The sequence below is a fragment of the Marmota flaviventris genome, chromosome 8 (assembly GCF_047511675.1).
Source record: "Marmota flaviventris isolate mMarFla1 chromosome 8, mMarFla1.hap1, whole genome shotgun sequence".
NCBI classification, from domain to species: Eukaryota; Metazoa; Chordata; class Mammalia; order Rodentia; family Sciuridae; genus Marmota; species Marmota flaviventris.
This window is the reverse complement of record NC_092505.1, coordinates 90,850,611-90,922,699: the sequence shown is the minus strand read 5'-3', so window position 1 is coordinate 90,922,699 and position 72,089 is coordinate 90,850,611.

Below are 72,089 nucleotides of genomic sequence, written 5' to 3'. Positions count from 1 at the left end.
CAAATGTTCAAATGCTTCAAAAAGATTTCAAAACTTTAAATGCTCTTTAGTGTATTTTTAATAATAACAAGATGAAAACCATCTAATTTTGTGAGGATAGGATATATACTGAAATGTAATCTTAAATTTTGAAATAGAAACCCCTGTTGTAATATGGATGAACTCATAATGAATATCACAAAATCAATGTATTGACCTTATACTAGTAATGACCCCTAAGAATGGAATTTGGACAAAATATCTTTTAATCAAAAGAGTGAAGAAATAATAATAATAATTAAAGTAGAAAACATATACTCTAGAAAAAGAACTACAATACCTTATTGAAGGACAAAAAATATATTTAAAAATAGAAAACAAATAATTTTCAAGTGGGAAAAATATACAATAAAACATCAATGTTCTCAAAATTAATACGTAAATTTAATATAATTCTAGCTTAGAAAGCAACATTATTTTTTAAGATTTGGAATTCAATTGAATGTTATTACATTTTAACTGAAAAATTAGGTAAAGAACAGTAAGTTTTAAAAGTATGTTTTAGTAAATGTGTGATTATCTTTTAAAGCCACTCTAATCAAAACAATATGGTATACAAAATGAACTACAACGTTGCAGGAATGGAATCTTAAAATATATTGTACTATATATAAGATCTTGATAATGGCAAACGTTAGATTTAACAGGTTAATTAAGTCTCAACAGATTCTCCCAACAAAAAAAATCAAATGAGATCTGTCACATTTCATATTTAAAAGTGAATTCCAATAAATTAAACATATTTAAGTTAGTAAACATTTTTGATCACTACATATAAAATCTAGGAATGCAAAATTATTAGGAAGGAAATAATGTATCTATCTATGCACAACTTTGCTGTGTATTTTTATTTCAGATTTTTTAAAAATGAAATTAAATGTTATGTTCTAATAATTTGTCAAGGGCTAATGAAAGACTTTTTTGATCAGTAGAAGCCCTTCCTTAGGGACAGGCTCTGGGCCTTTGAATAATTCCCTTGTTCTAGATCTCTGCTCAGACAACTTCCATCAGAAAAGTGTCACTATGTCTTTGTTCCTCCTGGCTTTGGGCTACACTTGGCGGGCTCTGACATTAGAGGGATACCTAGACTCTAACGCTTTTTTGGCCTTTTTTTCAGACTTTATAACGTGGCTAGTCTCTAACTGCTTTTATGCTAAAACAGTTTTTGGAGATCTGATATTTAGTTTCTTTGCTGTAAAAGAGCTTCCATTTACAGCAGCACTTAGGAGGAGACCCCAAAATGAATTATGGTCCTAGTCAACACCAGGAAGAACTTGTAGCAACTCAAATATAAGGAGAGTCTTGCCCACCCTAGTGAAAAGCTCTGTTGAGAGTTAACAGTGATTCTAGTTTTAAATAAATAAGCGAAGACATGTGGGATCCTGGGTTCATTCATCTCTAAGTCACAAGATGAACTTTAATCATCATAACACAGTAGAGTTCTTCTTTCTCTTATGTAAAAGCCATTGTTGTTTAGGGTTTTGTTTTCCCTCACGTTCCTTCACTATTGCATGTTTTCATATATGGCAGGTAAATTAATTCAATGGCCACTAACTTAAATATCATAGCTTCTTTTTTTGTTCCCCTTTAAACACTGACACACATGTTAATGCTGACAGTTTGTAAGGATCTCACTGTGCTACAGATCAGAGTTTCAGACAGGTATGCTACTGATTTTCTATGAAAATTTTTCCATCTTTGCAAAACAAATTCGAACAATACCTTATACCATGTTCCTTAACAATTCTAAAACATGGAATCATGTAGTAAATTTCCATGGAATCATTTAGTAAATTTTCACTAAAATTCAAAGCCAGAACACCTACTACTTTCTTACAACAGTCAGAAATATACTAATCAAGACTCTTTTCCCTTTTATGGCAATGGAGGCAATATTCACTGCTGAATTTATTGTTTTCTATATTCAAAATCCTGTTTTGGATGCATGGTAATATTTATTCTTTTATGTCTTTCAAGTGTTTTTTTTTTATTTCATTAAATGTTGTTGTTGGTAGTTTGTTTAATGTGTTCAGATACCTTATAACTTTATGGATAGCAGATGGAGCTTAAAACTTATAGGAAGAATAAATATATTTATTTTTTGTCTTTCATTGCAAGACTGTGTGCTATTTGGACTGGAGTTACAAGCACAACAACTAGCCTGATTGTAAAAAATGTGATCTTGATGTGGCCTACCAAAAAAAGTATATGAGCTTGACTAAAATTGATGCAGTGTTTAGAAAAAATTTCCTCTCTCTATGTCCCTTAAGTCTAGGAATTTATTTTGTCTCTCCTTTTTAGGGTGAATAGGAGCTCAGGTGGCATGGCATGCCATTCAAATGAGTGCATAAAGCATATGTAGGGGCGTGTGTGTGTGTTTGTGTGTGTAAAATACTCATTTCAACATTGAAAAATTTAAAGTGATGTTAAATATTTGAAATTGAAACACTATATATATATATATATATATATATATATATATATATATATATATACTGGGAGAAAGATCTATATCCACATTTTTAGAAATGGGTAGAACTGAAGAATTTCTATTGATATGCAAGAAATATAATTTAGCATGAGTATATTAGCTTCTGACTAAGGTTTATATTTCCTAAATTATTAATTATTATTGGTGTGTTTTCTAGTTTTAAATGATCTTTATTTATTTCCAATATTATAATTTGTTATGTTTATTTTGCATGTAGTTTTGTCTTCTCATTTTCCAATATCATTTACTACATTATTCAAATGTTATATGCTAGTGGAAAGTTCTGTAATCAATAATTAAATGACATATAGTAAAAAAAAAAATATTGGGTATTTAGGGACTACACTTTCAAATATTTGAATAAAATCCCTCACTTAGCACTTAATTCTTATATTTGCTCACTAGAATGCACAACTAAACACTTTATTAATAATGACAATTTCAGGCTCTTTTTTTATTTGACAAAACAAAGCCAGCCTTTTCAAAGCTAGATTTTTATTCAGTAATAGACTTAAAACTTGCCTTTCTTATTCTCTGGCAGTTATTGACCTTTCTTGCACGAGATTATTAGTTAAAGGTCACTGCCTTTTTATTTTGTTACCTTAAAGCTAAAGAATTTATTATCTCATCCTTAATACTATGGCAGATCATTTTCTTCATGGACTGTGTAGTACATAAATAATGCAAGATTTAAAGTCTTAGAATTCCTTTATCAGCAGATAGCAAGGTACTTTAAAAATCTTTTCTTGGCTTGAGGTAACAGGCCATTTTTATGCTGAATCTACTCAAGCCTTTGTGAACTGCATCCATATGGGAGATAAGCCAGTGACACTGGGTTAATCTGAGGACAGACGTGCCACAGATTGAATCCACTCTCCATAAGATTCACTAGTAAAGATAACTGATGAGAATGTGACTTGGGTGTTTAAGATTACAATTTGGATGACTTTACCATCTTATAATTCCATTACTGATTTTCTGCTATGACAGGAAAGAAAGAAATTAGGAAATAGAAATGGAGCTACACAGTAAGAGGGGGGAAAGAAATAATACAATTGTGACACTCAGGAGACAAATTTTTTTTTGCAATTGGAAACAGAATAAACCACATTTTTCTTTCCTTAGTACCGTTTAAATAAAAAGGGTGACAGGAATGGCCTGATTGAAAGAAATATAACACATTTCTCAAATGCTACAAATTCTATTACCATCCTGAGAAGGAGAAATAAAAGTCAATATTCTACGTTTCCAAACTGCATGTACTGCCAAATAATTGTGTGGCAAATTCTGACCTGCTTCAAAATGGTTATCAACAGAGGGTTCAAAAGATCAGCAATTCTGCCACTAGAAATTCAGAGGCCTAATTAAACATATTTATGTATTCTAAAAATCACTTTTATTTTTAAAGCCCTATTAAGAACTGACTTATGTATTTGATTCCCAAACCTCCCTCGTTTTGACAGATGTTAAATTGCTGTAACCCAGGGGAAAAAAAAAATCTTCAATTAACCTGGATCATTTTCTGCAATAAATGTTTGAATGTCAAAATAATTCTGTTAGCTAGTATTGAGCAAAATAATACAAAGAAGAAAATTTCAGTATGAAATAGTATAAGTTAAATATCTTACATGTACAATATGATGTTTATAAATATTCAAATACAACTAAAGTTTTTTAATAAAAATTTTCATTATGTGCCCTCACTACTGTATATGTCAGCTCTTTACTGTGGATCAAAGTAATAAAATGCTGAAGAAAGCTGAAATTGCTTTTCAAAAATTTTCAACAAATGACAGAGGAATTGTGATGAAAAAATATTCTGCCAACTAAGTAGAGGTACTGTAGTTTTATATTTTGCTCCTTCCAAAGATTTTTTTTTTTTTTTTAGAGCTAAGGTAAAATGGATTCACCTGAATTCCATGTGAAATTAGGAATAGTTCAGGTCTTTTATCTGGTTGAATTAATTTAGCATTCTCACTTTAAATTTAAAAAAAAAAAAACATAAAACCCTAATAATTTGCCTCTCTGTAACTATTAGTACCAGCAATAAGAGTTTTAAGTATCTCTATATTTTCTACCATGAATTATCAGATGGATATGATCTTTTAAATAATTTAATATGAGATAACTAAATTGACATTATGGGAACAAAATGCTACAAAGGCAGTCTAAAATTGATTTTCTGAAATTATTTTAAATATAATAAAGTTGAGTAACATATATAGTTAGCACTTTGTGTAGGAAGATGAGACCTGGAAGATAAATAAAACAGGCATCAAGTTAAAGAAATAGTTCAACTGAGGCAGAAAAATAAAATATGTAATAAGTCATGATTAAATAGGAGGTAAAAATACAAGTAATGTGCCTGTACCATGGTGCAAGCTTGTAATCCCAGAGGCTTGGGAGGATGAGGCAGGAGGATCATGAGTTCAAAGCCAGATTCAGCAAAAAATGAGGCACTAAGCAACTCAGTGAGACCCTGTCTCTAAATAAAGTACAAAATAGGGCTGAGGATGTGGCTCAGTGTTCAAGTACCCCTGAATTCAAAAATCCCCTGTAACCAAAGGAAAAAAAAATGGTACAAGTAATGTGTCAAAAAATTTTTTTTGAGCAAGATGAAATTTGAAAAAGACAAAATATATATGTATTTTTAAGTAACTTTGTGAAATTGACAAACTGGGGATTTTAATATGCAGGTGTATGATGATACACTGCAGTGAAATATACTATAGGGTAAAAAACGGATAAAATACAGGTTTTATGGTTTGTTAGAAAAAATATGTGTATGTGTTTATTTAAACACAAATGTACTGTTCCAATAGTGTAATGAAACATCTATCTGCTGGACCCCTTTCAAATATATAATATCAACTTTTGTTTCATGTATTACTAACAAAAATAACATAATTCCTCTTTTGTAAAGGAAATATATACTGAGAGCTGTTGAAAAAAAAAGAAGAAAAAACAGTATTCTCTGTATATATGTTCTTAAGCATTTGAAAAAACAGATTATTGATGGTGCAGAATCTTTTCCAGCCTATCATGTAAATAGCACTTAAATCGTTGTAAATTTCAGGTTAATGGTCCAATAGACCAAAAAGTCTTGGAGCTGTGATGGTGTATTCTGTAAATGTATGGTTAGGGAATTTAAGAGTTGCAGACTATTGACTTGATTATTGATGCAAACTAGTTATTATGGTTTATCAGGGAATTAAATATCCTATCATAAAACTATTTATAGAATATAATCATAACTTATGAACAGAACTAATGAGATAATCACTTTCCAAACTATTTGGTTTATTTTTTATTTTTTGATATCTCTTCTTTTTTTATGTCTAAATTAGATATGCTTGACTGTAACACTCTATAGAATACGAATTCTCATGTAAATATTCAATAAAAATGAAACTCAAGTCTATCAAGACAGTAAAAACTGTTTATTACATTATGTCTTTGTTGATTATAATCCCAGTAGTAATTTTGGATATATTACTCTGATATGAAACAATTTAACTTATTTTTTTACTTTTTTTCAGAAAATGTTTGTCTTAAAATGAATAAAGGACTTTAGTCTTATATCTTTATATTGGTTGAGATTTTAGCATGCTTTCCTGTTGATGGCACCTGTAATTTCTATTTAACTTTGCTTTAATGAATGTTTTTTTACCGTTTTGCTCATAGTTGCATTTTTATCTGTCAAAACAAATCTAATTTATTTATTTTGATAAAAATCAATCATTTAACTAAAATCCATTTTATTTACCAGAAATCTTATACTACTGAAAGCAAAATTAAGATATGTGTTTTTGTAAAGTGTCCATTTAGAATGACATTAGCTATTTTTGTCAGTGTTCTTTTATAATCTGTATTTAATTTAGGATCTGTACAAGCTTTGAATCAGATCATGTTTAGTATATTAGTATTTTAAATAAACCTAATAAAAAATTTCAAATATTTGCCTTACATGAGATGCTAGAACATTTTCCAGCAATGTTCCATATTTAAAATTACCACCCTAAAGGAAAAACTATAAGAAGTGTTCTGAGAACACTAAAAGTAGAATTACCATATATGCAGGTATCCCACAACCAAGTATAAGGAACTCAAATTACTAAACTAAAGAGATGGATAAATGAATAAAGAAAAGGTTTTAAATAAAATGAAATATTATTGGGTCATACACACACACACACACAAAAAAAAAAACAAAAACATAAAAAGACTTCCTGTCATTTGTGCAATACAGATAGAATAAGAGGATAATGTGTGAAGTGAAATAAGTTAGGCCCGCAGAGACTAGTCCTATATGTTCTTGCTCTTATATGGAAACTGAAAAAGTCACGTTCTTAGCAGTAAAGTACAGAATAGTGGTCATTAGAATTTAGGAAAAGTAGTGGAGAATTTACACAGGACTTCTAATGCTCTATTGCAAAGTAAAGTGACTATAGTGCACAATAATTTATACGTTTTATAAGGAACTAAAAGAGTTTGCAATTTCCCAGCACTAGGAATTGATAAATGATTAAGAAGATATAAATGCTAATTACTCTGATTTGACCATTGCAAGCAGGTATTGATTTTTCACATCATAGTCTATGAATATGTACAATTATTACATGTTAATAAAATTACACAAAAGGAAAATATTGACATTTCCATATTAAAGAAAATTTAAATATATTTATGACATATTTCCTTTTTAATATTTATTTTTTAGGTGGACACAATATCTTTATTTTATTTATATGTGGTGCTGAGGATTGAACCCAGGGCCTCACACATACTAGGGAAGCGCTCTACCACTGAGCCACAACCCCAGCCATTATGACTATATTTCTAAGCATTGAACATTGTGATAATATTTCCCCACATTCTACTTGGATTGGTATTTGATGGATGGATATGTGTTCATACTTTCATTTATTTCCTTTATTCACTCTTGAACTATAAAGTATTTCTTTCAAAGGGAAATATCTGAATATCCTGTTGTCTCTTGTTACTTTGAGGAAGAGCTTCAAACCTTGCATAGGGTGTGACTATCTGAATTCCTTCAACTTCTACTTTCCAGCTTCCCTTTCCTCTTTACAGGCACACCATGAAATCTATGCAAAACAGTAGGTCCAAGAAATTAGCATGACCTCCCTCAGGTCACAATGACTTTTTTCTAGAATAATCTATATTCAGTTTTTCTAGTGAAAAATTGCTTCAAGGTGTGCTAGGCACTGATATTTCAAAGTGATAGTCTCAAAATTCCTGCCCTCCAAGGCTTTACTATTCTTTTAGGGCTCTGCCCAGTCATTTTTTGAAATCTTTCTTCACATTTCAAGATAAAGTGAAGTACATCTTCTGACTCTTACAACTCCTTTCCCAGGCCTTCAATGTAACCGTAAACTCTGTTACTCTGCAGGGAAGTAGCCTGTTGATACTATAGCATCCTTATTCTTTTGTGAAATTTAAGAAAAGGGACAGTTGTATTCTCTTCTGTATCCCTGATTGAGCTTATTGTACTTTAACAAAAGTTGGTGAATGGATCATAAAAAAAATACTAAATGTAAAACTGAAGCAAATTCCCAAGGAAAATGCATAGTAGGCCTATCTCTAAAGCATTGTTTTATTTTTTCTACTTTATATGCACTGATATAGCAGTTTTTTATGTATTTTTAAGCATTTTTATGCTAGATTTGATGCAGAATGAGCAGTCATGGAGAAATGTGATAGAAGAAATAGTATGATCTAAAGGCAATAAACTAAGGGAAGATTAACAAGGACTGTGTGTTCATATTCTTTGGTGCCCCTATTATTTCAGAGATAAGAAAGCTCTGGGCATCTGGGCACAGGGAGCACTACCTGTCACCTGAGTATCTTATGATCTGCTTTAAGGAAGATGAGTGAGAGGGAAGGTCAGAGTAACCTTCTTTCTGCTGTTTTCTTAAATTCCTTAAGACCAAAATATGCAGAATGATGTGGTGCCATATTTTGGGGTAGTGTGTCTCAAATATATACATATCTAAAACCAAAAAAATCATTTATATGATATTATTTATTTAAACCTATGCTAAGTGTTTATTATTTCTTCATTTTAAACTATATCTTCCTGCCTTTAATCTGTAATGAGTTTTGTTATTCTTGGCTAAAGGATTTTCTCTAGTATTTTATTTAATTCAAATATGCTGAATAGACTAATCTTAATATTTAAAATGTCATTATTAACCACTTATTACACAAACATATATTTATAAATGTGTGTAACTGCATATAAGTATTTGTAAAGCATGACAGCAACAGTTTCTGATTCTATTAGTTATGAATTATATGGGTGGAATCATGATTTACATACATTAACAATACAATTTTAAGTCATTTCTGCTCAATTTCCTAATTATTATGAATAATTTATTTTCTTCGATGTGCATGTTTTTCTCAGAAAGTTTGTTTTGTTAAGAGCAAATAGTTTTAACTTAAATATTGAGAATTTTAACTAAATTTGCTGTATTTTCCACAATGTTGTTTATTATTATATCTGGGAGACTAATTTCCATAAGTTTCATCTCAGTAATTTCTGAATTAGATGAAAAAACTGAAACATCAGTAAAGTTTCTGTTTTTTTATTTAAATCTGTGCTTTTAATTTTTTTGATAACTGGTATAAGTTGACTGTTTTAAGTCATTTTTCCTGAGTTAGATCATTAATAACTCTGGCTTCACTATTCTAGATGCACAAGAAGGCATGGACTACATTAACAATAAAACAATTATCTACTCTAAAGTAAAAATCATTCTATCTATCCATCTATTCCTGTGCTTTTTCTAAAGCTACCAGTATTAAATTGTAATATTCAGTCAAAGCCTTGGTTTTAAATAGCAACTATATTATTAGAGTATGCTGATGCTTTTTCAGCAAATTTGTGTTTTCTTGTTTCATATGGTCATTGGAGTCATATAGTTAACCTTGAAAACAGAAAGTGCTGCCACTTATTTTTGCATTCATCACCAAATTTGGAAAATTGAAAGCTGGTATTTTTACTTTCACTAAACAAGTGCTTTCAATTTTTCATTGACTTGCTTCTGAAAGTATTTATTACAGAGCATTTTGGAATGTATTGCTAAGTTATTAAATAATAGATTTAGACAATCTGATAAATATCAAACCATTGTATCAAGTGCATTCTCGCTAAATTCTTCTGTGAGAAAATTCAGTCTTTGTTTTCTACATATTATATATATTTTTTTCACATTTTTCATTGAGCTTATCAAGAAATAATCTTGTAGCTTGAGTATCTCATAGACCATGGCTAAGTTTGAACTCTCTGCTAACAAAATCATTATCACAAGTAGCACTAACCTATGTGACTTAATCTGTACATATTCTCTAACCAGCAAACCTAGTGTAGGCCCTTTTTAAAACAGGTATTCAGTTCCTTTTTGTTTGGAAAAAGTCAGGGAAAGAAAGCCACGTTTTCACTGGTCATCTATCAAATTTAGAACTCTCATTCTGCATGTTTCATAGGCATTGAATGAGACCACAAGGGAAGCTACTTGTGCATGTTGATAGTCTACCAAACCCCTTCTGGCTTGTTTTAATGTAACTATTAATAAGACTATCAATTAAAAATATCCAGGACAGTTGGGCTTGGTGGTGAACGCCTGTAGTCCCAGCAGGTCAGGAGGTTGAGGCAGGATGATCATGAGTTCAAAGCCAGCCTCAGCAAAAGGGAGATGCTAAAAACTCAGTGAGACCCTCTCTCTAAATAAAATAGCAAATAGGGTTGGGATGTGGCTCAGTGGTCAAGTGTCCCGAGTTTAATGCTTGGTAAACCCTGTCTAAAAAAATATCCAGGACAAACAATAAACTGCAGGGAATGCCAAAAGAGTCATAATTTGTTTCTCCTTGGAAAATTGGGACTCATTGTCACCTACCATAATAGTGACCCAATATTCTAAAGATAGCTTTATGAATATTAGAGTCATTTTACACAATTACAGGACTATTAAATTTAAACTCAAATTTTATGACTGTCAGTAAGCTTGCTTAAGCATCACTGCTGCCATAAAGCAGAAGAAAAAAATAATCTGTTTTCAGAACCTGTAAAATTAAGACACACCTAATATACATAAAATTGTTATACTCTCTTGAGCTAGGAACTCTTTTTTTAGAATAAATACTTTCTGGTAGCCTGGAAATATTTCAATATAATGTGGTAATCTTTATCCATTTTTCTCAGAAGACAGTTTTCAAAATAACCAATTAATAAATGAACAGATAAATAAGAGCTAGAAGTTATTCTACATGGTACCTGCCTCCATATCTCCTCTAATTCTATTTTTATATTTATGCAAATATGACCATTCATGTAAATTAATTTTGAGTATAAGGGAAGAGTCTGAATGATTTTAGCAAGGCAAAGCTCACAGGGATTGAGGTAACACTCAAACCTAGATTTTTCTTCTAACAGAATTAAAGATTTCCTGCTTTCTTTACTTGTGTGTAAGGTATACAATTTCTCTTTCTTGATGTGCATTTGAAAGAGAAAAGTGCTCTACTCTTCAGCTATATGCTCTCAAATACATTTAAAGAAAACAGTGTAAATTCAGGTTTTCTTATGTTATTTTCTGTATGTGTGAAAAGAAATTGATCATCACATTATGTTTACAAAGAAAAATTTAAAATGGAATACAGTTTATCATGAAAAACAATATAGTGATGTCAGATTAATAAAATTATAGAATGATGATTTTTTATAAGGTTACAATAACATCCTGCAAGTTTGAGCCTGTGTGCATGTTATCTGTAAAGAAATGTCTATAAAATATTATTCAGTGAATAAATTACAAAAATTCTATCAGATTGAAAGATAACCATAACAATTTCCTCTTTTTCAGACAGAGCAGTGTGTGTGTGTGTGTGTGTGTGTGTGTGTGTGTATATATATATATATATATATATATATATATATATATATATATATATAATGAACACACTGCTCCATCTCCAGGAAGAAGATTAATACTGGGTCAGGTAAGCATAGACAATACTCTGATCCATCTTAATATCTCTGGGGAGTTGAATTTTATGCAAAATGTACAATAAAGCCATCTCTATATTAAAAGGTAACAAAGAAAGAGAAAGAAAGAAAGGAAGGAAGGAAAGAAGGAAGGAAGGAAGGAAGGAAAGAAGGAAGGAAGGAAGAAAATCTTGGCCAGTGTTCAAGCAGAATATATATGATATACAGAATATTCAAAATGATTTAAGTGATGTTAGCCAATCCCTAAAAAACAAATGCTGAATGTCTTCTCTGATATAAGGGAAGTGACTCAAAATGGGATGGGGAGGAAGAGCATGAGAAGAAGATTACCACTAAATAGGGAAGAGAGGTGGGAGGGAAAGGAAGGGAGAAGGGGAATTGCATGGAAGAAGGAAGGAGACCCTCATTGTTATACAGATTACATGTATGATGATGCGAGGGGGAAAAAAAGAAGTGTGTCACATTAGATTGGGTAGAGAGAAGTGATGGGAGAGGAGGGAAGGGGAAGGGGGGATAGGAAGGGCAGCAGAATAAAATAGACACTAGTATTGCTGTATGTATATACATGACTGTATGACCAAAATGATTCTGTAACCTGTACACTCAGAAAAATGAGAAATTATACCCCATTTGATTCAAATGTATGATATGTCAAGATATAATAAAAAAATTTTTAAAAGATTTAAAATAATCAAATATAACTAATTCTCATCTCTAGCCTCTCCTGTTAGTAAAATTAAGACAATTTTTAAGTATAAAAATCATATCAAGGGTAGGGCTATGAAGACTTGTTTTAACTTCTAAAAGAATAAAAATTATGCCTACTAGGTTATTTTAGCTAGCCAAAAGAGATTTTTTCAGGCTGTTATATTTTAAATGTCTGTGTCTCTCCCCGAATTTTCATGGTTGAAAGCTTAAAACTCAAAGTGATTGTATTAGGAGATGAGGCCCCTGGGAATTGATTAGGTTATAAGAATGAAGCCTTGAGATTGAGACTATTGATCTTATAAAAGTGATCCCATAGAACTAACGTGTCCCTTGAATTGTGAACACACAGAGAGAGGGTAGCATATATGAATCTGGAAGGGGGCCTTTTCCAGATGGTGAATCTACTGGCACTAGATCTTGGACTTCCCTTTCTCTTGAACTGTTGTTCACAGGCTGCCAGTCCATAATATCTTTTTCAATAGCAGTCCAAAATGGAGGAAGAAGAAAATTAGTGCCAAGATGCAGAGTTATTCCTGTAACAGATACCTAAAAATGTACATGTAGCTTTGCAATTACGTTAAGGTAACAGCTGGAAGACTTTCAAATGGTAGGTAAAGCCTACATTACAATGAACTGATCATTAGTTTCAAGTCTGATGAAAAATCAAAAGAAGAAGAGGGGAGTTGTAGACCAATCTTAGCAAATACTTAACTGGTACTTAATGTTGGAAGAATTATGGATGACAAAAGCCCTTCTGATGAAGTCTCAGATGGAAATGAGAAGCATGTTGTTGGACAGCAGAGGAAAGTAATTGTTGTTATGAAGTAGCAAAAAACATGGTTGAATCATATTTGTTCCCTAGTGTTTTGTGAAACATTGAAATTGCAAATGATGAGATATGATACTAAGCTTAGGAAATGTGTAAGTAATGTCTTGGAGGACTGATCTGGCTTATGTAGATAATTTATAGTAAATATAAGAAGATAGAAGTGTTTTAAATAAAAAATTGTTATCCAAACAGAAAACAAAATTTATAAACATTTGGAAATTCTCAGTCTATCCTCAAGGGAAATAATGAGAAAATTTGCTCCAGACACACAAGAATATAGTGGTGACAGTTTGATAAGATTAATATGGATTGGTCACCTCAATAGAAGTCCTTTGCTATTCACAAGATAATTGGGAGACTAGGCAGATATTTAAACATAAGCCAGGACTTACTGTCCAAGACAGTAGATGAACAATTTTGAAGGCATTTCAGAAGACATTAGGGCTATCAATGCCAAGTGAGACTCAGAGTACAAAAGCCCTAAGGAAGCTCAAGGCCACCCCAGAGTACCTCCTTTAGGGAAATGTCTGTTGAACTTGGGAGGGCAAGGCTTCCTCTGTGAACCCATGTGTAGTGTCAACCCAGGAGAGCTTCAGGTACATGATTCTAACCATGAAAGCTGTAGTGGGATCCGTGCCCTGTAAAGCTGGGTTGGCAGGAGTACTGTCCCATTGGGTCTTGAAGACAGGATCTTGTCCCTGGAGGTTCAGAGGGTAGAACACCAAGCCAAAGGAATTGATAATTGAGCTTGTATGTTTTAGACCTGCTCAAGACTTGTTACTCCGTTCTTCTTTCCTGTTTCTTTCTTTTGAAATAGAAATGTCTGCTCTATGCTTATCCTATCACTATATCTTGGGAACACATAACTTGTTGGATTTCATATGTTTATATATGGAGGGGAAATTCATTTCAGGATGAATCATACCTTGATCTCACCCATATGTGATTCAAAGAATATTTAGATGTGACTCTGGCTTTAGACTTTTGAGTTGATGCTGAAACCAATAAAGATTTTAAAGCTATTGGAATGGAATGAATTTATTTTACATGTGAATTTAGGGAGAGCAGAGGAGATGCTGATATGGTCTGAAGGTCTGCATTTCTCCAAAATTCACATGTCAAAGTTCTAATATTCAAGCTGATGGTATGAGTAAGTGAGGCCTTTGGGAGTTGACTGTATCATAATTATAGATTCTTCCTAACTTGGATTGATGTACTTACACAAGAATTCTCAGAAACCTGGTTTACCTTTTTTACCATGTGAGGCCACAGTAGGAAATCACAAGGCATGAGCCAGAAAACAGGCCTCCAACTGACATTAACTCTTCCCTTGCTTTGATCTTGGATTTTCCAGCCTTCAGAACTGAACAGTAAGAAATATATTTTTACTGATTATACGCTAGATACTCATCGATGGTATTTGGTTATCATAGTCCAAATGCACAGGTATTGATCCAGTAGTATCAGGTATTAATCCAGTAGAGTCTGATATCAGTAACTAAGTCTACTAAAAGAAGAATGTCTCAAAAATTGTAATATATATATGTATATATATATATATATATACATATATATGTATATAAACACATATATATGATACATATATATCACAAAATGTTTGATAGAGCTTCATTAACCAAAGCTCTACTAGATTAAGTGGGATCCAAGTTGTTCAAAATGTCAAGAGCATTCTGATACTCTAATTTCCTATATACATGAACAAGACAGAGAAACTTATTTTATCCCTAGAAGGGTTAGTTATTTAGATATAAGCAAGTAAGGTGATAGTAAAGGAAGGGTATTTTAGAGTTGATACCAATAGTCATAACAAACCATTGACCCATTGACAGAGAAGTTAGTTCCAGGACATAGAAAAGATCCCAACCAAGAGACATTCCATACACCTATATGGGAGAAACTGGGAATATTTGTCTAGCAGAATTACAGAATTACTTTCAATAAGTAATTATTGTTATGTACCTCTCATATGTATAAGCCTCCAAATCAAGATCCTCTAAGATTCTGAATTTCAAATCTCATGGCATGATGTAAAGTAATTTTGGGGAATCTTAGAATGGGTGAATGTGTTTTTCATATAGAACAAATGAAAATAATTATGCTATACCGTGGTCTGTGACAGGATGCAAAATTTCCCCAGTTCTTTACCCCTTGCTATATTCATGAAATCTGATATGTAACATTTTATAGATCTGCTCTGTGATCTATGCTTAGCCATGTAATTATTCTGGCCAGTTTAAAAAAATATTATATCTGAGTGCTTGCCTCTAATCCCAGTGACTGGGAGGCTGAATCAAGAGGCTTACAAGTTAGGGATCAGTCTCAGCAATTTAGCAAGGCCCTAAACAACTTGGCAAGACTCTGTCTCAAAACAATCAATCAATCAATCAAAAAGGGGCTGAGGATGTGACCTAGTGTTTGAGCACCCCTAGGTTCAATCCCCAATATAAAAAAGAAAAGATATATGTAATATAATATTATATAAACATCAATAATATTTTATTATTATAATATTTGTTAATATTTATGATTATATAATATTAAAATATTAATAAAGGAAAGATATATTATATATTATAATATATATTCTTATATACATTTATACATATATACACATTATATATACACATATTTACACACAGTATATACACATATATACACATTTCTATTATATGTGTGTGTGTGTGTGTGTGTGTGTGTACATATTATAGAAGCAGAGGTTGGAAAAGAACTGGTTTGTAGTCTTCTTCATATCTGCATTTACCATCATAGGATCTTCAGCTAGCCTATTGGAGCGAAGTGTGAAGAATATGGAAAAGAACTTATCAACTCACCCCTCAATCTATAGCTAAACTGGTTGATCTACATAAGTTTAAATCCCTAGCTAGAGCTGGCTGACTCTGAATCTCAGACCTGCTGAGATCAAAAGATACTGAGCCTGTATCTCTGTGCTTTCAACTCAGAAGTTTAATAATTTGTTGTTGCATAATGCTAAGGTTTTGTGATTATTGCATTATATTTTTGTGGTAATAGATCACTGACATTAAAATAAATAATGGTGGATAGAATTTTTCAGATTAGGAGGCACATTGTAAGAATCTACAAATTTGTCTAACTAGTAAGGAGCAGAAGTAAGAATAACATCACATGTAGGCAATCTCCTAAAATCTTTTTTGATTCTAAGATTTTGAGTAAAACATTATTTCCTAGATACACTCAAGATAATTTTTAGAGGTACCTAAAATCTTCAATTTTATTTTTGTTTTGAAATTAAATCCATTTTAAACTATTTTTCACATTCTTTCTTGTCTTCTTATTTCATCTTCTAGAACTATATAAAGAAAGAAGAGTTTTTGGAACATTCAATAGAAGAATTATCTACCCTCCTGATTTAGTCAACCTTTGTGTTGCTATGACCAAAATATCTGACAAGAACAATTTAGAGGAGGAAAAGTTTATTTGGTATTCATGGTTTCACAGGTCTCAGTCCATAGATAACCAACTCAATTGCTCTGGGCCCAAGATAAGGCAGAACATCATGGCAGAAGTGAGTGGCAGAGAAAAGCAGCTCAGGACATGTCAATCATGACAATCAGAAAGCAGAGATAAAGAGAGACAATGACAGAGAGAGAGAGAGAGAGAGAGAGAGAGAGAGAGAGAGAGAGAGAGAGAGAGATGCACAATAAGCTCAGCTCAACAGGGACAAAATACGTACCATAAAGGCATGACCCCTAATGACCTACCTTCTCTTGTCACACTCCACCTGAATATACTTACCACCCAGTTAATCCCTATCAGTGGTTAATGCACTGATTAGGTGAAGGCTCTCACAATCCAATCATTGCACTCTGAACTTTTTTGCATTGTCTTACATATGAGCTTTTGGGGAATATCTACTCTTTAAACAATAAAACTCCTCTTTAGAAATGATGGATCTTGATTTTCTGTCTAAAGAGTCTAAAAAGAGATATCTGAATGTACTAATTTAGTTACCTTTTGTGTTTGATGAAGAATCAAGAATTTTTTTTTTTTTTTTTGACTCTCAGGGGTGCTTATCTTTATGTAGGGTATTTGTATTTTATTTGGAAAAAATACAGGAAATGGTGGCATTGATACTGAAAATAGTAACATGACTATATTGTGACTGAAGTCTTAATGCAAAGAATGCCATTAATCAAATTCAGGGATTAATGATGTTTAAATAAAATACTCATTATCAGTGAGTCTTCATTTTCTGAATTGGAAACACCTGAATAGCTTAAAATTGCAATTCCTAAAATTCCAGATATAATTGGACTGAGATGGGACTTAGCCATGGATGTTTAAAAAATCTTTACTAGTGATTTTTATGTATAGTTAAGGGTGCAGAGAAACTCAAATATTTGTATCAGCTATAAGTTAAAATTCTTTAATACTTCACAAAAAATATTTGAATTGTTTAGAATTTTACAATATTTGGTGCTTTCATTTAGGGTTGTCTCCTCAGAATATATAATATTATCTTCAAATTAATAGTGCTCAATTAATATTTCTTAAGAGATGTATGAATGACTAAATGTAACACACTCACACTAAGTTTAGAGACATGGTAATTATTCAAGCAATGGAAATATACAACAAAAACAGAACTATGATTCATGAGTTTGTGAATTATGCTTTTTGTGTCATTTTGCCCTGACTTAATGATTCTCAATGTTCAGTGCATAACTGAATCACCTAGAGGCTTGTTAAAACACAGATTGCTAGGCTCTAACTCCAGAGTTTCTGATTCTGTGAGTCTAAGGATGAGGATATACAATTTTCATTTCTAACAAGTTCCCTGGAGACACTGATGCTATTGGTCTGGATGCCAGAATTTAAGAACTCCTGCTTTAAATTATGCATACAATTCCCTCTTTTTTAAATCTCTGCAGCTTATCCAAAGGTCTTGAAAGCTCTAACATATCCCAGCTGCCTGATATACTGGCATCACATGGCCCTCATGAGGTTACCATAAGGGAATTGGAATAATGGGAATCTCACAATGATACTCTGGCTCCTGCTATTGTGGAGAGTAAAGACATCTTTTTCTCTGACCCAGAAGTTTCATGTCTTTTGCCAAGAATTATTAAACTGTGTTTGTAAGTAGAGCATAATCTGTGGTCAGTCACAATTCCTGACAGTAGTTATTAAAATATAAAGTCAGTTTTCAGACTTCTTTACAGCCTGGTGAGCAAGCAGATTTTGTGGCATGTCATAACATTGACATTGAAAAGATGTATAGCGTTTTTAATTGGAAGCTCTGAATAACTTCTTCTCTTCAAAAATTCTCAGGTTTTAGTTTAAGTGGGAGTATTAAAGATGATAATTTCTGCAAAAAGAAAAAGAGAAAATAAATGTGTGAGAGAAAATAAAGATTCTAACTGAGCCAGAGGAAACATGCTACGTCTGACTTTTTTTTAGAGACTTAAATTAATTCATATTAGAATTTTTTTCTATAAACAAGTAAACAAATATAAACATATATCAAAATGGTTTATGCAATCTTACCAAACAGAATGGCATCTCCATGAGAGTTTATGGCTGATCTTTGAGATAAACTCAGCATACCACATGAGGATTATTATCTATCAAGCTTTAGAGGAGAACTACTGTTATTTATTTTGAAGTAAACAAACCATGGGAAGCTAAAATGATGATCAGTATCATTTCTCCTTTATTCCTAAATTCCCTAGCACATTCAAATGAAAAATGAGACAAACATCTAAAATTTTTTCCTGCATTTCAATCTTCATTTTCTTCTCATTAGCCATTCATAACAGCAAGCTTCATCAGCAGGAAATGTTGTAGCTGACAAATAAAAATTGTTAGACATATTTTCTTCATTATTCCGTCACCGATCACACCCCGTTTCCTCTTCTTGATCAATGAAGATCAGAGAAGTAGTTTATTAACTCATGTTTAAGTATCTTTCTTGTAATACTGCTAATGTTAGGAAAATTTGACTTTGCTTAGGTTTTGCAATGACTCAAGTGTTTTTCATCTAAAAGTATAAATGAATAGTTCTTGGAAATTTGACTATGTCATTCACAAAGACAATGCTTTTCCATAAGTTTAGAAATTTGAATTTATAATGTATATTTGTTAATTCTAAATGACATATTTCATTAGAAAACCCAATTTTTCACCAAATGTTGCTCAAGTTCTCATAGGTAGCAGAGAATAAAACATAATCATATAATGTGTTAAAAAATGACTTTCTGTGCTACCTAGTTTAACTTACAGTTTGAAAGTTCCTTCTCAATTTCCATTTCACTCAATAGTTTATAAAGGTGTATTTTTTTTTCTAATTAAAATTTAATTGGATTTCACCAATGTTCTTTGTTCATCCAAAAGCTAAAGGAAGACCCACATGTCCTTTTCTCCCTTTAAAATATGTAATTTTATTGTCTAAGAAGGAATTAGATTAATGGAGTATTTGCACCATGTGCCTTTTTGTTTGGTGAGTGTTAGGAAGAAAGGGAGTCAAAAATCTTTCAGCACGTATTTCTTGTTTTGGAAGCTATGAACTGATTAGATGTCATCTGGCCCTAGCAACAGCTCATCTTTTACCTCAACACCATTTATTTCCCCTTTCAACACCAATTACCCTTTTACCTTAAATTCTACCTACTTCATTTTTTAAGATATTATTTCTAATATGCTAGGAAAATAATGTATAGACATTCATTCTGAATTTCAAGTACTTTAATTGGAGTTATGAGGCTCATATCTTAGAACTTTTCTTAGAAAAACAATTTCCTATATTTTAAGTAAAGAGAACAAAGAAAAGGGACTGGTAAATGAGTTTCCATATATAAGAAGTAGGGTTGGGGAAAAGTCTGGACTTTATTCTTTGCCATTGTTGTTATTACAGTTGCAAATTCAGAAAATTCCTGCAAGTTCCTGTAAATTTTCATGCTTAATGATTCTATGCTAGAGATTGATGAATATCCACAGTACAAAGTTTGTTTGTTTATAAAAAAAATTATTATAAGGCAGAATAAGATTCACTAATGCAATAATTGCTTCACAGTAGGGTCATCTACATCTGAAATTAATGTGTGTCTGGCCTCTTATATCTTTGTACAGAAAATTTGGTACTCCTAACCAAAAAAGCAAGAAAGACAAGGTCTATTTGAAGTATCTATAATTTACTCATTTTTTTTTTTTCAAATGGAAAACCAGGGGACACTAACCCAGGCTTGATAATCAAAAAATGAAATAAAATTTATGAATCTGAAAGTGTGCAAAAAAATCAAAGTGATATTTTTACCATAAGTAAATATTATTGTCAAAAGATTTTCCAGGGCAAAGTAGTATATTAAAAAAATGTATAAAAATATGGGTAACTCTGTTTTTTCGTAATGCGTGCTATCTACCCAGTAATGTATGTTAGGTTAAATGTTATAGTTTTGTAAGTTAATTTTTTATTGTAGTGAAATGCACATTGTGTAGAGTTTATCTCAAACATTTTAAAATGTACAGTTAATTAGTATTAAATATATTTCTAGCAGGCCACATCACCACCACCATTCTCCATGGTTTCATCTTGTAATACTGAAACTCTATACCCATTAAAAAATAACTCCTCATTTTCCCACCCTCAACCCTGGCAATCCCTGTTCCACTTTCTAGTGCTATGGTTTTTAATATACCGAGTAGCTCATGGAAGTGAAGTCATACAGTATTTGTATTCTTGTGCTTGGCTTATTTCACTTAGAATAATATCCTCATGGTCCATTCATGTTATAGCACATGTCAGAACTTTCTTCCTTTTCATGGTTGAAAAATACTTCATTGTACATATAAACTACATCTTAGTTTTTGGTTCATCTGTGGCACCTGAGTTGCTTCTCTGTGATAGCTATTGTAGTAATGCTACTGTATGCATTGTTGTATACGTAATGTGCTGAGACACTGATTTCGGTTATTTGAGGTACATATACCCAGAAATGAAATTTTTCATCAGATGGTAATTCCATTTTAATTTTTTTTGTCAAAGTGACCTTATTTTTGACAGTAGCTATGTAATTTTACATTCCCAGCCATGGGGCAAAAAGTTTCCAATTTCTCCGAAGCCTCACCAACAGTTATTATTTTTCTTTTATTCCTTATTTTCCATCTCTTTCCTTCTCCCTTTTTATAATAATCAATCTTAAACATTATATTTTGTCATCATTCCAAATCTGTGATATGGAGAAAACTCACCTTTTTTATTTTATGGGTGAATAAATTTAGGGTCCAAGAAGTAAGAGAATTCACTCAAACTCTCAACTAGTTTGTGGCTAATGTGGCTACTCAGAAAACCAAAATCTTTTTGTATCTGATACCGGAGGTTATTTTCTCAATGACCAGAGTATTTGCCAATCTAGGTATGGAAGGGATAGGCTTAACCATCTGTTGGTATTTGGAATTTTATATGTATTCCAACCTGTGAAATATCTCCCAGGAATAGTAAAAAGAAAGTTAACAAAGCAAATTATTTGCTGCTACTCAGAGAGAAGTGATTATCACTGAGCCATATCACTGATATGTTTGCTAGTGCATTATAGAAGCCATCAGAAAGATCAAACTGGCTAAGTGATCATACAGTTGACAGTCCCACCCACCCAGAAACACTGGCACTTTTCAACTTTACATCATCTTGTTTTGTTTTCTGTGTGTGGCTTTCATCACTGTGGACTTATTCTGTGTACTGAATTACACTTTATTCTCTGTGTGCCTTCCATAGCACGAAAGCACAGTAAGAACAAGGGCAGGGTCCTTCCCAACAGAATCCCAACAGTTCAGAACAGCAATGGAAACTTAAGAGTCACTGCACAAATATTTGTGGAATGTATAAATTAAGATAGAGTGAAAATAAGAAACATTTCTTCAAGGCACATCCAAAAACTGTACATGAATGTGAGAGATGGAAGGAAAATTTGTGACCAGTTGACTATAAATGTTGCAAATGTACATTGAAATGTATCTGAAACAAACAAACAAACAAAGGCAAGAGAGGCCACCAAGTAATCCCTAAAATCAGTTTATTTAGTTGGATCAGGGAAATAATCCAAGAGACAAGTCATTGAGAAATGAGCTGCACAATCAGTGGAAAGAAGCCAATAGTGACAAAATATTTACAGTCAAAAATCTACCAGAAGTTTTCTCTCCAACCACTTAAACTCAAATAACACAGGAAGATATTTCTACCAAAAGTTCATTCGGATTTTCTGAAAACATAGTATTCTATTTTCACATAACAATAGAAATCTTGAAAATTTTGTAGATTTGAAAAATACCTTGAGGAGGAAAAAGGGAAATCAATGATTTATCTTCAATGTGAAACAGTTTCATGGATAATCAGGCAATGAGTCATTTCCCCAGAATGTGTGGCTAGGATGAGACAGAGATTCCCCCAGGATAGAGAAAAAAAAATACTCATTCATCTTTTACCCAGTTGGGCTGAAACATGTGAGACTATTATTGGAGCTTGAAAAACCTAGGGTCTGTCACTCTTGGTTTTCAAATATTAGGTAGAAAACTGAAGGGCATGAATTCCAGGTGGTGTTTTCATATTTTTCTCCATTTAAAGGTCACAACTTTGGAAGAGAAAAGAGGATATGAGAAAAGAACAGCTGGTTGTTTAAATGGCATCAAAGAGCAGGATTTGGTTTTTTGAACCATTATGCTAACAAAATCACTAACGCCTGCAGAGACAAAGTACACCTCATGGATCCATATAGGAGGTATTTTTTAGGACATTCACTGACATAATCAAAAAGATTCTTACATTTCAAAAGAGAAGTGAATGTTATAAAGAAAATGCAATAATAAATAATGTGTTGTATATCAAGGAAAATAAAGAAAAAAAACAGTAGTTCAGATTTCCATTAATTCTCAGGAAAAGCCAGTAAGTACATTTAAAATATAACTTAATATCTTCATCTTATTATACAGCAATGCTGAGATTTGGAATAATAAAAATTAATATGAAATCTTAACATAAAAAGGTAACACAGCATGTAGAATAGATCTGACTTGTCATAATGAAAGTCCTACCATGCTTAGGAGTAGCCATCCTAAGAGGAGTAACAGTGAATATAAAGATTATACATAATTATTTGTGAATTCAATTAAAGGGAAAAGAACTTGGGGAGGGGATTAAAAAGATATCCAAGGCATTTTATTCTAAAAATATGCCATATCTCACCAGTCACAGTGATTTCCTACTAAAGATTACAAAATAAGCAAAGGGGCCAGGTGTCTTAGTAGGATGGTTTATCTAGAAATTCCACTTTAGGAAGATCAATACATGATAAATTCTTGAATTACCTTGCCTCAATAAATTAGAAAGAAACTAGGACTTCTGCACAGATGCAACAACTCTCACATGTGAAAAAATTACTAGAGGGGTATTATAAATAATAACAACATTTTCCTCAAAGTTCCTTATTTCTTCTCTTCATATATAATTGCTAAAGGACAAAATGTACTTGATACTATAAGGATTTAGAAGCACAGAAGCCAATGTCAGTGAAACAAGAAAAAGTGTGGTTTTGTGATCTAAAGCTCTACAGCATTGGTTTTCATCTGTGGGCCATTTTGTCTCCCAGTGGATATTTGGCCATGTCTGAATAAATGTATCATCTTCATAACTTCAAGATGCCCCTGGAACTGAACAGATAGAGGAGGACAGGGATGCTGCAAAATATTTTGCAATGCACAGGACGAGCCCCATAACAAACAATTATCTGGCACAAAGTGTCAATGAAGTTGAGAAACCCTGCTCTAGTTAATAACAGAGCTCCATGAATCTATGACATTATAAAATATACACACAGAGCAAATTAGTATAATGAGAAGTTATCATGGCTCTATGGAAAGCTCCCTGTGGAGTTTGGAAAGTGATGTTTGTAGTTTAACGAGAGCCAGACTTGGATGGAGCAGGCTGGGTATCCAGGGCTGCTTCAGCCACACACTTGTACAGCATAGGTTTGGAAGTCACACTAGAAGTTATGAGCAAGAGTTACAGAATTAGAGTAGGATTCAAATCCTAGATCTGACACCTACTGGCTGATGAGGAGTGCACAATTTTTTCATGAGCCTCGTTTTGTACTTTATCCCTTTCATTCAAAATTGTAAAAGGAACTGAACATTATTAGAAGTTCATAGAATTGGAACAAGACTAGATTAAGGTTGATTTATCGAGCTAAAATCTGATCAACAAGGGCATTGAAAACCAGATAGAAGAAAGTACACTAAATATTAACCACGATCCTTCAAAATACCTGTCTCCATCCCTAAGTGGCAGATGACTACCACGTTTGCTAGTTAGTATTTCAGAAATATTCAGAGTGGAAACTTTAAGGAAACCTAAGAAAAAAGACCTGAAAAAATACCTGCTATTTCTAAGACAGAGTTAAAAATCTAGATTCCAGTTGTCAACCCATCACATAACTTTGTTTTTTTTTTTCTGAATACTCTATTTATTTTGCCAATAATGTTTTGATTACTTCTCAGAATGGAAACCAAACATCGCTTATTACTACTAAAAGTATTATAATGAATAGTTTCAATACAAAATCATGTTTTAAACCTCTGTCTAGTTGCTCCTGCCTATTAAAATTCTGAATCTGAGATCATGTGTTTTTCATTTTTTAAAATAAGGATATTAGCAAACATTATTGAAAAGTGTAAAATAGATACTAATACCAAACTGAATTTTTTCTTTATGGAATATAATTTTATAAATGAAGAGAGAATGATTCAGTGTCATTTAATTACTCAGTTAATAATCATTTAAGTTAGTGTACCATATTAAATAATTTGAAGGTCAGCTAAAGTCAATTTGAACTGCCTGTGGTATTTTGCCTTGCTTTGTGCAAATATGCCCTAGAAACTCTCTGCATTCCTGGAGAGTTTTCATAATCTACTATTTCTTAGGCCTCCCTAACAGAGATTTATATTGGTCTGATTGAGGCCTGGCTATTGTATTTTCAAAACTCAGAGATGATTCTAATGTATAATCAAGTTTGAGAACAACAGACTTGATAGAGGAAATGATTTAGAAAATGATTTAGGATTACTTAGGAAATTAATTATTTAACACTAAGAGCTATCCAACTTCCTTTTATCTTCTGATAAAATCTGTAGACTCATAATCAACATAAAACCACAGATAGGTTAAATGCTGACTTCAGCAGGGCATTGAACAAATCTTGCTTATATTGCAGAATGATTAAAAAATCCTGAATGCTACATGATAACACATATACTTTGGATTTTCATTCTGAATGGAATTTTTGGTGGGTTTTTGTGCTTGTTTTGGAACTAAACTAGAAAAATAAAATAAAATGTTACTCTGAGTCTAAAACCAAATCAAACCTAATATTGTTCATGTGCAATGGCTCCTTAAAGTAAGGAGCTCTATAAAAATTGAAGGTAGCTTTAAATAAAGAATTAGAGTGACTTATTTTGAGTAACAGTACAGGTGGGGAGATGGCAATGTGGTGAACATTTGAACATGTAAAGTTCAAATTTGTTTAAGATCATGAAAGTACTTCATCTCAGAAACGAAATTACATGTAGACATTTCTATACCTATTATGGGAAGCTGGGTCTTTTGGAGAAACCACTTATATATGCCAGTTTATATATGTATTACCCTTCTCCTTGTGCATTCTACTTCAAATGGCCACAGAAATTACAAAGATAATAAAAGTTTGTTTTTGGCTTACAATAAGAATTTAACATATAGCATCAATTTTCAAGTCCTAAGTGATTCAATCTTAACTACCGAACTCCAATTAGAAGTTGTATATTCATGCACATAAGAGTACATCCTGTGACAGTTTATATTTGATAGCTGTGGAAATATTTTGATTTATTGGGATATATTATTCTGTCACAAAACTAGCTTTAGAAATCATGGCCTTAGGCAATTTCTTCTTTCTTTGCATGAATGAAATATAAGATTGTTGGAAATAACTTCTTAATGACTTCCATTTATTTTTGATGTCTGTAGACATGCTGTGAAAAAGAAATAAACCTTTGCATTTCCTGTTAAAAATTCTTCAAATTGTAGATAACTGTGTATAAATATTGCCCTAGTAAACCAAGCAGGAAATAAATGTTCTTTCCATGTCTCAGGACCTCCTGACCATAATCAAATTGAATGAGTGAAAGATCTATATCCCACATCAGAGTTTAAGTCATCTAGCTCTCATAAAATGCCTGAGATGTGATTATAAAATGAATTAACCATAATCTTTACTGAGGTGGCAGTTGCACATATTTAATTTTGCATGTTTTTAAAGGCTAATAAATCAGGTGAACAGAAATATATGCCAAAAGTCATAACAATTTTTATACTCAGTGAGATGAGGTGTGTTTTGTTACTTTAATAAATAATCATTTAGGCAAAGTTTCTGTCAGTGAAGCACTATGGTTCTGCTAAAACGCTAAATGAAATAGTAGCATTTAAGTTTTTGAAATCTGTACCTCTTAGTAGATGGTTATTATAGGTTGGTCAAATAAGTGAATGAGAAAGCACAAACAGTGAAATTATATATTTCTACATATTTGCAAAAATAAAGTCCTTCTGTGGCTTTCTGTCTTGCCCAATTAAAGTATGTGATTGAACATGCTATTTTTTGTTCATACTTATCATCTTTAAAATTAGAATATTATAAAAAAATTCTAATGAAAATTAGAATAATACATACTGCATTAGATAGTTGTGATAACTAAATAGACTAATGAACGCAAAGTGCTTAAAACAGACTTAGCATGTAGAAAATATTCAATAAACCACTGTTTTCTGTTGTTGCTAGTGCCATGGTCATTGTTAATTCTACCCCTCTTTCTTTTGATGTCTCTTTATATTAAAAGCATGATTGGTTAAAAAAACAACAACTATCAAATGGAATCTTTCTTTGCTCTTTTAAGATATAGAATATTTAATATTCTCCTACACACTTAAACACACACGTAGTATGTAGGAAAACATAGCATCCAAAAGACTTAGCATGCCTATATGAAATCTTTTGTGAAAACAGCATCAGTTCACATTAGGTTTTCCCCCCTACTGACAATACAGTCTGGTCACTCAAGCTGAGCTTCTAAGAAAATGCTTCTCACAGGCAATATCTCAACATTACTCATGACATGAATGTTCTACAAATAATACAAATAAAACCTACAAGTAACATTTTCAAATAAATTTAGGAAACAGCACATATAAAAATACTCTTGGGAATTCAATATTCCAGGAATTTCATTGTAGCTAAGGTTATCCAGAATTGCCATGTTTTGGAAAACAGCCTTGGTCTCTTTCACTGCAGGCCTTTCCCCTCTATTAGGTCCAGTCCTCGTGCAAGTATAAACAACAGAAGTCCTCATATATAAAACGGTTGAATGGTAACTCAAATCAGTTCATTGAACTCCGTCTCCTGGAACGTGAATTATAACTCAAGGGCTAAAATAATCAACCAAAAATTGTTTGGAGCATAGGCATCTCATCCTGATCTCCTAGCAAGAATTGTGGTAAGCCCTTACACTCAGATACTGACTTCTTTTTTTCCCAAGCTTATTCTTCATTGTTCTTGTCAATTCTGTGAGCTAATAGATACACCTCAATTTTAGTCTTTCTCTGTTGAATTTAATTTCTTGGCATAGTCAAGATAACCCATCTGATAACCACAGACCAAATAAACATAAAGCAAAAACCAATATGTATATAATCTGCCAAATAATAAGGAAATGTTTATTAATAAATTTTATATCTGTCTGTCAAATTTGAGCTTAGTTGTCACTTTTTAAACTATGTTTTATCCAGTATTTCTCATCTTGATTTGAATAGAAAAATTTTCCCCCTCTGCGTCACCCCCTTATCACACAAACAACCATAATCTCCTGTTTACATGCTTTAAATGTGTTAAATCTGTAGATGTAAATCTGACATTCCATAGTATGGTTCTGCTCCAATTCCATTCATTTCATCCAACTGCCTATCATCTCCCCTGTATCTGAGTAGGCACCTGGAGTTTCTCAAATATTGCAAAATATTTCCTACCCAAGAAAACTTGTTTTAAATTGTATCAATTGGGCTTTTACAGAGGAATATAGAGGAGCTACATCTTTCATTAGGCTAAAAAATGAGATCAGAATCACACCTGGGTTACTAAATTTTTCCTGCTGCTTTCATCTGTATTGGCTGAAGGCAATTAATCAATAAGCAAGGACAAGGGGTGAAATCATATGGTCTTTGATATTTAATAAATGAATTAGTGGAGTCCCTTGCTTAAGCACATAAATTAATAAGCATTAGATCCTTTACTTAATGAGGAATTTCCCTTTTAAAACCTGAATGAATTATCGAAAAGACCATGGCATAAATTCAAAGGCATTTTCTGACCTTCTTGTATTCTAGCCAGCATGAATTTTTAACAAGATGTTGTATATCTGGAAGGTCTATTAGAGATTGTTCATATGAAAAGTATGCTTTAAAAACACCAAAGTATTGAAGCAAAGAAAGTACCTAAGATAGCAAGAAAATATTTAGCTTGCAGGAGATTAAAGTTTTGGAAAAAAATTTATGATCTCATATTTTGTTCAAAAATATTAATTAGGCATGATAAAGATCTCTATTTCTATTAATAATTTTATCTCATTCTGTTTAAAAATTATCAACAGTATAGGAAATAATGGAAACATAACTGTTAGTGTACCTCTTAAGGGTAAAAATCATATATAAAAATAATTTCCTATAATCATTGTATATTATTGCTTTATGAAAGGTATCCTGTGAAATATCTTTTCCAAGAGTTTTAATATCAAAAGAAATTTCCTATAGTAAAATATATTACAAAAAATATTTCTGTTAAAATATATTTTAATGAAAACATGTCCAAAGGCATTATTTGTTTCCATACTATTTAAACTCAATAGTTTACATCTCAGCAAAGGTTTGTCTGTAACCCTGAGAGAAAAATGGCCAACTGATGCAGTCCTTCCTATACATTCTGGGAGCTGAGTAAGAAGCAGCCCTGAAATCTGTAAAGCAACTGTATGATTGTGTGAGGACTCTTTACTCCAATTGTTCCTCAAAATATTGTGATTAGAAAGGTGTACAACTCTTTACTGGTCTTCTCCAAAAGAGAATAATAAGAACAATAGAGTGAACCATTATTCAGGAAGCTAACTTAACACAAAAAATGTGCTTTTTTTCCTTACCATTTAGGGGAAGGTGTTAAATAATGGTGATGATTGTTTTCCTAATATTCTTAGTTGACAATTATAAATCTCTCCAATATTTCAAAACTAATTAGAAATGCAGAAAACTCAAAATTTGGATTTGAAATTTCTGTCCTATGGGTTTCTTCTTTTTTATGTTTAAAGTACAATTTAGAATCCAGAGCATACGGTAACAATAAACACAGGTCTGAATGGGTTAACAAAAATCAAAGAATAGCCTTAAATCTCTTATACATTTAGCAAACAGTGTTAATCATCAGAGATTGACTTAGTCAAAGCAAACAGATATAAGACATGTCCCATGGGATTCTGAAGCTGTATAATTTTAGGATTTTAATTGAAAGTTTAACTGAATATAGATGATTTTTAAATTAAGAGAAAATTTAAATATTTAAAGTTAAATATTAAAGCATTTATTTCCAACTATGTATAAAAATGAAATTCAATGATTTAGGTAAATCTATCAATATGAAATATCTCTAATAAGCCAAATTCAGATTGGCCTATTTTATTAATTTTCAACAAGGAGACATTATATTATTTCTCAATATTTGATTGTGTGTGTGTGTGTGTGTGTGTGTGTAGAGGGGGGTACCAGGGATTGAACTCAGGGGCATTTGACCACTGACCCACATCCCCAACACTTTTGTGTATTTTAATTAGAGACAGAGTGTCACTGAGTTGCTTAGCACCTCGCTTTTTCTGAGACTGGCTTTGAACTCTCCATCCTCCAGCCTCAGCCTCCTGAGCCACTGGGTCAATATTTGATTCTTAATTTCTTGAACATTGTGTGAAACAATAAACTTTCCGATTTTTTCTTATTGATAAAGGAAAAAAAATATCAAGAAAGGCCCTACTTAAAAGCCTATCTTTAAAGAATATACTGCTACACTTTAGTGTGTACTTGAAGTAATTGAAATGTAAAACTATTATTGAGTGGGCTGGCGTAGTGGTGCACCTGTAATCCACCCGGTTCAGGAGGCTGAAGCAGGTGCATCTGATTTGGAAGCCAGCCTCAGCAAGTTAGCTGGAGGTCCTAAGCAACTCAGACCCAGTTTCTAAATAAAATATAAAAAGGTGCTGGGGATGTTGCTCAGTGGGTAAGCGCCCCTGGGTTCAATCCCTGGTACCAAAAAATAAAAAAATTAAAAAAAAAAATTATTGAATGGAAAGCCTTTAGTAGCCCCACATGATCTTCACAGATGCAGCTAGAATCATCTCTCCAGGTATTAGGTATTGCAAAAGTCTGGTTGTTTCTCCAGCACAGGACTAGGACAGGAGATCAAATGGCATATAGGAGAACGGTGGTTTTTGAGGAGATGTAAATAAGTTCAACAGCCACTTAAACAATGCATATCCTTTGGGAAAGAAGTTCCTAAGGACACCCACACTTAACTTAAATCATTTCATACTGACTGTACTTGAATATGTATAAGCCTAAAATGAATTACATGTTCATATTGACCAATTTAAAGAATTATTAAAACAAAATTACAAAATAAATGTAAAATACCTAATGCTCAAAATAAAATTAAAATTAATAATATTAATTTATTGTGATGGATGATGTTTTGCTGAAACCAAATAGCTGATTACACTGCAGATATGTTACCCACTAAGGTACAGGTTCTTTTAAAATTTCAAGGACTAACTAGCACTGAGTTATTAAAAGTTAATGTTCCATTCTACATCATTAATTGAAATAGTGAACAATTGTATTCACACACTGAATAGTAACTTCCTTTTGTCTTTCCTTGGAATGAAGACGTCTTTTCAGTAAGTCAGTATGAAAATAACCATGAACCTAAATTCAAAGTGTGACCAAAATAATGTACCAGAGCATGGCATTTTGTTTTTATAATTATGAAAAAAAATCCATTTAAGTCTGAATATGTTTGATTAACACAGAAGTAAATGAAAATATTTTAATAAATCACTGTCCTAAGAAAAACATTTGTGCATCCATCTTGAAATGTATGACTGGTCCAGTTTTCATCTCTTATTTTGTATTAGGAGTCCTGCTTTATATTCAAGTGTCTTTATACTGGAATTTCCTGGTAGAATTTAAGAAAAGTGTAAAAATGTGTTAAGAAATGATTTCATAATTCAAAAAGTGAAAGCATTGGTAGAATCTTTGTGGTATCTCTTCATAAATATCATTGAAAACTGTAGAGAACAACAGAATGAATAAATTGTTTGAAAACTTGGTATCATATCTATATTTTCCTATGTATAAAAATATCCAGACATGCATTTATACATGTTTACTTATATTTATATATAAATATATTATTGAGCTGGTGCAGCGATGCACTGTAATCCCAGTGGGCTCATATAAATATATATGTATATATATTTATATATGAATATAAATAAACATGCATATATCATGCATATGTATATATTTATTTAAGCTCCATACTTGCTGGTCATGAATGACAGATGAGCGTAAAACAAAATATGACCTATAGACTTATTTTAAGGACTAGCAAACTGGAAACTAAACAGATATTTCACATTTGCAACCAGCTTTTGAGGAAAAATATATTATATGGAGACTTCTGCGAATATGAAAAGGAAACAACAAAAAATAAAAGCAAAACCCCCAAAATAACAACTGAAACTGTCAGAGGTACACACACACTCATGCACAAAGCATGTCCTAACTTTAATTGATTAATGGTCATGTATAATAGATTATAGCAGAAGTTTTATGTGTTCCTTGGTAATAAATTTTGTCAGGAAAAAAGACACATAATAGTCATCTCAAATGGAGGTTGTTTTCTTAGCTGTGATAACTGTCAGAAACATAAACAGAGTTGTAAAGAATAAAAAAGGAAGACCCCTTTGTTTTGTTCCTTCAAATTCCACTTACCCTAGTAAGTGCTACCTATATTTACTGGTGATGCCTTTATTAATTTGGGAATTTATTTACATATGAAATAATTTCTCACATTACATTTTTCAAAAATGTCTCAACTTTTGCCTATGCACTTCCTGTTCAGCTTTAGAAACACCTGAATTTATGGATTATTTATGAGCAGAATAGACAATTGTATAACATTTTGTTTTAACATCCAAATAATTCTTTCAGACCTTAATAATTAAATTTTTTATTTTTTATGTTTTGATTATTGACTTTAGGTGCTATTTATGCTTACCATATTTGGTTTATAAAATATTGTGAATCGATTTCTGACCTTGTCATGTGCCACATATCATTCTGTCATAATAAAATATTAATTGCTTTATTGGTAAGCTGTCAAATTATCATTTTGTATTTTAGGTTTGATACCTTTGCTAGAATGCTGTGATTGTTCAATAAATAGTCTATATTTTTCAAGTGATAGAGTTTCTCTGTGTCTATAAGCAATTTCTCCTTTGTAATTTAGCATCTTATTACATAATGAATTCAGTGCTGTTTCAATGATTGCATAATTTTCTATAACATCAGATTCATGTTCTTGTTTGTTTTATATTAGCCTTGTTTTTTTAAGAATTAGTACTTATAAAAAGTTTTAAAGGTAGTTATATAAAATAACATAAATTTCATCATTTTCTTTGTACAACATTCATCTCTTTCCAATTTACACTCAGTTTTACTTTTGTTAAATTTGAGAAAGAATACCTTTAAGTATTTTCCCAAAGAATGTGCAAAAAAAATGGGCAGTTTATGAACCTTCAAATTGGAAGATAACATTTACTTGAACAATTAACTGATAGTTTTTCTGAGACTTCATGCTCCTGAAGCCTGTCATTTAGGAATTTCTTTAGTCAATTTCTCTTAGTGTTGATCAGAGTTTCTCTTTGTCTGAAAATGTTATTTGTCCTTCATTCTTGAAAGAGAGCTTTATTGGAGGCTGACAATGTAGCTCAGTGGAAGAGCACTTTTCTAGAATGCTTGTGGACTTGGCTTTCATCCCCAGCACTACTCCAAATAAATAAACAACAAATAAACAAACAATATTTTTTCTGTGTTTAGAGTTTTAAATTCAACAAATACAATTATCTTTAAAATGTATGGTATCAGCCATGCAGAGTTGGGAAATCTCTAAATGCTAAAATAAGGAAGATTTTTCTTTTTTTGTGAGCATTAAGAATTTAAATCAAGTCATTTGAGATGAAACTTTATTTTCTTCTATCCTTCTTTTATTTCTTTCTTTTATCTTTCTTACTCTCATTCTTTTTTTAACAACAAAATCCATGTTTCTTCTCACCCTTTACATCTTTTGCAAGCTCCAGAATATGTGCAATCTTTTCTTAAGAAAATAAACCACTTAGTTTAAGAAAGAGATGTCCAAAGAGACTATATGGCATGTCATAAATATGCAACACAGGTTGCAGAGAATTTCCTATAGGTTGTTTCCAGTATTTGTTGTTGTTATTTCAAACAGTACTTCTATGAATGTTCTTGTGGACACATCCAAAATTTCTCACCTCATGTTCCTTTAACCAGTGTTTTTAAATGGGAACAATAGAGAGTCATTAACACCTTCAGTTGCCTCATATTAATTTACATGCTATTGCTTCCAATGGAAGCTTAGTTTTATCTTTGCATTATCCCAGAATTATACTGTTCATTTATTTTTTACTCTTTATATTTTTAATGTTGTTCAGATATGTATTACAGGTAACACTAAGATGTTCCTTCTGAGATTTCACATTCTTGAAATATATAGGAATTCCTTTAGTCAAGGTCTCTTAGTGCTAATCTCAGTTTCTCATGTCTGAAAATATATTTGTTGCCCTTGCTCTTAAAAGATTGGCTCATTGAAACCAGGTACAGTGGTGCATTCCTGAAATCAAAGCTACTTCTCAGGCTGAGTCAGGAGGATTGCAATTTGGAGGTCAGCCTCAGTAACCCAAGGAGCCCCTGCCTTAAGATAAAAACTAAAAAGAATTGAGACTGTAGCTTAGTAGTAAAGCATGCCTGAGTTCAATCCCAAATAGTGCAAAAAATAAAAAATAGAAAGGCTTTACTGAGAGTACTAATGCTTCAATACCAATACCTTTATGTTTTATGTTTTTTTAAACCAGCTGGCACTCTAAATATGATTTCCTTATAAATAAACTCTCTCTTCTTTCAAGTGCTGTTTTGAGCTTAAGAATGTTTTATTTCTATCCTTATTATTGCTATGAAAGTTGTCAAACTTTGTGACATAAAATGACATAAACTATTTTTTTAAATTTCTGGAGATAAGAAATACAAAATGGGTCTCTTTGGTTAAATCTCACTGTTGGCTTCCTTCTTTTATGGAGGCTCTAGAGGAGGGTCTGTTTTCTTCCTTTTTCTAGCATGGAATGACAGCCTGCACTTCTCCCCTCCTGGAACCCTTTCTTTAAAGCTGGCAAAGCTGATGAAGTCTTCCGCACAACACATGGTTTGGACACTGACATGTTTCTACCTTTCTCTTCCACATTTAAAGACCCTGTTGACTCTATTGTGCCAATTTGGAGAGTCCCAGAGTAATCTCCAATACTCAGGATCTTTTTACAATTCTTCATGTCATCCTCTACCTTCATTCTTCTTTCCTTTTAAGCAGCATATTCACATTTTCTAGGATTTAAGGCATGGACATTTTCAGGATGCCATTCTTCTGACAAGTGTGTAATTTTTTATTTCTCCTGCCTGTATATTTTTATGCTTCCCATGGCCATCTTTTATTGAATGCTAGTTCATATTTTCCTGTCGTGTTGTCTTCTAGAATTCTGAAATGGATGCATGCTAAACTTCCTCATATTATTTTCAGTCTCATTATCACTGCATCAACTGCTTTTTCAAAATGGCATTTTGTAATTTTTCAGATACATCTGCAGTCTTAACTTTTTAGTTCTTTCCAATATTCCACACAATATATCAATTTAGTTTTTATAATTTTGAGGACAATATCTTTGAATTTATTTGAAAATTTTCTAGTTATATCATATAGTTTGTTTTCTATTCTCTTTGTGGCTGTTTACTTCCATTTCTGTTGGTACCTAAACACTTCTTTCATTCAGTATCTGATTTTTTAAAGATGATTAAACACTCGATATTTAAGTACTTGCACATTCTATTCTTTTCTTTTCTTGACCAGTAATACATTTTTTTAAAAAAATGCATCTTTGATTTTTTTATGTAATGTTTTCATTGCCTAAGGACTTATTGAGATCTTTTCTGTAATTTGTCAGGAACTGCTCTGGATACAGACACCTTAAACTCCTCATGCCCCAGGGCACTGACCAATTATTCCCTTCAGTTCTGCAGGATAGTGCCAGGACTCCTGTAACTTGGGTGTTATCCCCGCTGGGGTAGCAAGGCATGGCTCCAGGTATAGGTGTCACCTTTGGGAGTTGAGTTACACTCATCTGTTCCTTTGTAATCTTATCCCTTTCTTTATTTGAATGGCTTCTCCCCAATAAAAGGGTTCAGTATGGGCTCCTTGCTTTCTTTCTGGCCTGCCTTGCCCCCCTTGAGTGAGCTGCAGCTGAGGAGTGGTCACTGAACACAAAGAAAATGCACTTTCTGTGTCTGTGTCTTCATTTATTCCCCAAATTCACTTGGAGTGACCCTGACTGGTGTAGTCATGAGCCGTGACAGTAATTAATTTATTTTTGCCAAGGGCTTGAGGTATTAACAATACAGGAGTATCTTACAATGTATTCTTAGCTGCAGGGGTTCCATAAGACTTGAGTGGTATAAATTTGCATCATAAACTTGTGAGGGCAGACATGTCAAAAATATATATAATAACACATTGAATATTGAATGCAAATATAAGAAATTCAGGAAAAATTATTTTCCTATTTCATTATTTTATTAAGGGTTTACTTTCTGAAACCTTTTTTTTCTTTAGATATATCTACACAGATTTTCAGATTTTTGTGAAGCTCATGAAAACATTAAAACTTGAACTTAATGTCACTAGCTATTTCCAGATGAGCCAAAGGCTCAATCCTCCTACATCTCTCCAGATTTAGAGGCTCTTTTCCCGCATGACACTGCCTGCAAAGACCAAAGCATGAGTGCCATATGAGAATTATTACTTTCTATATGATATTCTAGCTTTAGAAACTTGTAAGTAGCCCAGTCCATAGACACTGTGAATCTTTAATGATTTTTCTTTAATCTTTTAGAAAAGCATCTCGGCTATTTTAAAAAATGTCAAACCATGTCCTTTCAGTAGAAAAATACATCTTTCCAAGAATAGCACAGGAGGCTAGGTGTGCAATCAATAACTTTCTTCAATGCTAGTTACAAAATGGTCACAATTATATCTTTCTTTGGGTTCTTCTCTGAAAAAAGAAAATAAGAAATAGGAAGTAGAATAGTAGGAAACAGAATATTTGTGCCTTTAAATTATATAATGTCTGTGAAGTGTGATTATAATTTTGATAGTCATATTTAGGGCACTTTTATGTATGCAATAAATGTAAGAAAAATGTGCCAGCAGCTTAACAAGTAAATTGAGATCAAAGGACGTGGGGTGGGAGCTTCAGGGAACAGAGAACAAAATGAGGGAAGAGCTAATTTTTGATTTAGAGAAAGTTTAAGGAAATCAAAAGTTATGATTTTCAAATGTATTTCACAGAGTTCCTTGAAACTAGGTAGGTACATGGACTTTCTCTGCTTTTCTTCTTTTTGATATGCTGCTGCACCTCTGCCCACAATTTATTAAAATAAATAAGGTTGAACCTGTATATATATATGTGTGTGTGTGTGTGTGTAAATATCCATATGTATACATAGACATATGTATAAAAATATAAATAAGTATATACAAAGATATATTTTTATATTGAAAAGAATAGGTCAAGGTTCATCTGGAGTGTATGGGAAGCCCAGGAAAGATGGGAATACTGAAACATGGTTGGGAAAAAATGATCTTCAAAAAAAATTACATGCTTCTTGAATAAAAATTAATAAGGTTCATATTTAAGTAATGCCTTGTTCCATAGTCTAGGGTAGTAAACAAGTAGTTAAGCCCTACAATATTCCATTTATCTATTACAATTTTACCAATTCTGAAAAGACTTCAATTTCTATCATCTTTATATAAAATTGGATATCATCAAAGTAGCTTAAAATTCCTTTAACGACCTCATCTTTACTTAACTCTTCATCCTCATCTTTGGCTAATTCCCTGCAGAAATACTCAATTATACTTGCAACATGATATACTTTTCTTCTGTATGTGCACATGCAGTTTTTCTTGTTGATTTATCACTTATATCTTTTGTAAATATTTTTCATCTCTCTCCATCTCTCATTTCATCTCATCTCTTTTGATCTTCAAATTCACATGCATTAGTAAGCATTCACTAATTCCTTAAGAATAGAATATACCTTCTTCCAACTTAAGATCCTATGTTTCTCTTGGCTTTGTACTTCCTGACATTTTCTCTGATAATCACATTGAAGTTGAGGGTAGCCTAGTGCATATCCCAGGCTGGAGTAGTTAGGAGGAAGGGATAATGGGAAGATGTTGGTTAAATGAGACATAATTACAATTGGTAGGAGGAATAAGTTCCAAGATCTATTGTACTGAAAGTTGACTACAATTATTGAGGATAAACTGTATTTTTGAAAAAATGTAGAGAGTGGATGTTATGTTCTCTCATCACAAAATAAAAAAGAAACAAAAAGTTGATAGGGATGGGAAAAAATGTGTCAATTAGTAACATGACTAATTTACAACTTATAAATAGTTCATAACATTGTGTTATGTGTAATAAATGTATACAATGTTACCTGCAGTTTTTTAGGAAATAATTATTATTTTTTTGTAAAATACAATAAATTAATAAATAAATAGAAAAACAAATGATGCTTATGGAATACTTTCCCTATCTCCTTTATCATGTTAAAATCGTTGCAAACTTGAACCTCACTGTCAATAACAGAATAAAATATCTGGTATATAAATAAATACAAATGAAAATAGAAATAAAATCATGTGTGGATATTGCCATTATTGATTAGACTACTTTAAAAAATATTTTAAACCACGTACTACAGTATGCTTCACATATTTAGAGAACACAATTTGATAAGTTATGAAGAATGTTAGAACCCATGAATCACTGTCATCAATATAATGAATATATTTGTCATCCCAGATGTTTTTTTATGACCGCATAAAAAGCCACAAGACTCCTTGTTTTACTCCTGGCTTCTTTCACTCAGTATTAGTATTTTGAAATTCTTCTATGTTACAGTGCTGAGGTTAGCATTTGCATTTTTAAAAATTTGTGTATGGCTTTATTTAAAGTAGAAATGGTCTTTAGTGCCCTTTTCTATGTGTATGGAAAGTATATTTATGCCGTGATTAAAACATTGCTTTGAATATTCAGAATGAAATTAGGCAATTTAGAGATTAAGAAGGCTCCTATATTGATAAAGTTTAAAGATTTACTCTTGTAAACTGCTTTTATTCCAGTTCTGTTCTTTTTTTAATCAATTATTAGTATTTGTCATTACTAAATGATTATCAAATTTTGAAAGTTGTTTAAAAAACATAATTTGGTTCAGTAATGATGCCCAACAAGCCACAGCAAAACCAGGCTCTTTCCAATCAGCATAACTTCACAAGTCAACCCTAACTCATCACCTTTTCCTAAAAGCTTCCTAAAATCTTCTTCAGACAGAATTTCAGAGGCTTCTCCTTCACCAAATTAAGCTTTTAGGTAAATATCTTGAAATCTCTTGATTCAATGATTTTCCTGAAATTGTTACTGAAAATACTATCTTTTTTTCTTTTTCTGATTTATTCATTTTCTATTCTAATTTGTTAAAAATGACAGCAGAATGCATTAAAATTCATATTACACATAGAGTACAATTTTTTATATCTCTGGCTGTATACAAAGAATATACACACCATTTGTGTCTTCATACATGTACTTAGAGTAATGATGTCCATTTTATTCCACCATCTTTTCTACCTCCATTCCCCTTCCATTACCCTTCCAATCCTTTGCCCTATCTAGAGTTCTCTAATCCCTCATGTCACCCCTCTCAACCCCAGTGTGAATCAGCCTCCTTATATCAGAGAATATTTGGCATTTGGTTTTCTGGGATTGGCTAACTTCTCTTTGCATTATATTCTCTAACTCCATTCATTTACCTGCAATTGCCATGATTTTATTCTCTTTTATTGTTGGGTAGTATTCCATTGTGTATATATACAACATTTTCTTTATCGATTCATCTACTGACGGGAATCTAGGTTAGTTCCACAACTTAGCTATTGGGAATTGTGCTCTATAAAAATTGATGTGGCTGTGTCCCTGTAGTATGCTTGCCACAGTCTGGCTGGGCACAAAATCACGAGCCACTCACAGCCTTGTAGATTCAAACAGCAATTCTTTATTCCCGAACTGTCACCGGCCCTCTACACCCGCGTTCTGGGCAAAATCCACACCTCCACTGGGCTCTGTATCCCAAAATACTCTCTGAATCCCGCAAGAACTCAACGGGAACTCAAGGAGCAGGCGCGCCTGAGGCAGCAGGGTACGCCCTATTCCCAGCAGGGTACACCTTAAACCTGGAACCGCCCTAAACCCGGAATGCCCTAAATCCCAATCCGCCCTAAACCCTGATCCACCCTAAACCTGGATCCACCCTGGTCCTTGAGCAAGGTCACCTTTCATGCAAAGTCACTGCAAATGACCTGGGTCCACCATGGAGAGTCCTTCCTCTAAGCAACATGGAGTAGTAGGCTGACAAAGAAATTGCGATGTGTCATTCCTACTTGGCAATGGCTCTGAGCATATGCTATTTTTAAATCCTTTGGGTATAGATCAACAAGAGGAATAGCTGGGTCAAATGGTGGTTCCATTCCCAGTTTTCCAAGGAATCTCCATACTCTTTCCATATTGGCTGCTCCAATTTGCAGTCCCACCAGCAATGTATGTCTTTTCTCCCACATCCTGGCCAACAATTATTGTTGTTAGTATTCTTAATAGCTGCCATTCTGACTGGAGTGAGATGAAATATTAGAGCAGTTTTGATTTGCATTTCTCTAATTGCTAGAGATGTTGAACGTTTTTTCATATGTTTGTTGATTGATTGTATGTCATCTTCTGAGAAGTGTCTGTTTAGTTCCTTGGCCCATTTATTGATTGGGTTATTTGTTTGTTTGTTGTTGTTGTTGTTTAGCTTTATGTGTTCCTTATATACCCTGGAGAATATTGCTCTATCAGATGTGCTTGTGGGAAAGACTTGCTCCCGTTCTGTAGGCTCTCTATTCACCTCACTGATTGTTTCTTTTGCTGAAAAGGTTTTTAGTTTGAATCCATCAGATTTATTGATTCTTGACTTTAATTCTTGCACCAAAGGAGTCTTATTAAGAAGTTGGGGCCTAATCCCACATGATGGAGATTTGGGCTTTCCATTAGACTCAGGGTCTCAGGTTTAATTCCTAGGTCCTTGATGAGAGACATGGGTTTAATTTCATTTTGTTGCATATGGATTTCCAGTTTTGCCAGAACCATTTGTTGAAGAGGCTATCTTTTCTCTAATGTATGTTTTTGGCACCTTTGTCTAATATAAGATAACTGTAATTATATGAATTAGTCTCTGTGTCCTCTATTCTATACCATTTGTCTACAAGTCAATTTTGGTGCCAATAAAATGCTGTTTTTGTTACTATTGCTCTGAAATATAGTTAAGGTCTAGTATAGTGATTCCACATGCTTCACTCTTCTTGCTAAGGATTCCTTTAGCTATTCTAGTTCTCTTATTTTTCCAGATGAATTTCATGACTACCTTTTTACTTCTATGAGGAATGCCATTGGGATTTTGATCGGAATTGCATTAACTCTGTATAGTGCTTTTGGTAGTATGGTCATTTTGACAATATTAATTCAGCCTATCCAAGAGCAAGGTAGATATTTCCATTTTCTAAGGTCCTCTTTAATTTCTTTATTGTTCTGTAGTTTACATTGTAGAGTCTTTCAACTCTTTTGTTAGGTTGATTCCGAAGATTTTTTTTTTTTTGAGACTATTGTAAATCGGGTAGTTCCTCCTTACCCTTTCAGAGGATTTGTCACAGATACACAGAAATGCCTTTGATTTATGAGTGTTGATTTTATATCCTGCTACTTTGCTGAACTATTCATTTAATAGTTCTAGAAGTTTTGTGTTGGAATGGTTTGGGTCTTCTAGGTATGGAATTGTATCATCAGCAAAGAGGGCTCATTTGAGTTCTTCTTTTCCATTCAGATCTCTTTAATTTCATTTGTCTGTCAAATTGTTCTGGCCAGTGTTTCAAGAACTATGTTAAATAGAAGTGGTGAAAGAAGGCATCCCTGTCTTGTTCCACTTTTTAGAGTAAATGCTTTCAACTTTTCTCCACATAGAATGATGTTGGCCTGGGGCTTAGCATAAATTGTTTTACAATGTTGAGATATGCTCCTGTGATCGCTAGTTTTTCTATTGGTTTGAACATGAAGGTGTGCTTCTTTTTGTCAAATGCTTTTTCTGCAATCTATTGAGATGATCATATGATTCTTATCTTTAAGTCTGTTGATGTGATAAATTACATTTATTGATTTCCTTATATTGAACCAATCTTTCATCCCTGGGATGAATCCCACTTGATTGTGGTGCACTATCTTTTTGATATGTTTTTATATTCGATTTGCCAGATTTTATTGATAATTTTTGCATGTATGTTCATTGGAGATATTGGTCTGAATTTTTCTTTCTTTGATGTGTCTTTTGAATCAGGGTGATATTGTCCTCATAGAATGAGTTTGGAAGTGCTCAGTCTTTTTCTATTTCCTGAAATAAGTCAGAGTATTGGTATTAGTTCTTCTTTAAAGGTCTTATAGAACTTGACTGTGTATCCATATGGTCCTGGGCTTTTCTTGGTTGGTAGGCTTCTGATGGCAATTTCTATTTCATTGCTTCAAATTGATCTGTTTAAATTGTACATATAATTCTGATTCAATTTGGCAAATCATGTGGCTCTAGAAACTTGTTGATGCCTTTGATATTATCTATTTTATTGAAGTACAAGTTTTCAAAATAATTTCTATTTTTCTTCTGTATTTCTCTAGTGTGTGTTGTGATATTTCCTTTTTCATCATGTATGTTAGTAATTTGAGTTGTCTCTCTCCTTATCTTGTTATTCATGGCTAAGGGTTTGTCAATCTTATTTATTTTTATTGAAGAACCAACTTATTTGTTTTGTTAATTTTTTCAATTGTTTCTTTTACTTTAATTTTATTGATTTCAGCTCTGATTTTAATTATTTCCTATCTTCTATTGCTTTTGGGGTTGATTTCTTCTTCTTTTTCTAGAGCTATGAGATATAATGTTAGGTCATTTATTTGTCGACTTTTCTTCTTTTAAGGAGTGAACTCCATGCAATGAACTGTCTTTTTTATACTGCCTTCATAGTGTCCCAGAGATTTGTATATGTTGTATCAGTGTCCTTATTTACCTATAAGAATTTTTTAATCTACTCCTTGATGTATTTTGCAACTCATTTTTCATTCAGTAGCAAATTCTTTAGTCTCTAGGTGTTGGAGTAGTTTTTATTTTTTATTTCATCATTGATTTCTAATTTCATTCCATTATAATCTGATAGAATGCAGGGTAGTATCTCTACCTTTTTATATTTGCTAAGAGTTGCTTTGTGGCATAATATATGTTCTATTTTAGAGAAGGATTCATGTGCTGCTAAGAAGAAAGTGTATTCACTTGCTGAAGGATGAAATATTATATATATATATCAGTTAAGTCTAAGTTATTGATTGTATTATTGAGTTCTATAGTTTCTTTGTTCAGCTTTTGTTAGGAAGATCTATCCATTGGTGTAGGAGTTGTGTTAAAGTCACACAGTATTATGGTATTGCAGTTAATTTGACTCTTGAACTTGGAAAGAATTTTTTTATGAACAAAAATGCTCTATTGTTTGTGGCATATATATTTATAATTGTTATGTCTTGTTGGTGTATGGTTCCCTTGAACAGTTTGAAATGTCCTTCTTTATCCTTTTTGACTAACTTTAGCTTAATGTCTATTTAATATGAGGATTGAAATCCCTGCTTGCTTCTGCAGTCCTTGTGAGTGGTATGATTTTTCCCAACCTTTCACCTTCAGTATGTGAATATCTTTTCCTATGAGATGATTCTCCTGAATGCAAAATATTGTTGTTGTTGTCGTTTTCTTTTTGTTTTGTTTTGTTTTGATCCAATCTGCTAGCCTATGTCTTTGATTAGTGCTTTTAGACCATTAACATTCAGGGTTATTATTGAGACATGATTTGTATTTCCAGCCACTTTTTTATTATTATTTTTGTTATTTAACTTGACATGGTTTCTCCTTTGATTAGTTTTTTCTTTAGTGTAATAACTCTCTCCACTGATTTTCATTGTTGTTTTTTATTTCTTCTTCATGGAATATTTTTCCAAGGATGTTTTGAAGTTCAGGCTTTCAAACTGCAGATTCTTTTGTTTTTCATGGAAGGTTTTTATTTCATCATCAAATCTAAAGCTTAATTTTGCTGGTTATAAGATTCTTGACTCCATTTTCTTTCAGAGCTTGATATATGTTGTTCCAGGATTTTCTAGCTTTGGGGGTCTGGTTTTAAAAATAGGCACATAAACTAATTGGTTTCCCCCTACATGTAATTTGATTCCTTTCTCTCATGGTTTTTAATAATCTCCTTATTCTCTATGTTAGACATTTTTATTATTATGTGCCTTGGTGTGGATCTGTTGTGATTTTGTACATTTGGCATCCATTAAGTTTCTTGTGTTTGGTTTTCTAATTCATTCTTCATGTTTGGAAAATTTTCTGATATTATTTCATTAAATAGACTGTTCATTCCTTTGGTTTGAAACTCTATGCCTTCCTCTATCCCAATAACTCTTAAATTTGGTCTTTGTTTTGCTATCCTATATTTCTTGAATATTCTGCTCATAGTTTCTTACCATCTCCACTGTGTGTTCTACATTCTTTTCAAAATTATATATTTTGTCTTCATTGTCTGAGTTTCTGTCTTCCAAGTTGTCTACTCTGTAGGTAATGCTTTCAATTTGACTTTTAATTTGGTTTATTGTTTCTTTCATCTCAAGGATTTCTGTTTGATTTTTCTTTAGAACCTCTATCTCCCTATTGAAGTAATCTTTTGCTTCCTGTATTTGTTTATATAGTTCTTTGTCAAAATGATCTTTTGCTGCCTATATTTGTTCTATTATATCATCCTTTAATTCACAGAATATTTTAATCATGTACATCCTGAACTCCTTCCCTGTTGTTTCTTCTGCTATGCTGACCATGGATTCTAATAATGTGATATCCTGATTTCTTTGAGACACTTTCCTCTCTTGTATTTTCATGTTGCTTCTAGCACTGTGGATCCGAGGTGTTACAGTTTTTACTCTAAAGGCATATATTGTCCCTGTAGGGCTCCAATGATGCTCCTTTGAGGGTAAGGACAATGTTAACAGATCCCCATGTAAACAATATACAACCTTAAAAACAATTAATTGTCATTTAGACATTTACAGTTTGGTCACAATGTACAGAAATGATGAATTCAATTTTTATCTAGAATATAATCAGTAGGTTTGTAAAAGGGCTTACAGTTTCTGACAGTGGACAAAGAACAGGGGTGAGGTGTAGGATGATATGCTGAGTAGGTATAAGGTGAGGATATATAGTTATTATATCTTAGGAAGTGTGGAAGAGAAATCTAAAGAAGGCGGTAAGTAGCAGGAGAAGAGAGAGAAAGTAATTTGGGGTAGACAAGTAAGTGGGAAGACAGTAGAATACATAAAACACACACATATAAATATTAATAAAAAATTTAAAAATGTTAAAATAGTAAAAATTGAGAAAAGAAAAGAATATACAACACAACTGTAATATACCATTCAGATGTCCCAGTCCTCAAAATCCTAATTCATGCAAAGTACTTGATTTCACACGTTGGGGATGTGAGGGTGGGGAATAGGGAAGGAGAAGAAAACAAAAAATCTCAAAGGAAAAACAAGGATTGTTTTGGTTGGAGACCAGTATCTTTCCAGCTTCCCTTCTCATCCAATTGGTGGCATTGTCTGTTATTAGATGTTACCTCCTCCTTCAGGATGGTGAATCTAACCAGGATGCCACTGTGCCTGGTTTGTGGCTGCTGGGGAGAGGGGGGAGTTGGAAACTGGGTACCTAGCCAGCCAGAGTTCCAAACTTGGAGTTGCCCATACTAAAGAAGGTGATGAAGGTGGCCCAAGATGCAGGCGCCTGCTTTCAGTGATGGGGTGTCAGTTCAGGTGATGGGAGCTGGTGATGGCACTGGACATGGATGCTGTATTCAGAAAGCTCTGTGGCATGCAGTGTGTAGTTTTGGCTATCTTTAGAGCCTGTGTGAAGTTCCATGGTACAGGCAGGCTACAGTGTATAGGGGTTTTTCTCCATTGCTGCAGAGACCCAAGATGGAGGCTACAGGGGAGCCTCACATTGGTATATGAGGATTCACACGGGAGTTGCAGCTGGAGTTCCTGTGCATGGGTGGCTGCTGGGTGTCCTGTAAGGGAACTGTGTCTGGGATTTCTGCTTAGGTGAGTGGCTGAAATTCTGTGTGGCTGCTGATGTGGATGGTTCTGCCTGGGCAACCAGTAGTCCTGTGTGGGCAGATAGTTGAGAGACCTATTCTGATACTGAGACTTTGCATGTCATGGTGGTCGTGATTCCTGCATGGGAGCAGGAATATTGCTCGCAGAGAAACAGTATTCTCATTACTTGAGTCCCAGGTGAAGGAGGGACACAAAATGCTGCCTCCACCTGGCCCACCATCTTGGATCCAACTTGCATTGTTTTAATCAAGGAGCTACATAGTCAATCTATTTGGTTTGGTGGTACATATCAGATCTCTGTCATACAGTCTTTGTTTTTGTATCCCAACCCTTTTACATATAAACACATTATTAGCTTAGAGACCACACAAAAATAGACTATGTCCCAGATTAAGCCTAGGATCATAATAATTTGCTTATTCCTGTCAAAGTTCTTTTCTTTTTACATCTGAGTAGGATTCTATATAAAAATCAGATTCGTTTATCTATTCATTTATTGTTGGATATTTGGTTGGGTTCCAGCTTTTGGTTATTAAAAATAAAGCTGCTATAAACATTCATGGATAAGTCTCTGTACATGCATTTATTTCCCCTTTTCAACACAAGATACTTAGTAGTGAAATGTCTGGAAAATATATGTTTTAGAAACTGCCAAATGATTTTCCATATGTTTTGTATCATTTTCTCCTTGGAACCAACAAAGTATGAAAGTTCAAGTAACTTTACATTCTAGTCATCAAATGATAAAATCAGTGTTTTAGAATTGTTGACATATTTATGGATATATAAGTTATTTCTTTGGGATTTTAGTTGACATTTTCCTAATGGCTAATGATCTTGAGCTCTTTTCAAATGTTAATGTGCCATCCATATATATTCTTTGTTGCAGTGTGTATTCTAAACTTTTGTTCATTTTTTTGAATGGGTTTGATCATTTTCTTACTGTTTGGATAATTTTTTATATATTTTAGATTAGGTATTTCATCAGATATGTGATTTATAAACATTTCATCCAGTCTACAATTTTCTTTGCACTGTCATAGCATTGTCTTTTGAATAGAAGTACTTAATTTTGGTGACCTCCTGATTATCATTTTCTGTATTATGCATTGTGGTTCTGGTGTCTTATCTAAGAAATACTTTTCCAATCAAGTCACAAAGATTTTCCTTTATGACTTCCCACTGAGGTTATATATTTAGGTTTTACATTGTCTGTCATTCAACTTAATGTTTTGGTGTATAAGGTATAGATGCTTTTTTGTTTTGTTTTTGGTTTTTGGTAGCACAAACACATTACTGGTGAACTATCTTAGCTTTTTCATGAGTAAACAAATCTGTACTTTGTTATTATCCCAAAAAGAAGTCTTCATTACATGCAGAATTCTAAGAAAGGATATAATTTTTCCAGTTTTAGAAAACTGGCAGTATCTGACTGCCTCTGGATTGCATAATTTCTAAAAGGCCAAGGAAACTAGGAAAATATGAGTCCATTAGAAAACACACAAATTCCACAAAAACTGGAATATTCAGACAATGTGTACTGAGTGACCAAAAAGAAAATATGTATCATGTGTAAAGTTTGTCACATTTTCAATATTTACCATAGTACAATTTGTGATTGTAGAGTTCTGATAATTAAAAAAAACAGCAATATTATTTCTAAATGAAACATACCACTTTAAAAGCAAAATTTCCACTATAACTCATAAAACTTTAAAAACACTCATCAATATTCATAAATTTCTCTGAAGGAGAAAGAGAATATATTATAATACATTATATCATTACATGCCAAAGTATTCCATAAGTGTGGAAGAGACAAAACTGCAACGTAGAAACATATGGGCAGAAGATAAGAGGAGATCAGTGTATAAAAAAATGTTAAAGAGACAAAATTTGAGAAATTAAGTAAAAACCAGAATTAATAAAGATGATTAAATAAGCAAATATTTGTTCATCTTAAATCCCCGTATTCTTTATTAATGACACAAACTTTCTTATTTACTTACAAATCTCAAACAGAAAGAAAACAAAAGACTAATGAAGTTTCTACATATGGATCAAAACTATAACATAAGGATAGTTCTTACATATTGAATGCTACCTTGTAGCCTCACAAAATGCTCTCTAACTGCAGGCTACAGGAGCTGCAAAATTAGTGAGATTTTATAAGAAAAAATGTCTGCCATTGCTCTTCATATTTTCCAGTGTGATTAATATAAATAAATAAATGGAAGAGCTTAATGTCAGGCACCGAGTACACACTTTGTAAATGTTTGCTGGAATGAATTTCACTACTCCCAGCTCTTCTCCTAACATTTATTCTAGAGAAACTTTAGGCTGAGCAAGAGTGACAGTGGAAGTCCTCATACCAGAGATTTCCAAGATAGTGAAAGAGTAATAGAGACAGAGAGAGAGATAGAGAGAGAGAAAGAGGAGAGAAAGAGAGAGAGAGAGAGAGAGAGAGAGAGAGAGAGAGAGAGATAGTAACATGTCCTATTACCTAGGACTGTTTAAGAACAGTATGTATAGATGCAAATATCTGTACTCTGACATGAGAGATAACAAATTTTTTATTCAGTCTGAAAAGTCACAGCTTACTGACACACTAATAAATGCAAATTATTTGCATATATAAATAAAAAAATAAAAGTAAAACAGCATTCTTTTTTTTTTTTTTAAGACCAATACTAGTAATAATGGTACTAGGATTTTTTATGGGCATTACATGACTACTTGCATGGTACTTGAAAGGTACTCCTTGAATTTATTTCCATTAATGCATATATTTCCCAGCTTACTTTTACATGAAGTATCTTGCTTACTCAAATACAGTGAATGATGAAAAAGGAGCTCATGGTTGGGTCAAAATCTGTCAAAATGCAAAAATCCAACTGAATTGCACAGCATTACAACCACCTAAAACAGAATTGCACATTTCAAACTAACAAACAAACAAAAGCCAGAGTCAGTTGACAAGGGGAGGTTAAATCCTTGCAACACATACCAAGGCAGGTCCTATGTTTGGTATCTGAACTTCTTAAAAACTTTCTGGAATTTCACCAAGTCTGTCTCATCAGAATTCATTTCCCCTGCCAAAGCATTCCATAAGTGTGGAAGAGATAAAACTGCAACACAGAAACATATGGGCAGAAGATAAAAGGAGATCAGTGAGCAGGAAAATATGTTTCTTAAAATCTGTGCTGCAGTCATTTTTCTTCTCAGTTTTGTTGTTTGTTTTGCCATTGGATGCCCATAGCCAACATTAAAAATGTTTCTACACAACAGCAAAGAATAAATCAATTCAGACCCCAAAGAGTCAATTCGGTTAATAAAATAACATTGACAAAAAAACAAAACAAAACAAAAAGAACATCAACAAAGGGAAAGCAAGTTGTGTATTTTATAATAAATTGTTTTGTTGGGGTGTTGTGGAGGCACAACCGGAATGACTAGTGACCACGGTAAGCTCTTCATTTAGAATTTTCTTTACCTGCAATGATGAGTTCAATATTCTCATTCCTTTGTGTTTTTTGCAATGTTTACTGTCACGGATCCTTAACATTCTTCCAAGTATAATATGTAAGAATTGAGTAAATTTACACAGAGAGGAAAATGCTGTCTGAGAAATTGTTTGCTGTTCTAGCTGCCCACAGGGCCAATCTCAATTTCTAATCCTCCAGTAACCAACTGACAACAAATGACTCAAAACACTATCTTGAATCATATCTTTGCACTTCTTGGCATGACCAGTCCCCATCCTAAATCATATCCTTAAACTATCTGGTAATTTCAAACCACTAGTAGAACAATGACACTTCTTTAAATCATAATCCGAGTTTAGAGACTATATCTCAGAAGTCGAGGACCAATGTCAGACCTCTTTGGAGGCAAAGTGAATTCTTGCTTACATAGAAATAAAGAGAAATACCATTTTTAATAAAATTGTTTGAAAGTGAGAACTTCGGCATACATCCAAGATTGAGTGATAGGTATCAGATAAAATCTCTTGCTTGAAACCACTAAAATGTTTGACAAATATACAAAAGAAAGATCTCAGAGGAATGGAAAACAGAAGAGGTTAACCCTGTGTTTTGGTACATTGTAGCACCTGGAAAATGTCCAGACTGTGACACAGTAAGAGGAGACAGGGATGATCTAACATTCTCCTTGGGGAGAAGAGACAGTGTTGAGATGCTGGGGAAGCTATGATAGAGTTTCTGGAACAGAGTATAGAAGAGACAACTGAATGAATCAAGAGCTCTGGTGATCTGTAGGAGAGAGCTACTTGGGTCTTCATCTAAGAACCAATCAGTGTATATGTCCATGATCCCACCAGACAAACTGGAAACCTTGTAATTCATGCATAAAATGCTCAAAAGGTCATTGCCTCGAAAGTAGGACAAAATAAGAGCCAGACTAAAAGCTTGTTTTATCTCACAAAATCAATAAATAAAATAAAATTTAAAGGCAAAACCTGAAAAACTCAAAAATATTTCCAAGTAATTTTATTGTGACTTAGAACAAATATTGAGAATATTTATAACAAAAGAAAAAATTCAGCACTCCCCAAGGCAAAAAAATATACAATATTTAGCATCCAGTTGCAAATCACAATCTATGCAAAACAAACAAACAAACAAATAAACAACAACAAAAAAAACCCCAAGAAATTAGGACCCATATAATTAAAAGAAAAATAGTTAAAAAAAACAGAAATGACATAGATTATGGAATTAGCAGACATAAACATTCAAAAAGTCCTTCCTTTTTAAAAATATCAAATGCAGATTCAACTAGAAACCTGCAAATTTGAATGAACTGTCTTATGCATTGCAAAGGAAGGGTACTTTCTGTAACAAAACCCATTGAATGAGTAAATTAATATATTTATGAATATGCTTAAAGTTAAATGTGTAGTAAATCAAATAAAAACAACAACAAAGAAACTTTGTCTGTCTTGATCAATTCAGACTACTAAAACAATATCATAAAATAGGTAGCTTGTAAAACAAGAAACATTTGTTCACAGTTCATGAGACTGGGAAGATCAAGCTCAAGTTGTTAAGAGATTCAGTACCTGGTGATGTCTAACTTTGGGGTTCATAAATGGCTTTTTGCTGTATATTCACATGGTAGAAGAAGCAAAGCATCTTTTCTGATTTTCACAATAGTTCTGTCTCATAACTTCCTCCCCAAGGCAAGTCATAAAAATTAGAGTTTTCCTTCTCCAAGGTAGAACCTAGAAATTTTAATCTTCCCTTAACCCTTATTGTGTTGGAACTGCTTATAAAGACATTGTCTGAGGTACATATGGTGGTATGCACCTGTAATCCCAGAAACTTGGGAAGCTGAGGCAGAAGGATCACCAGTTTGGACAACTTAGAGAGATGCTATCCCAAAATAAAAAGTAAAAAGGGCTGTAGGTCAGTGGCAGAGCAGCGCTAGGTTCAATTCCCATGGAGGAGAGAGAAAGAAAGGAAAAGAAATTCTCTGACACCTCATAAGTCAGTCATAATATTTTTCTCATTTTAGAGTGTCCTGCCCCAAACCTGGGAGGAAGGAAGACTGAAAATATGAACAGACAGGTCTTGTTGGATTTCTTCACTAACTGTAGTAGCAACCATGCCTATGCAATGAAGTATACATAGAAATCCAAAAGGACTAGGCTTAGAGAGCTTTTCTGATAGCTGAGCATGCAGAAGTTCTTGGACCATGGCCCATCCAGAGTGGTCATGGAAGCTCTGCATGCCTTCTCTCATGCCTCGCCTTATGCATCTATCTATATTCTTTGTAATATCTTTTATAACAATCTGGTTAATAAGTAGTTCTTTGAGTTTTGTGAATCTAGCAAATTTGTCAAATCAATGAGGGGTTTTGAGAACCTCAATTTATAGTTTGTTAGTCAGATGCTGAGGTAAAAATATCAGGCTCATGACTGGCACCTAAAGTTGGAAGGGAGAGGTCTTGGGGACTAAGCCCTCAACCTATGGGATCTGATTCTCCAGATATACCAGAGGCACTGTATTTACAAATAAATTGACTAGTTCTATCTGTGGTCTGTTGCAGAAAACTTTGTTTGCTGGTAGGGAAAACTCCCCTAGCTTTTTGAGGTCACAGAATTGATCTGTGTGGTGGGTGTATAGTAGAACAAACTTAGTTGCTTTTTCTTTCTCTAATGACACGTTAGCTGGAACCTGAATAATAAGAAAATGGCCACATGACTATTTAGGAAAGGATGTGTGGGTACTCAAACTGTGCCATCTGTCACTCATTGATTGCATGACTTTATTCAGCTAATATGGCTGGCTAGCCCCTTTATCCCTTGCTGCTCAATTAGTGTCCCTCCCTGAAGCCGCACCCTGTATCCAAGAGGGCTATCTTCCCAAATAGAGTAGTAGAACTGGTCTTCTGTCAAGGGTATAAAGGTGACTGCACTCCAGTGCTAGAAACTCCAAACAAGCTCTCAAAGAGAAATCCCATTAGGGAGAACCTGTTTGAGATGTGTTGCCACTCTACAGAAAGTGGGCAGTGTTTCATTAAGTATGGCATAATTTATTAGAGATATGAGGGTTCAGATCATTTAAGAGCTTTCTACAAAAGGAGATAGGTGGAGTGATTTGTTTCAAATAATGAAGTTCAAGAAGAACATCATATATATATATATATATATATATATATATATATATATATATATATCAGAATATTATATATTGTATATATTAAATTTTATATCATATATTCTATTCTCAAATCTAAAATTCTTATAGAATTCCAAGCTGAAAATGAAGACCACTGAATTGGAATATAGATTTTAAAAAAATGTCTGTTCATCTTATGTGTTTTCACTGCTTTGACTAAAGGATCTGAGCAGAACAATCACAGAGGAGGAAAAGTTAATTTGGAGGCTCCCAGTTTCAGAGGTCTCAGTCATGGACAGCTGGCTCCATTCCTCAGGGCTCAAGATGAGGCAGGACATCATGGTGGAAGAATGTGGCAGAGGTAAGCAGCTTACATAGTGATCAGGAAGCAGAGAGAGAGAGAGAGAGAGTCTCCACTCTCCAGATACAAAATATATCCCCCATAGTCACGCCCCAATGAGCCACTTCCTCCAGCCATACCCCACCTGCCTCCAGTTACTGCTCAATTAATGATATCAGAGATTAATTCCCTGATTAGGTTAAGGTTATAACCCAATTGTTTCTCCTTCAAACCTTCTTGCACTCACACATGAATTTTAGGGGGACATCTCACATCCAAACCATAGCATTCTATGTTTACATATAAATATATAACCAGTGTAACTCCATATCATGTACATACAATGGGAAGTTTTACTCCATGTGTGTATAATATGTCAAAATATACTCTACTGTGATGTATATCTAAAAAGAACAAACAAAAATGTTTTGTTCACATGTTTATCCCCATTCATAATTATCTTTTGAAGCATACTTACTTATAAGGTACATTTATAAGTACATGTATAAAATGTATAATGATCAAATCAGGGTAATTAACATTACCATTTACTTAATTTTTTGTGTTGGGAATCTACAAACTCCTCCCTTCTAGTTCTCTATAATATTACAAATTATAATAAATTATTGTCACCCTACTGTGCTATAGAACACAAACACAAATTCCTTCTATCTAATTGCATTTTGGAACCCATTATCTGACCTCCCTCTCTCTACCTGTCTCTCCTACTTCCTGTCTATAATGACCACTACTATACTATTTCTATAAAATCAACTATTTATCTTCCACAAAAAGTTGAAACTTGTGATATTTGTTTTTATGTGTCTGGCTGATTTCACTCAATCTTGTCTATTTGATTAGTCCTTCAATTTCAATGACAAGATATTCATGGATGAAACATTCAGTTGTAGTTATATACCTCATTATCCATTAATTTATGGATGGACACTTTGATGGTTGCATATATTGGTTACTCTCAATTGTACTGTAATAAACAGAGAGTTCTGGTGTGACTTTCCTATACGTATTTCATTTCTTTTGATTATATACCCAGTGGTGGGATAATTGGATCATATGGTAGTTCTGTTTTTAGTTTTTTGAGGACTCTCCATACTGCTTTCCATAACAGCTTTACTAATTTTCATTCTCATCCAAAGCATATGAGTTCCTTTCTCTGCAACTTCATCAGCATGTGTTAGCTATTTTTTTAAATGATAGCCTTTCTTACTAAGATTTGTGTTTTCCTGATGACTAGTGATGCTGAGCATTTTCTCATATTACTTGTTACTCATTTATCTTCTTTTGATAAATATCTATTCACAAAATTTCCCCATAATTAGTTGGATGAGGAGGAGGAGTAGTAGTAGTAGTAGTAGTAGTAGTAGTAGTAGTAGTAGTAGTAGTAGTAGTAATAGCAGCAGCAGTGATCTGGAATTGTTTGAGTTTATTATATAGTCTAGATATTAATCCCTTTTTGGAGGAATAGTTTTCAAATATTTTCTCTTCATTTTGTCAGTTATTAACAGTGTAGAAGCTTCTTTATTTCACATAATCCTATTTATCTACCTTTCATTGTTTGTGCTTTTGGTTTCTCATTCAAAATAATCCTTGCTCATAAAAATATATGGAAATGTTTATTCTATGGTTTCTTCCATAGATTCATAGTTTCAGGATTTACATTTGTTTGATCCATTTTGAGTTGATTTTTGTATATGATAAGAGACAGGGGTATAGTTTCCTTCTTTTTTATATGGATATCTAGCTTTTCTATCACTATTTGCTGAGGAGACTGTCTGTTCTCCAATGTATGTTTTTGATACCTTTGTCAAAGGTCAGTTGACTATAGATTTATTTCTGGGAAGTCTATTTCATCGATTGTCGTATGTGTTTTTATGGCAGTAGCATAGTGTTTTGGTTACTATAGCTCTGCAATATATTTTGAGGTCAGACATTGTGATGCTTTGAGATTTGCTCTTTCAGCCGAAGGTTATTTTAGTTCCTCAAACCTTTTGTGATTTCATATGAATTTTAGGGCATTTTTTCTATTTCTCTGGTGAATGCCTTAGTATTTTAGTGGGGATTTCATTGAGTCTATGAATCACTTTGTATAGTATGACAGTTTAACCATATTAATGCATGAACACAGGGAGATTTTCTGTTTTATATGTGCGTGTTTGTGTGTGTATGTGTGTGCACATCCACTTCCATTACTTTCATCGGTGTTTTATAAGTTTAACTGCAGAGATCATTCATTTCTTTTGGTTAAATTTATGCCTATGTATATTTTTTTGGTAGCTTTTGTGAATGGGATTGTTTTCTTGTTGAATCATAAGAATGCTAATTTTCCCGTGTGGAATTTTTTATTTGTCAATGTCATTAAATTTGTTTATCAGTACTAATCACATTTGCGGGGGAGAGTCTTCAGGTTTTTCTATTAATAAAATCACATTCTTTACAGAGATACATTGACTTCCTTCTTTCCATTTAATTATTATTCTTTATTTTTTTACCTTACCTAGTTGATCTTAAGACATCCATTACTATGTTAACAAATATTCTTGCCTTGTTTCAGATCTTAGCAAAACCACTGCTTTTCTCTTTTCAGTATTCAAGTTGTGGGTTTTTCATATATTACTTTTACTTTGATGAGGTATATTCATTCTACACCCAATTTGTTGAGGAGTTTTGTGATAAAGGGAGGCTGAATTATCAAATTTTTTTTTTTCTGATGATCAGGTGTTGTTCAGCCTTCCTGCTGATGTGATGTGTTACATTTATTGATTTATATATGTAACCACAATTACATCCCTGGAATATATCCCGCTTGATCATTTTTCATTTGCCCATTTTTGTTTTCCACTTAATAGTTTTTAAATAAGAAATAACACATATAAAATCAAACTGTTGAAGTGTTTTTTAACTTACATAGTGATTATTGACTTGGATTTGGCTGCGGTGTTTGGCACATTTTAGAGCTATTCAGAATTGTTATTATTTTTTTAAGTCCTTAACTAGAAACAAGGTCTTAAGAATCATAGAACACTTCTGGATATTTTCATGTCTATTTATTGTTGGATTGGTCCATTTATTTTGATGCAATTTCACATAAGTAAAATAAATGTCAGTTATGTTTTCTAATTTAATTTTGAAGTTTTCTTAAATAATTAAGAAAAATTGATTATTTGAGATCAAATAGAGGAAGACAAGACAGTTTTCTCAATTTTGTAGGATGATTAGTTGGAGAATATCTAATTTAGATATATGAAATATATTTGGTCTAGTAAAATTATTTTATACTCTAGAGTGAATTTAAAAAAATCATATATGTTCACATTTTCTGGTTAGAAAAAAATAACAATTTTTATGGCCAATATTTTCTGACTCAAAAATCTTCCAAATTATTTGTGAGAGTAAACATAAAATATGAGAAAATCACCAACTTAATGGTTTGACTATATTTTGTCTTTACAATGATGTGAATATAATATGCATTCAACAGAAAACTTCACTTTATATTTCATTTTTTTCCTAGACTAATAAAATATGGTAGAATAATCTCTGGTGACACTGGGCAGCACTGAATCTAAGCTCCCAGTCAGACACATAATCTTGAGGGTAAACAGGGGATGCTTTACATTTTACAGTGTTGCTAAGCTCTGCTGTTTTGTAAGTTAAAGTTGTAACTGCATTTTCCACTTAAAATATTGCAACTTACCATGGTTTTACATGGGTTCACTGGGATATAACACTGTTGTTATTTGAGGAGTATCTACATTTAAAAACACATTTTTATATTTATGTTTTTAACCTATGTAAAGTGATTAAATATGTAACTTTAAAAGTTTGCCAGCTAATTATTGACATAAAATTTGGTTTTAGAAATCTAGAATTTGTTGAAACTCAACTATTTTTAAAGAACACTTTCTGCATTAGATTTTTGGCTCTTACATCTTGCAAATTTGGGATCATGCTGATTTTTTTTTAAATGAGGAAACTGTACTTCCTGATTTATTGGCTATATCATTAAAGAATAGATGAGGCTGCATGTGGAACAAATTATTTTTTATCTTAATTTTTTATTTTCAAGAAGTGGGCCAGATTTTTAAGCTCCCTGTGGTTTATGCAATCATATGTCAATAGCCATAAAAGAAACAGCTCTTGCATCTATACATAAATGGATTTATCTACTTTTTTAGCATTCAGAGAATATTGGGCCATTGTGTGCCAAAAAAGCTATAACATTTCCACAGAAAATTTAGTGTTCCTTCCTGCTGACTACTGTAATTGATGTGATAAAAATAGCAGGCCTGAACTTCAGCCTGTATACTCAGAGGGAATTCTTCCATAGTTACATTGAATGAGGTTGGTGCCCAGCATATTTACAGTCATGGTAATATGATGATACGTTCATATTCTTGCAGATATTAGATTGCCAAAAGGGGCAGGGTATTTGCTGTATACCCATCTGTCAACCTGAAGTGGCTCAGGAAAGAAACAAACATATATGACCCAAATTTTCCAGCAGCTTCTTTCCTACCTATTTGGTAACTTTGAGGAAGACAGGAAGGAAGTAATGAATGAGAGAATATAATATTGAAAATTGAGAGTTTCACAATTTATTACCTATACCATGACATCAATATCAATACTAGTAAGATGTATGAATAGAAATAGAAATGATGATGTGGAGCAAATTAGTTCAAGAAATACACCAGATATGGATAAATACATGGGATAAATACACTGGATATGGTCTCACATGTGATTTTCCTGAGGGAAAATTTAAGAATGTTTAAGTGAATAACATCTTAAGATAAATTCAAGAATTTTTAGAAAAGTTAGCAATACCTAAATGCATTTTCATGACTCTATTTGAGGTAGATTTTAAAAAGAGTTTATTGATTTTTCCACAACATATTCACTATCTTATTTCCCATAGTATATATATTTATCAGTGAGATTATTTTAAAATATATATTACATGCATGGGAAACTGGAAAAAAAACAATATTTCCTACATACAGTTTTGAAATTGTTACTGAGTAATTCATAAGTTTGGTACAAATAAGATTTTTTTTTAAATTTTAAATTGTGTTTCATAGTTCATCCAGCAACCAATTGAAATATGAGCAATACAGATCTATAAATATTTCAAAACAACAATTGCAAGTGCAATCAATTCTTTGGTTACCATATTCAGATCAAAGTCATCTTAAGGGAAGTGTTGCAGGTAGTGAGATGTGCTCCTGTTACTCCCATCATCTAAGTGGCCTCTCCCATCATCTAAGTGGTCTAAAATCCTTTCTATTTGTCTTACTCATGGCTTAGAATCTCATATTCTCTCAGAATTCTTGGTCTATTTAACATCTACCTGTTTGCTCTGATAGTTGTATTTCACAACACTGATTTTACCTTCTATGTCAACTATATCCTAGGTATATGTATTGAGTTCTTTTGACTTACATCATATAAAGATCAGTGTTCTCCCATAGAATGTCTATCAAATAATTCCTGATTGATGACCAGTCATAAAGAATGATGAACATTAATAAAAGTCACTTTGCCAATCTCTGTAACACTATTCTAACATTGTACCTAGGAGGAAGAGCTCATTATTCTTCTAATCTACATATGAGGAAATCCAGCATAGGCAAGATTTGAATTCCCATGGGTTTACAGAAACGTGATGAGCCTGTGATTCAGTGCAGCTGTTGAAACTAGAAGATGCATTCTCTTTCACAAAGCAAGCTGCACTGAATGCCACTCAGTGCTATGCCACTGAAACCAGAGTTTTGAGGTGAAACTCAATTAGCTGCTTCTGCCCTCAGGTGGGGTCTGCACAAGCTGCAGGTTTTTGCAGCTGATAAACATTACAGCACTTAATGGTGGGCCATGTCCTCCATTGTTGGAGCAGACCACAACACTCACTGTCAATTTCTTCTTCCAGGGTTCCTGTCTCATGAATTTGAAGAATGAAATCCACAGATCAGAATCAGTAAGTGTAAGAATGAGGTTTATTTAATAATACAAACAGGAACAGTACTGTTGCAATACAAGAGTGGATCAAGTAGCAGGTTTTCTCCAACTGACTGTGCTAATCTAGAGGTTTATACAGCATGTGGGTAGCTATGATGGATCTAAACTTATGTTAATTAGGGATTGAAAAAAATAATAATGCTATTGGATACCTCTGAATCCCAATCAGTTTTGCCTTACTTTCATTTTCTCTCTTTTTTGGAAAGCAGAAGGTTGAAGTCATTGAATTGCACATGCTCAGTAGAGTATCTGGCATTGCAGTGCTGGGAGGGGCATTCTCTTCTGCAGCAGGCATCTCCAATGTGTTTAGGCAGGGCTGCAGTGGAGTGACAATTCCCTTTCCCCAGATCCACTGGCTAGCCATGCTTCAGGCCCTGCTCCCATGGTAGGCTCTGCAAGGAGGCTGGTGCTTGCTGCCTGTGCTTCAGGTTACCTGGAAGCTACTCCTTGCTGCTGCTTCTCAGCAGGGAAAGGAGAGCTGGCTGCATGGTGGCTGGGGAGCTATGTAAACATCATGGAACAATCCTGAAACCTGATTACCTCCTTTAACATAAATTCCCATTATCATCCATTTCTGTTTAAACAACTTATTTAAAAAAGAGAGAGAACAAATTAGTGTACTAGACTTGAGTATAATATTATGTGAATAATTTTAAGCAAACAGACCTTAAAATATTTAAATAGCATTTTTTTTTTTTTGGTTTTTTCACATTTTTATTGGGCATTATAGTCATACACAATGGTGGGATTTGTTGTTACATATTCATACGTATACAAAATGTGACAATACAATTGGTCAATATCATTCTCCAGTATTTGCACTTTTCTTGCCCTCCTCCCTTCCCATTGTCCCTCTTCTCTATTCTATGGATCTCTCTTCAGTTTGCATAAACTCTCTCCCCACCATTCTTTTCCTTTGTCTTATCTAGCTTTTAATATGAGAGAAAACATATAACCCTTGACCTTCTGAGTTTGGTTTATTTTGCTTAACATGTTTACAAGTTTCATCCATTTTCCTGCAAATAACAATTTCATTTTTCTTTGTGACTGAAAATATATATATATATATATATTTTTTTTTTCTTTCTTTATTCATCTGTACACTGACACCTAGCTCATTACATAATTTGGTTATTATGAATTCAAATGTTGAAGTGACATTATCACTATAGTATGATGAATTTAGTTCTTTAGGGTAAATACTGAGGAGTGGTGTAGCTGGGTAATATAGTGGTTTTGTGTCTAGTCTTTCAAAGAACCTCGATACTGATTTCCATAGTGGTGGTACTAATTTATACTTTCACCAACAGTATAAGAATGCTCTGTTTTCTCCACATCTTCTCCAGTATTTCTCCACTCATACATTTCTGTTAGGATTGCAAAATGGTGCAGTCAATATGAAAAGCAGTATGGAGCTTCCTTGAAAAATTTGGAATGGAACCACCATTTGACCCAGCTGTCCCACTCCTTGTTTGTATTCTTATGACTGCCATTCTGCATATGAGTTAAAGTCTCAGCTTAGGTCCCTACTTCCTTAATAAGACTCCTATAGCACAATAATTAAAATCAAGAATTAATAAATGGGATAGATTAAAACTAAAAAACTTCTTCTCAGCAAAAGAAACAATCAGTGAGGTGAATAGAGAGCCTACAGCTTGGAAGCAAATTTTTCCACTTGCTTATCAGATAGAGCACTAATCTTTAAGGTATATAAAAAACTCAAAAAGCTAAACATCAAAATAACAAATAAACCAATCAATAAATTTGTCAAGGAACTAAACAGACACTTCTCAGGAGATGATACACAATCAAACAATAAATATATGAAAAAAATGTTCAACATCTCTAGCTATTAGAGAAATGCAAATCAAAACTACTGTGAGATTTCATCTCACTCCAGTCAGAATGACAATCATCAAGAACACAGGCAACAATAAAAGTTGGTTAGGAGGTGGGGAAAAAGGCAGACTCATATATTTCTGTTGGGATTGCAAAATGGTGCAGTCAATATGAAAAGCAGTATGGAGCTTCCTTGGAAAATTTGGAATGGAACCACCATTTGACCCAGCTGACCCATCCCTTGGTCTATACCCAAAGGACTCAAAAACAGCATACTACAGGGACACAGCCACATTAATGTTTACTGCACCACAATTCACAATAGGTAAGGTGTGGAACCAACCTAAATGCCCGTCAGTAGATGAATGGATAAGGAAAATGTGGTATTTATACACAATGGAATATTACTCAGCAATAAAAGAGAATAAAATCATGACATTTGCAGGTAAATGGATGGAGTTGGAGAATATAATGCTAAGTGAAATTAATTAATCCCAAAGACCAAATGCCAAATGTTTTCTCTGATATAAGGAGGCTGATTCTTAGTGGGGGTGGGAGGAATAGATGAACTCTAGATAGGGCAAAGGGAAGGGGAGGAAGAGAAGGAGCAAGGGATGTAAAAAATATGGTGGAATGAGATGGACATCATTTCCCTAAGTACATGTATGAAGATACGTATGGTGTGAACATACTTTGTATTCAACCAAAGATATGAAAAAATTGTGTTCTATATGTGTAATATGAATTGTAATGCAATCAGCTGTCATATATAACAAATTAGAATTAAAAACTATAAAAAATCTCATAGTTTTGATATGCATTTACCTAAAGGCTAATAATGTTGAAATTTTTTTTCATATATTTGTTAGTCTTTTGTATTTCTTCCTTATGGAAGTGACTGTTGAATGCATTTGTCCATTTATTAATTGCATCATTTATTATTTTGGTGGTTTTCAAGTTCTATCTACATTCTAGATAGTAATCCTCTGTCAAAGAGTAGCTAGTGAAGATTTCCTCCCATTCTGTAGTTCTCTCTGCACACTCTTAATTACTTCCTTTGTTGTACAGAAGCTTTTTAACCTGATGATATCCCATTTGTTAACTCTCGGTATTATTTTCTGAGCTTTCAGGGTCATATTGAGAACGTCATAGCCTGTGCTTACATGTTGGAGTGTTGACCCTAAGTTTTCTTGTAGGGGTTACATATTTTCTGGTCTCCTTTCTAGGTCTTTGATCCATTTGAAGTTCATTTTTGTGCAGAGTGAGATAAAATGGTCTTGTCTAATTTTTTTAACATATGGATCATCAGTTTTCTCAGCACCATTTTTCAAAAAGTTTGTATTTTCTCCAATGTAAGTTTTTTGCCTTTATCAAGGATCAGATGATTGTGTGGGTTTTCCTGTGTCCTCTATTCTGAACTATTGGTCTAGGTGTTTGTTTTTATGACAGTACCATGTACTTTTTGTTACTATATCTCAGTAGTATATTTTGAAGTTGGGTATTATAATACCTCTAGCATAAATAAAATTTAGAGTACAGCTGTTTTCAGTAATTCTCAGTCAAAATACCAAAATCACATCTGTAGCTGAACAAATTGGATTTAGGTAAATTTTGAGGTAGAGATGGAAAGATTATAGATGCAATCTTTTTATTTATATGTACATATACATAAAAATACACAAACTCATTTCAGTTATATGGCTTCAATCAACTAATTAAATAATGGAATATATATGCATTACAGACTACATTCAACATAATGAACTATGTTCTGGCTGTCTCTAGCCATTGTGGATTACAATGTGAACAAACTTCCTAATAGCTTTTATATGTAAACTTTGGCCTGGTGATTAAGATAGACATAAAATTCGTGTGCATCTTTCCACACCACTCTGTTTTATAGACATCTTACAAGAATTTCCCCTTAATGTTCTCTGATCTATGAAACAGGGAAATTACTACATTGTAGCCTTGTTTTCTCATTTGATATTATTCTCTCAGAGCTTTAGTGGGAGACACTGATTTAAAATGCTACTTAATTTAAGAGTGTCTATGAAGGCCAACTAGCAAAAGACCAAACAACCTGCCAAACAAAGTAATAAAAACTACAGTAGCTGTAAGGTACTAAGTATTTTACACTCTGATTAATTTGAACATTTTCCAACTGACCTCTGAGATTGTGATTAATTAAAGATAAACCAAAAGCAGATTTCATTGTCCTCTTACTGTAAATCATCTATGAGGCAGGTCTCATTATTTCTATTGTCTATACCTTCTTCTCCTCCTCCCTTATCCTTGCCAATATAATCTTTACAAAGTTTAACAAATTCATATTTTAAGGTTGGCAGATTAATTTTTATTATTTTGGAAATGGAGGGATTTAAAATTTTCAAATAATGATAAAAACAGCTCTTTGATTCTAAAACATGGACTCAACTAAGAGAATTAAAAAAAAAAAAAAACTCATCTTCAAGAAATGACATCTAGTGTTTCTGGAGTCCTGATTGAATGAGCAGGACTGAATGGGTTATAACTTTTATAAAAGTAGAAGAAAACATTTAATATTAATGGTGATAATTTCTTTCATATATAGTGCAGATAGAACCAGAATTAAGAAAACAGAAGCATCAACTTACAACTGGCCTTCCTGAGGAGATGGAACCTTAATCACAGGATCTAAACAGACTGGCCAGGTGTTTTACATCTTGCATTTTCTTTTTAGCAGGAGATATTTGAATGTTGACACTGAATCCAGGCTAAAAGAAGCAATATATGCCACTCTACTTGAAAGAGCACAGTAGCACTTACAATCAGCTGGATTAGGCATTACAAAAACCAACCTGAACACCTCTAATAAAAGCATTTACAGTGCGAAGAATTTGCATTACAGGTTTTTGTACCAACCAAAGCTGAAAATAACCCCCTAATATACTACTAGTATAAAAGAGGAACCAAAGAGAAAAAACTATCTTAAATATATAATAAAAGCTCTATGTTGGCACAGTGACTTCCTTAGGCCTAGAGAAGAGATTGCATAGAAAATTTCACCCCTGAAACTTCAAGCCCAAACCACAGCCTTACTGTTGGCTATCACCTGGTCCTGGCAATGGATTCTTATTGTAATGTCCTAACCACATGGAAAAAGGATGAAAGATCACAAATAGGAGGAATGGGTACTAATAAAATAAGAAAGATTGGCTTATTATATCCACAGTGGATTTTAAGATATATAAGCATATAATGGAAATTGTTTTATTATCTTTGGAACATGATCAGATTTTAATTACATTATTCTCACATATCCCAAAACTCAATGAATATGAATAATCAAACCTACAAGTTATATGTTTTGATCAAGTGCAGTTAAACTGAAAATTTAATAACATGAAGAGAAGTTATGAAATATAGTGACTTATCCATTGAAAATGCATGTTCAAACTATGTGTGGTAGTGTGTTCCTATAGTTTCAACAGCTTGGGAAGCTGAGGCAAGAGGATCACAATTTCAAAGCCAGCCTCAGCAACTTAGGGTTTAAACAACTCAGCAAGACCCTGTCTCAAAATAAATAAATAAATAAATAAATAAGGCTGGGGTTGTGGCTCAGTGTTTGAGTGTCCCTAGGTTTAATTGCTGGTATCAATATAAACAAACAAGCCAGCCCAACCAGGCCTAGGCAACATAAAAAACCCTGCTTCAAAATACATAAATAAATAATTAACAATTAAAAATATTCACTTTTCAAAATTCTCATGTGATAATTTACTTAATGTACTTAAATTCCATTGCAGTATTATAAATATCAATGTATGGGACATAGCTAAATCTATAATCAGACTTATCAACTCTAAACAGTTTACTTATTAAACATAAAAGGAATAGTATTCAAATGAAAAAAAAATGTTTATAAGTGTAATAACAACAAGAAATATTAGAAAGAAATTAGTAAGTTTAGCTGGATTATAAAGAATAGAATCAATAAATTTAGAATCTTCCTGGATTAGAATAAATAGAATTAACAATATACCCAGGAACTTTGATGGACTGAGATTGTGGCTCAGCAGTAGAGCGCTCGCCTAGCAAGTGCGAGGCCCTGGGTTCGATCTTCAGCACCACATAAAAATAAATAAAGATATTGTGTCAAACTACAGCTAAAAAATAAATATTAAAAAAACCAATATACCCAGGAACTTTGAAATGACTGATCTAACACATAAAAGCAACACCAAAATTTTCTATCAAAGTTAATCAATAAAAAGGAAAAATGTATTAAAAATGAGAAAGATACACTAAAAAGGATCTTCAAAACATATAATTTCTACTTCTGATACTATGAGAGGTCAGATACCCTCAAATGTCCTTCTGTAAAATACCTCTAGATCCTGTATAAATTACAGTAAAAACACATTTTTACATTCTTCTAGACTTTCTAGAAAGTAATAAAGATCCACTCCTTTTGCAAGAAACATGAAGCTGTAAATGAAACAAGAAATACTAACAAGTAAGGCAACTTGAAAGAAGGGTTTGTCTTTTGGGCAAATGCCTACATCAGAACTACAAAAGAATTCTATGCACTGTGCCCTTTGGAGGGGATTGCGATTGGATCCTAGGCTCCTTTATATTTGGAACTTCCAAAGTGGCAAGCAGTCAACAGTAATATATGGCTCAGGGCAAAAAAAAAAAGAAAAAAAATTTTCTGAAATACAGTATGTAAAGCCTCGGGATCACCATAAAATGAAGCTCATAATTTCAGTAAATTCTCTACCCACAACAAAAACATTTGAAGTTACTATCACTAATTGGAATGCAAATATTACAACTCCTGTGGAGATTTGTCAGAGTTTATTGAAATTACATATACACATAACTTATTCTACTGCTAGCACTCTAAAATACACTTGCAGGGGCTGGAGACATAGTTGAGTTGGTAGAGGGCTTGCCTTGTATGCACAAGGCCCTAGGTTCAATCCCCAGCACCACAAAAAAAAAAAAAAAGAATATATATATATATATATATATATATATATATATATATATATATTTGCAAAAGTAACATGAACAAAAAAATTAACTGCAACATTGTAATTTCTAAAGATGGAAAACAACTCAAATTTTATCAACATTTCTGGTAAACCATACTGGATGTATCTACAGTTGGATTATTATGAATACATGAAGAGATTAAGAAAGGTCTTCATCTATTGCCTTGGAATAATCTCTAGGACATTTTTTTAAATAGAAAAAAAGTAAAATGTCTAACAACATTTATAATATGATTTGTGATAAATATATATTTGTTTGAAAGAGGAATGTTTGTATATGTTTGTATGTATATGTAGTTGGTACATGTATTCTTTTGCTTATATTTCTTAAGAGAAATTGTGATAGCATAAGCAAAAATCCAATAAATGTATAGCTATATAAAGAGGGAGAAAGAGACTTCTATGAATTTAATTTGTTTTATGATTTTAACTTTAGAACAATGTTAATGTTTTACATAACACAAATAAATCAAAATGGAAAATAAGTCAATGCCTAAAAATTGAAACTGTATAAGGAGAAAAACTGAGTTGAAATGTATGAAAATTATTTTCATATGCAACTTGGACAAATATTAACTTACCTCATTCTTTCTCAATTGGATTCTCTGTATTTTATCCAATAATGTACCACACACTTTCTTTTATTTTTTTGTGGGATTAATTTGTGGTAAATGTAGTCATTTTTTAAAACTTCCACATATATAGGACATTTCTTCCCACTGACTTTCTCAGGTCTTTTTGTAGTATCCAGACATTAGGTGCCTCAAGGAAAAAAAATCACTGACCAATAAATCTGACAAATCCAGTTATAATGCTTTCCCTTCATGTTTTATGCTGAGAGTTTTATCTGTTACTTTAGTTCATTTTGAGTTAATGTTTTGTACAAGGTATAAGAAAGAGATTCCACTTTCACTCATTTTTACGTAGATATTGTTTTCTCAAAAAAAAGGAACAAATTTTGAAGTAAACATTTTCATAAACAGCTTGCTTCTCTAGTCAACACTGCATCTGGTAGAATTAACATGATAAATTTTCAGACAAAAAAAAATCCCTGTAATCCTAATTTTATAGGTTAAAAAAAAATTGAAGACAAAATATTTTCCCACAATTCTATCATTTGTTTTTTTCGTCATTTAGTTAAAAAACTTCCAATCTCACTGTGTCCATTTAAGCATAAGAGAAGAAAATAATACATAGGCTCTGACTCTGTTCAGTCAAACTCAGTTTAATGCTCATTCCTCTGCTTTGCACTCTATTTCCTGTTACCATTTCATTTTGTCTGATTTACATTGTTGAAGAATATATATACATATTGATCTCAGGAATGGAACCAAGAAGAGTGTTAATCTCATAAAATGACAATTTCTACACACAAGGTAGGTTACCCTCTATATAAGGTTTAATGTACAATATGGTTAGACAGAAAGGTATTCTAAAGCTATATATTGCTGATATTAAACTAGCCATTATTGGGGTATAGAATTCTCTTCTTTATAGCTTTAAGATTTTAATTAATTTATTGATGCATAAAAAGATAATACTAATGATATATAATCCTTAAAATATTGTATTTAGAGAATTTTGCTTTATTTTGATGTCTTTGAAATCATTAAGATATGTCCTTTACTTTCTAAGTAATCATTTTCTATATTATGATTGTCTTCCCCAAAAAACACTCATTAAAAATAGATTTAGAAAATTATGGTACTTGCAATTCTATCACCACCTCATTCACTGGAGTTCTGTAACACAGTTGCCTGACAGAATTTGGCTGATTACTTAAATACCAGATCAAGTAAATGGAAAGTAAAGCAATAGAAACAGTTTGATTTCTTCTATATGAGCTCTCCAAATGTCTTGACACTAGTGAGATTACTTTAAAAGCTGCATAGGAAATTATGTTTTAAAAAAAGTAAAACTGATCAAGGTCTAGAGGAATCATTATGGAAGAAAAAATATCGGGTAGACTTACTTAAGTAGATAAACATATGTGGACAAAGCCATGGCAGAAGACTAAGGAAAAAAAATACTCTCTAAAACCCACACATTTGCAGAGGCAGGTTATACCCACACACTTCAAGACCAGGGAATCTGAGAAAGAATACCCTTGTGAAGGGTGAAGAAATCTTCACCCTTTGGAAGAATTCTGTAGGACTGCAGATGTTCAAGGAGAGCCACCAATGAAGGGTAGATATTGTGTGTCTTTTCCATGCACCTGGGATTTCATGGGGAGAATGACGGAGGCAAACAAAGATGCTATTCTCATTTACAATCCAAAAGAACATAAGAGGGACAACTGGAATGCTTATATGCAAATTTTCTACAGTAAAATGATTAAAGGTAAAATATCTTTATTTCAAAAAATTTTAAGTCCATGTGAAAGGAATTCTTTATAAATAGTTTTACCTTGACTTTTTGAAAATTTTTTTCATAGATTATTATTCCTACACAAGTACTTTGCAGAATTAAAAGGGGGAAATTGAACAGAGCTTAAAAGACAAACAATGGGGTAAGAAGAAATGCTAGTGAAATGAAGTGGTCCCTCTGGGCATAGAAAGATACAGGCAGATCAAAAGGACTGATTGGTTCTGAGGAGAGATTGTCTGTTGTCCGCATTCTGAGTCCTCCAGTTTTCTTGACAGTTTGGTATTGTAGGCATCAGATAGAAGAAGATTTTATTTTAATTTCTGGCCTTCCTTTATGTTCTGATTAAGTGTTAAAGGAAGATGGCCCGCAGCACATCTCTGTGGTAATGAGACAACAATAAAAGACTGAAAGGGCTGGGTTACACTGATATTAGTAAAAATAATTGTAAGAAGAGTTAGCAGTTACCGATCATTAAATGTTCTTCAGGCGTTTTACATATATTAAGATATTATCTCCTTTATTAGACCATGAAATGCAGGATGAGTGAGAGTGTATATTTTATCTCTTTCCACATTTGCGAAACCCAAGAATGTTTGAACATAATGGGTAGAATCCAGAGTTGAAAGAGCTTGACTATCTTATCTTCAAGTTCTGCACTATCAGGGCTCTTTTTTATAGAGCCCTTCATTAATATACGTTGGTCTTCATGAGTCTTCTCAACATAAACCATTTGTTTACCAACAAAATAATTACTTAAAAACACAAGGTAAGTAGCAGGGTCCCTCACAAATGCATACTTGAGAAATCAAAACCTATGTATATCACAAAGATATGTGAGTGTGTTTGCAACAGCACTATTTTGCCAAAAGCTGGAAATTACCTAAATTCTTACCAGTCACAATTGATAAATGAATTCTTCATATATTTGCACAATGGGGTGCTACAATATATAATAGTGAGACTGAAAGAACTACAAATATGTACAAAGTTATGAGTGGATATCACAATCAAAATGCCAAAAAGAAAAGACTATATCCCGTGTGATTCCATTTTAGGTAGAATTTAAAAATAGGCAAAATGATCTGTAATGATAGAGGTTAGGGTTGTGATGACCTTTAGGGCAAGTAGTACCTGGAAAAGATTAACAGGTGCTTCTGTGGTTCTGATAATAATCTCTGACTTGATCTGGTTACAAGGCATAATTGATTTTAGAAAATGCACCAAGTTATTCCCTCTTGTGGATACATGATACATATTGATAAAATGTGTTTTTACAAAAGTAACAGTACACTGACAAAGAAAAGAAATGTGTGTATGTATAATTCATGCACATTAGTTAACAAATATTATTTTAAATTGGTCTCTCCTTAAGTTCTTCAGAAAGCCCTGCTTCCAAATTCAAAAATTGTGAACAGCCTAAATATTCATTATTATGGGAATGGGCAAGAAAATACATTCATACTAATTAACCATTAAAAGCAGCCATTAATAAGAATGTGATACAAATACACACTCATGTGGAAAGATATCAATGATATGCTCTTTTTCCTAGTGTAAATTGCAAAATCATATTATACAATGATTCATTTTTAGTTTGATGTAATCTCATCTGTTACTTTTTGCATTTGTTTACCTTGATTATAGACTTTTTTGTAAAGATAAAATGCACATGTAAATACACAAGTATTTACACAAGTGTGCTATCAAAGTACACAAAATAAATAAAATGAGTAGATACCAAGACTGTTAGCAGTTTATGCAGAAGGGCTGGCTATATGTGGATTGAGTTAGAACTGGGAAATTAACATTAGGAAAATTGAAGTTTGAAAGATAGGAACTTACTCTTCCTTTTAACTTTTTAAAATGTTGACTCCTTTTATTTTTGTTTCAGTAGTTTGCATAAATATTTTGCATATGTCTGATTTTAATATTCTGTTACTTTTCCAAGAGATTTTCCATCTTAATATTCCCTAACCTGCTATCTATGTATTTTCACTCTTCTTTCTTTCCTTGTTTCTTTATCTCATCTTTAAAAATACATTCAGATATTCTCCTAAATGAAGAGGGGTAAAAATGCACCAATTCTAAAATGTGCTTTTAACAAATCATCTCATTTTTTTTTCCTTTTTAATTAAGTTAAATAAGATCAAGCAACATCCCTCTTTTCCTATCTGTCTTTTTAGGCTTTGGCCCCTGAACCTGGGCTCCTACCTCTGACTATTGATTAGAGCATCTCTAACAGGTTCAGTGTGTTACTACTTAATTAATTAATTACTCCCATCTTCACTTTATTTAGATTTGATGACATTAAAGCTTTCTCCTTCCTCTAAAACTCCTTCAGTTTTTGAGTCAACAGTCTTTTCTTCCCATTTTTCTAATTGATTCCTTTTAAGTCACATTTGTGAACTGACTTCTTTCAGTTTCTTATATGTTGGTGGGTCAAAGGATCCATTTCTTGGCCTATTTTGCTTTTGCTTTGCGACATCTTAGATGAAGGAACATTTTTGACTTCAATCACTACAAGCTATCGAGGCTCAAACTGATGAGTTCAGAAATGAAGTGCAGGGTCTCTCTTAGGCACTGGCCACTGGATATTGCCATCTTGTTATCCCCTAAGTGAATCAGAAATAAGATGTCTCCAATCAGCTTGCTGCCTAACTGGGTTACTCCCACAGGCTCACTATGTCTCTAAGCTAGAAGTCTGGGTTTCTGCCTTGAATTTACTCTCTTATTCCTTTAACATCCATATTTCATCCACTGACAGTTCTATCAATTCTCATGGTGACCCGTTTTGTGTAAGGAACTTCCCTCTCTTTTCACTGTTGGTGCTTTGGCGCCACTTTAATCTCCTTTCTTTGAGTTTATTGTTCTGACCTCCAACTCACCTCATCCCCTTACTTCCATTCTCTATCTGTACACTGCTGCTGATCTTCCTAATAATGCAGATCTGCCCTCATGCTTCCATGATTGAATATTTACAATGGTTGTCATTGTCTACAGAACAACCAAACAATGTTTCTTGCTTTGATTTTGCCATGCTTTTCCCCTTCACATGCCTACATCTGGCAGCAAGCCTCACTAATTTTAGCTACTTTAATGTGCCATGTTGCTTTGTACCTCTGTGAATTTGTCCACTGGACCAAGCATGCCCATTCTTTCTACCTGTATAGTTCCCTGGCATCTTTTGAACATGTTTTCAAAGAACCTATTGGGAAAAATTATGCGATTGCTTTGTATATCTCTGATATTCTCAATTCCCAAACAAGCAAATATCATCTCCAAGTTCTCAGTTTGCATTTTAAACAATCTGCTTCCAAGGCAACTAAATGCTTAAGATGGCAAATCTCATCTCTGCGATGTGGTTGGCTATCTTTGTTCATTTATATGCTAATTCAAATGGAAAGCAATATGATGTAATGATGATGATGATTCCAGAACACTGTGTGCCTAATACCTTTCTAATATATAATTTAATATTGTAATTCAGGGACCAGCAGTAAAATTTGATTCCTTCTTTTGTTTTGCAAATCTGTTAATTATTTCCTTAAGGAAATAGTGTCAAACATTGACTTCTCAGTTGAAGGGACAGCAAGCGTCTTAAAATCTGTTGTGGCTCATTGGTCCTCTTAGTTATATACACAAATGTTGGAGAAAGTTAAATGACTATGTAAAACAAGAAGAAAAAAAAAGAATGATAGAATATAACGTGGAACTCTGCCCACTAACCATAGAATAAAGTATTCCCTTACTTTATTAAAACCACTCTTTAATTATAAGATTCACTGAAAGAGTGACACTAAAAGAATGTTTTTAATAAGAATTCATAATCAAAACATTTGGCTAGTGATTCTTTACGGCACTAATGGACTAATGGTTTTATTAATTACTTAA